Source organism: Astyanax mexicanus, chromosome 11, assembly GCF_023375975.1.
Source record: "Astyanax mexicanus isolate ESR-SI-001 chromosome 11, AstMex3_surface, whole genome shotgun sequence".
Taxonomy (NCBI): Eukaryota; Metazoa; Chordata; class Actinopteri; order Characiformes; family Acestrorhamphidae; genus Astyanax; species Astyanax mexicanus.
The window spans coordinates 22,495,822-22,567,910 of record NC_064418.1 but is presented as its reverse complement, the minus strand read 5'-3'; the positions used below and the strand labels follow the sequence as shown (position 1 = coordinate 22,567,910).

Genomic DNA, 72,089 nt, shown 5'->3' with positions numbered 1-72,089 from the left:
TTACTACGCACAGCGCTCACTACATCCCAGCACACAGTGTTTACTACGCACAGCGCTCACTACAGCCCAGCACACAGTGTTTACTACGCACAGCGCTCACTACAGCCCAGACCACAGCGCTCACTACAGCCCAGCTTATGGTGCTCACAACATTACTCATTACACACAATGCTCACTACAGCCCAGAACACAACACTCACTAAAGCCTGGCACAGGGTGCTTATTACACATGATGCTCACTACAGCCTGGCACAGGGTGCTTATTACACATGATGCTCACTAAAGCCTGGAACAGGGTACTTATTACACATGATGCTCACTACAGCCTTGCACAGGGTGCTTATTACACATGACGCTTATTACAGCCTGGAACACAGCGCTCACTACAGCCCAGCACACAGCGCCCACATAAAGCTGCATCGAAGTGAACACAACACCGCTCCCCCAAACCCATTACCCCAAACCACAACAAAACCATGTTCACACAGAACGAGCACAAGCTGGGTTATAGTGCTCTCAGACGATGTGCAATCTTCACAATGGGGGGGGGGTCGGGGTCATGTGAATACAACCACAGAGTACAAAAGAGTATAACAATATGCTCTAGTAGGCGGGCCTTAAAACAACTCTAAATGAACCACTGTCCACAAGCAGTCTAAACAAATCATTTAAAAATGATACTGTTTCAAGTATCTACCATCTACTCCACTTCTGCTCGACTGATACAAAAGATTTAAGATATGTGATTTCAGTAATTTAGGTCCTGACAACATAGTGGGAATTTAACCAGCACTTATTAACTCTTGCCTCTGATTTAGGGGTGAAACGATTACTAGTAAGTAATTCGATTTAAAAAAATGATCGAGTAATTTTCTGTTTATTTAATTAACAAAAGTCAGTGCGCAGTCCTTTAATGTGGCAACGCGCTTAGCGTTACATCACCCGCGCACAGGAAGAAGGAGAAGGCGGCGGAGGTTTTAAGCTTGGAAGAGGCAAGAAAAAGGGCAAACTTATAAGGAAAAAGGGCAATAATAATGGAGCATTTTAGGCTGGACAGCATGGCTCTTGCCTTCCCCAACAGCACGTCTTTAATACTTCACCGTCTCCGCCGAGGACAAGTTAGCGGTGGAGCCGAGAGAAGGTAAATATAACTTATAACAAATGAATGAGATTAACATTCATGTACCTTAAAAATGTGTGTGGAACAGAGACAGATACAGGCTTTAATACAGGCTTTATGTAAACAGTAAACACAGCACTGAGGAGTTAAGAATAAATACATGTTAAAGTTAGCTGATTTAAAGTTACTTTGGCTGCGTAATGTTTTCATCTACGAGTACATCTGGCCAAAGACAAAAACATATTTTCAGATACTGTGTTTGATGAAAAAGGGAAGTGTGTGTCTGATAAAATATCAATTTACTACTATCTTAGGATTCGTAAATGCACGGCCATGAACTTACTGTATTATATAATTTAGTCTTAGTTATGTCAAATTAATTAGACCTGAGTAGTGCAAAACATAAATAAACAAAAAAGGCAACATTTTTAATACTTCTGTTGTCAAAATTATTCCACAGGTCTTATCGATTTCGTAGAACATCCCCTATTTAAGAAGGAGAATACACTGGCTTGGTGGGCCAAACTGGGAACATTTCTGCTGTTAAGAAGCTAACATACACAACATAATGCAAATTTTATTGATAATGCCCTATCGTTTTGATACTTACAAGAAATCCTTGTTGAAAATAATTTAACTTAATTTATTAAAGTACTAATTATAAAATGTTTTATTCCTTTATCATTTTTTTTATTTGTGTTTGCAGTTTAGAAATATATGTTGTGAATTTAAAAATAGCACTTATCTAAAAAGGAAACCAAATGGTCATTTATTATTAAGTGAAATGTTTGTTTTCTCTTGCATATTTTTAATTATTTTTTAAGCAAACAAATATGTTTTATCCGATTACTCGATTAATCGAATCGATTTTTCAGTGGAGTACTCGATTACTAAAATAATCGATAGCTGCAGCCCTACTCTGATTTACTTCCATTAGTTTTTACCCATGCCAAATCCTAATGGCCCCTTTTTCCAACAGCCACGAGACAGTGAAAAATGACAGAACACGGTGTTTAAAAACTCCAGCAGTACTGCTGTATCTGATCCACTCATACCAGCACAATACACTCTAACATCTCATACACCACCACCAGCAGCAACGTGCCAGGATTACAACCTGATATTATATAACTATATAGAATTACAGGACTACTATATGATTAGTGGATACTAAATGTAGGTCATTATATTTTCCTAATCTATATGTATATATACACATATGTATAAAACAATCATATAATCACAGTGGCAGTGATAAGTGCACCTCTCAGAACCACTTAGTTCTTTTTAAACATTTTGTCTGTAATAACAGCAAATCAAAATCAAACGTTAATATTCTAATCCATATTAATGAACAACACCCAGTGCCTACTGTGCCATGCCTGACAGTATATCAAAGAAAAGCAAAATTCACAGAATTTGAGCTGCAGATTTAAAGCAAAGGCATAAAGCACTCAAACAATAACCACTCAAAAAATCAAGGCAAACAGAGGCAAACGAAAAATCTAAATAAAAAGCTTCCGGATAAACAGGGAGGCTCAGTGCTATTAACCAACTGCATGGGCTTAGTACTTGTTTAAAACCTATAAACCTATGTGCTTTGTAATCTTTCTTAAGCATTTTAACTATTTTCCAGGATGATCAATTTCACCCATTTCAAAAGTCAGATTAAAACATACATCATATGTCTATTAGTTAATCAGTTTAATGTGCAAAATTTGTTGAATGGCCACTAACAAAGTAGATAATTTATGAATGATCTGACTCTAATTTTACAGTGAATCTGGAGATGTGTTGATGATCCTCTGCAACTTTTGATTTGTTAGGCCTGTTTACCTTCAAGTCATTCATATCTCTGTCCTGCTGTTTTTAAGATGCCTTTCATTTTGAGCTTAAAAAGGTTTCAGTTTAGTATGATCATTCTCAGAACTTCATCTAAAAGTGTCACAACATGACAGAAGATTTACTGATTATTGGGTACAATCAAATAAAACAAATGTGATTGCAGGAACTCACTGGCCTTCTTTAGTAAACTTTATTATACAATGTCACTCACTAGCTACTTTGAGGTCCTCAGTTTAAAATTTTCTGTATTTCTGTGTAAATTTGACCTAAAATGTCTAAGATTTTCACATTGTGGATTAGTGGTGACAAAACAAGTCTCTAAAAAAATAAGCTTTGCCTACTCACAGTCGATTGTTTTCCCACTAACTGAAAACACCTGACTCAAACTCCACATTTCATCAACTAATCTTAAAGGTTCAAATAAATTTGCCACCACTTACCGATTTGTAACATTGCATCGTTTAATTAATAAATGAATTAGTGTAATATTTTTGTCTCATTTGTTTAATTATATCTACTTTTATCTAAGTGCATGAATCTGATAAAGTTTTAGATCCAATGTATGCAAAAATATAAAACATTCTGAAGGGTTCACAAACTTTAAAGCACTACTGTAGCTTGTAGGTTCACGGTTTAGGTGTAGAGTCAGACTGTAGTCAGACTACTGTTATGCATTTTTACCCCATTTATCATTGATATTAACTACAGGACGTGGTGACCACATATATATGAATATTGGACATCTCTCTCTCTCACTTTCTTACTTGCTCTCTCTCTCACACACACACACACACACACACAAATCTCCAGTCAAATAATAGAGTTATAAATGGCTTGATATTGAAATTGTCCGTTCCACCTTAAACTGTACAGCAGCAGCTCCAGAGAGGCGAACACACCACCAGAGGGAAACTGCTGATCAATTTAGGGTGGACCGGAAAATTCGTGTACTCAAACTCGAAAGGTAAAACATCCTAAACCCAATCAGTCAGACAAATAATCAATGAAAATAGTCTCACCAGCAGCTCACTAGAGTTCTCCCACTCACTGTCCCTCCACAGCGGTCCGCTAAACCTCCCGCCACACCGCTAACAAGCAAATACAATTACTAGTCCATAAACTCCCCGTCCATCCGAGGAGCGGCTGGTCTGGAGGAACACAGCCGCGCTACAGGCTCAGAGGAGCGGCTGGTCTGGAGGAACACAGGAGCAGCTGGGAGTTTGAGAAGTCCATGTTGTAACTTCCTCTCACAACAGGATCTGACCTGATCCAGCGTAAACCCGGTTGCGCAACTGAACCGAATCTGAGCGAGAGTCAGACGAACCCTTACTGATCCTGAGAACCAGAACTATACACAAGACATCAATCTACACCTCTAAACTTAGTTCAAATTATGTAATAAACACTTTTAAACACAAATAGACAAAAATTTCACAGACACAAGTATGAAAAAAATAAACTTGTTCCAGCCTCTTCTCCTGTAGCTCCAATCTGTTTCTACTATCTGTCACCTGGCAAAATTATACTGATGGATGCCATATGAACAGGACAATTTGAGATTTAACAATCAGAGTCTCCCCAGAGCAGAGCACACTCCAGATCGGAACACACTCAAGAAAACCATACTTTTTGTTTCACCCACCTTTTATTTATTTTATTATTATTATTATTATTATTATTATTATTATTATTTATTATTGTTTTTTTATACAAAAAACGTCATGCAGCCTATACAAGTAAGCAAGAACAACGTCCTGTCCGAGTGGGTTACGCTTTTGTTAAACAGTCTCTGTAGGGAGCTGGTTTTGTGTATGGACTGGCTGAGAGCTTTGGGGTCTGGTCGCTTTGTCCCAGGTCCGCAGGGTGCTGCACTCTGTGTTTGATCGCTGTGACCCCTTGGCCTTCTTCCGTTGTTAATGGCTTGGCAAAGCAATTTTTTCACACAGTGTGTCCCAATTCAAAGGACCTTCGAAAGATGTATAGGCTGCGATGGCTGTACTGAAATAGTCTACCCTACTGCATATTTCCTGTTTCCCGTTTGAGATTCTACCCGTCCCTACCGAAGTCATGTATATAAAGTACATGATACTAGATATATAAACTAAATACAGTCATATGAAAAAGTTTGGGCACCCCTATTAATCTTAATCATTTTTAGTTCTAAATATTTGGGTGTTATATCTAATGATATATCTAATAACTGATGGACACAGTAATATTTCAGGATTGAAATGAGGTTTATTGTACAAACAGAAAATGGGCAATATGCTTTAAACCAAAATTTGACCGGTGCAAAAGTATGGGCACCCTTATCATTTTATTGATTTGAATACTCCTAACTACTTTTTAGTGACTTACTGAAGAACAAAATTGTTTGGTAACCTCAGCTTTGAACTTCATAGCCAGGTGTATCCAATCATGAGAAAAGGTATTTAAGGTGGCCAGTTGCAAGTTGTTCTCCAATTTGAATCTCCACTGAAGAGTGGCATCATGGGCTCATCAAAACAACTCTTAAATTATCTTAAAAACAAAGACTGTTCAACCATTTTTGCAAGCACACCACAAACAGAATCGCCTGAGGTTTGCAAAAGCACAAAAGCATACCTCAGGCGACTCTGCATCACTCTTCCATACAGCTTCTCCTTGTGCAAAGTGCGCTGTATTGTTGAGCGATGCACAGTGACACCATCTGCAGCAAGATGATGCTGCAGCTCTTTGGAGGTGGTCTGTGGATTGTCCTTGACTGTTCTCACCATTCTTCTTCTCTGCCTTTCTGATATTTTTCTTGGCCTGCCACTTCTGGGCTTAACAAGAACTGTCCCTGTGCTCTTCCATTTCCTTACTATGTTCCTCACAGTGGAAACTGACAGGTTAAATCTCTGAGACAACTTTTTTGTATCCATCCCCTGAACAACTATGTTGAACAATCTTTGTTTTTAGATCATTTGCGAGTTGTTTTGATGAGCCCATGATGACACTCTTCAGAGGAGATTCAAATAGGAGAACAACTTGCAACTGGCCACCTTAAATACCTTTTCTCATGATTGGATACACCTGGCTATGAAGTTCAAAGCTCAATAAGGTTACCAAACCAATTTTGTGCTTCAGTAAGTCAGTAAAAATTAGTTAGGAGTATTCAAATCAATAAAATGATAAGGGTGCCCATACTTTTGCACCGGTCATTTTGGTTTAATGCATATTGCACATTTTCTGTTTGTACAATAAACTTCATTTAATTTCAAATATTACTGTGTCCATCAGTTATTAGATATATCAAACTGAAATGGCTGTTGCAAACAACCAAATTTTTTGAACTAAAAAAGATTAAGATTGATAGGGGTGCCCAAACCTTTTCATATGACTGTAATATAAGTGATATAGTATATAAATAATATATATAATAAGTATTTATATTTCTATAAACTACATATACTACATAATAATGCCGACTCCTCTGCTGACACCGCCCATTTATTTGCGGAAATAAGACGGCACGCACTGAATCTTGGGATACTGTAGGCTGTGAAGGATACACCCAGTGGATCCTTTATTTTCGAGGAAAAGAAGGCCGCATTCGAAGGAGTCTTTGAAATGGTACAGCCTAGTCGCACCGCAGTGATGTAATCGGTCTTTAAATTAGTTCTTCGAAGGATGCAATTGGGACTAGGGTGACCAGGGGCCTCATGTACTAAAACTTACGTGGACTTCCTACTAAAATGTTCTGTATGCTCAGACCTAAAAAATGCCATACGCACAAAAAAAAATCCAGATTTATCAAACCATGCATAGGCAGAATTCCAAGTACTTTCTCTTAGTACATTGCAATCAACTTGAAATCAAGCGCAAGTGCACGAAAACATCACACCTGCCATGTCTCCTCCCTCAATTACGCAGAGTATAATATTATAATAATAATAATTATTAATATTATATACGCGTAGCGTAATAACTAATAATTACCCATGTTTTAAATTGTATTATTCTAAGATGGATAATAAATGCTTTCACTTAAATGCTTTAAGTGAGTTGCTTACCAAGAAGCCACACGTTACACTTATCCTCTTATGCTCTTGGAAATCTTAAACGGTTTATAAGCCAGTCATCATCATGGGCCAAAAAAACATAATGGTCACGGAAATTGTGCTCTCAATGAATTTGGCCATTAGCAATATTTTCCAATAATGCCAATGTTGCCATGTCCAACAACTCCAGCTCAAACCTTTATGCATGTTTATATAATCTAGGCTAAGTGGAAACACGTTGAACGATTATTTCAGTAAGCCAATGAAATTGTCTGATTAATTAACTTTATTTTACCCAATAATACTTACTACAATGTGTGCATAAAGGATATCTTATTAGTTGCAATTTCAATGCATCGCCTCTACGTGTCGCCAAATGACAAAAACACAATACTTACGTGCAAAAAAAGGAGTACGCGGTCGCGTACTCCACCAATACAAACCAATGCAAATCAGGTTAGAACAGCACCGGCGTGCAGCACGAGATATGGAGGAAAGGGAGGTAAGCGCGACGCGCACAGCTATAAAGCGAAAATGCAGCTACAACAAAGACTTGGAAACTATCTACCCCTGGGTGAAACCAGTGCAAGGCGAGTCGGGTAAAATTTTGTGTGAAGTTTGCTTGAGTAATTTTTCCGTTTCGCACAGAGGTGAAAACGACGTGAAACGACACAGACAGTGCGAGACTCACAAAAAGCGTGTTGCTCAAAAGGAGGTTTCCCAGTCCATGCATACGTTCCTGCTAGGTGCCTTCTCTGGTGCTGAAAGTGCATTGTCTGTGTGGGCCCAGCCTGTCTGCAGTTGTTGGTGTGATAGAGAAAACTGAAAGACTTTTGACGGACAGAACTCCAAAAAATAAAAAATAAATCAGCCAGGTGTTCTCCTTGATGCTGAAAGAGCAGTGACTGTGTTACTATAATGGACAAAACTGAACAAAAAAGTCTTATTTAATATAACTTTTCCCTCCTGACCCATTTTAATTTGTATTTCTAATTTTATTTATTTTATACCCAGTGGTGCCTTTAGTTGGCATTGTCCAGTAAATGCAGATCATTTTCAAATGCATTTATTTTGCGTAGCCTATTTAAGTGATTCTCATTTGAGTGAGTTTTTCTTGTTCAGATAATCAGCCTCTTTAATACACGTAGCCTTATCCAGTACATATGTGGTTCAGTATATTATTCTACTAGAAAAAAGCACTTTAATGTGGTGTTTGGAGTTTTGTTGTTGCTCTGTGTTGTTAGAGAAAATGCAGGAAAGCCATACCCTTTTTAAAGCACATTAAAGAACTGTCTGTTCTGTTTAATTGTACACAGTCGGGTATTTTAACTTGAGAAGCACTGTGAAATAGTATGAAAGGTCCATGCTTACTATTTTTTCTTACGTGAGAGAAAGTTGCATTTAAATAAGTTGCATGTATATATACATATATATATATATATATATATATATATATATATATATACACACACACACACACACACACATACATACATACATACACATATTTTTATTTGCAGTCTGTTATTGGAGTCCTAATTGGGACACACTGACAGTCTGTTGCATCTGTGTCCACGCAGGTGACTTCTGACATTTCCATTTGGTGTTTGAAACATGTAGCTCTTATCCTCGCTGCACTTTTGCCGGGCAACTGCTGGGTGCCATGTCTTTCTTTCTTTGTTCCACACGGTCACATGCTGTCCAGGCTGGAGTGATGTTAATTTTCTGCGGCAGCTGCGGTAGCAGTGTTCCTTCATCACTGCGCTGTGAGTGTCTGTGTACCTGTTTATCTGGGTCTGCTCGGCTCGGCTGTAAGGTCTATGGGCTTACCAAACAGCTGTTCAGCAGGTGAAGGTAATTTTCAGTCAATAGGTGTCGCTCTTACGCTTTCCATACACTATACGACTTTGAAAAGGCTCTGAAAAGAATTTAAAGCTGTCCATACACTACACGACTGTGACCAGTCACAGACTTTTTACTCACAGACTAGTCACAGGCTAAGATTTAGGAAAGACTGGATCACTAACTGCCAGACTGCAACTACATTATTTCTGAGACTATTTCCCTTCATGCTTCTTGTGGAGTTTACATATTGCATAATAAGTTACAAATAATGTGTATATCAATACTGTGATTTATCAGAGACTCTCAACTTTTGTCCCTAGTATTGGTTTATTTTTCTGCCGTGTAGTTAGTACTTGATTTTTTTAATAGAATACATTTTGACATTTTGTATTCAACTGCCTATAAGCTTTATTACCCCATTTTTGCTACTACCATGTATAGCAAAGAATTAGTTTCACTGCTATACATTTGCCTTTGTTTTAGATAGAATTAATGCAATTATTCTTGCAAAATGTGTATTTATTAAACTCGTTTGTATTAAAAATAACACTGCACAATAAAACAAAATAACTTTTAATATAATGACTTTAATGTGCCACCTGTGTTTAAAATACTGTACATATTAAAGTAAGAACCGTATAAGGCATATTAACTGCAAAATGTGTTCTTTTTTAAAAAAAAGCGTTTCTACACAGTTACATGAATTATATTTTTGCCTCTTCCCATAGCGCTACTATTGGATGTTCACGTCAATGTTGTGTGAGCAGAGTCTCAAGACTTGAGATAATATTAAACACCGTTGAATTTATCGAAGCTCCAGGACATAAACCCAACTGACTAAAACTATCAGTCCTAACCACCTTATACTAAACGATCGAGATAACACGACCACAACTCAACTGCAGCTCAACTCTAGCCAGACTCTCGTAATTTTATCCCGAAATTTGTCTGCCACAGAGAAATCGATTGAATATCGTTAAGTGTATGGTCGGCATTAAATAGACTAAAGTCTGACCAACTCTCACATCTTAAGACAAGACACAGACTTAGGCTAAGATTTTGCTGAGTTTAAGGATCACTAACTGCAAGACTGCAACTAAATTCTTTCCCATCATGCTTCTGGTGGAGTTACATATACATATTACATATTAAGTTACAAATAATGTGTATATCAATACTTATCAGAGACTCACAACTTTTGGACCCATCATTTTTGCTACTACTTTGTATAGTAAAGAATTAGTTTCGCTGTGGTACATTTGCCTTTGTTTTAGAAATAAAATATTTTTGTCATGCGGCTTCCTGTAGCTCTTCTATTAGCTGTTGATACTGTTCGAGTCACTATTTGTGTGAGCAAAGTCTCAAGACTTATGATAATATTAAACAGGTAGGGTTGTCACGATACCAAACTTTTGACTTCGATACCGATACTAACTGTAGTATCACGATTCTCGATACTAAAACGATACTTGGAAGGAAAAAAAAAACAAAAAAAATATCTGAAACTAAAATGTTTATTTTTGACTGAACTGGATTGAACACTGAACAATCGGTGCAAACGTTTTTATTCTAAAATTAAACATTTGAACAAAAAACAAGTTTCGTTATTATAACCTTAACTATAACATAATTATCTAAACACTTCCTAAAAACTAAAACCAAAACCAGAGGTAATGGTAGCCTGACTATGTGAACCTGACGGGCGGGCAGAAGTTAAGTTCTGAATAAGGAAAATAAAGAGACAGAAGAACATTACAATGTTATGTTCATTTTAACACTCACTGCTCCGTTTTATTAATCAACCGTTTACCGTTTTTAATAAGCCCATGTTCAGTGTACAGACAGAGTGTATCTTGACTAACTCCACTAACCTGTCGACTTCTCAGCTCTTTGTAGAGATCAGGGTGCTTGTCTGCTAAATGCTTAGCCAGGTTGCTGGTGTTCCCTCCTCTGTAGAGGTTAGATCGGGCCCAAAAAATCCGACCCGACCCAGCCCGAGCCCGTGCACGTTCTGCCAGAGCCCGACCCAACCCAAACCATAAACTGGCTGTTTTCGGGCTGTTTGAATGAGCGAAATATGATCAGAATTATGTTAAATAATACTGTAACAAAGAAGCATAGAACTATTATTTAATTAAAATGATTTTTAAGAACAGCTAAACACAGTGCTGCAGGTCAAACGCGGAGGCGTTCACGTGCGAGGGAGAGAGACACAGAGAGAGAGAGAGACACAGAGAGAGACACAGCGAGAGTGAGAGAGAGAGATTTGCGTGTTCTGATGCTACTCACAGGTAAAGGTTCTCTTTGATCTCCTCGTGCTCATATTCTAGTCCCACACATAACTGCAGCTCCCTCAGTGTTTTCTGTCGTATTTTGCGGCTAGCGCGAGCGCTTACAACTAACACTGCGGACCGCGAGGTGCCGCCGTGCTTGTGCCGAATCCGCTGCTGAATCCGACTCCCGCTTCGCGGACAGAATCGGCACAACACCCCCCGCTGTACAACTGCGGGAGTGAAAACAATATATAAATAAAGTAGTTTAGTTTCACTTTCAGTTTTCGTTATTTTATTTAAAAATAAAAATATAAATAAAAAACAGACGCCTACATCTCAGATTGTTTTTCTGGAGCCCGAACCCGACCCGGCCCGAGGAATGTGGTGGGAAATCTCTGGGTAATCAAACTGGGTTTGTGGTGTTGGTCGGATTCCCTTCTTCATCAACGATGTAAGCAAAATTTGCCCACACTTCACTCCTCGCGCCTGTTTTGTCCACAAGTCGCGGACGAGAGACATCTGTTATTTTAGCCGTCGCCCTTCTATGGCAAGCCAACTAAGCCAAAACGTGTGGGAAAGAAACGCCTCCACGCGTAAAAATATGACGTGTCCACACGTTAAAAAATCACGTGTACAGGCGGTAAAACTGTTCGTGTATACACGTTTTGGCATCTAACATCCAATCGGTAAACGCGCCTATGCATACATTTGCATTGTAATAAGGCAGCCTGACAACACATGATGTCATGCAACGTATTCCTATTCATAAGACGCTTACGTGGGTTACAACGCAGTGTCTACGTACCGTGACATAGCCCCATACATACTCATACACACTCTGCACGCAAGGTCCACATAACTGAAACGTTGTAATCATGTGTCTATGATGTACCCCCTATTTCACATGATGTAACCCCCGCCATTTTATATCCATAGTGTTTACCCTGCCTTTAGGTCAGTGCAATCATGGCTCTGCAAAATTGTGTTTATATTGATTGTAGTTCATTTTTTTTTTTTTTTTTTAGACCTAACATTTTTAACAACAGCCTTGCTTTAGTGTTAATTGTGCCGCTATAATACGACTTGACTTAATATGACTTTCCCTGTGGGATCTGTCTTACACCTAGCAATAATAGTTATATTTCTTGTGTGTTAATGTAGGGAATGTTATGTTCCCTGAGTAGGGCACTGTGGCATTAAAAATACTTGTTTATCCACATTTTAATCTGTCCTAGCAGATATGAGGTGTTGTACAGGCATATTAAGACTGCTTCTACAGCTCAGTAAATGTTGCCATCTACAGGCTGCATATTGCAACTGCGGCTTTTTGAGATGGACAGTAAATCCCAAGACGTTAATTTTTTACGTCTGTACACGTAATATATCCACGTCTGTACAGGTGAAAAAAAGCACGTGATGTACAGACGGCATAAATTTACGCCGCCACACGTAAAAAGATTACGTCTGTACACGTAAAAAGATAACGTCTTTATCTGTCAACACGTGATTTTTTTACGTGTGGACACGTCATATTTTTACGCGTGGAGGCGTTTCTTTCCCACACGTTTTGGCTTAGTTGGCTTGCCATACTATGCATACATTTGCATTGTAATAAGGCAGCCTGACAACACATGATGTCATGCAACGTATTGTATTCCATATTCATAAGACGCTTACGTGGGTTACAACGCAGTGTCTACGTACCGTGACATAGCCCCATACATACTCATACACACTCTGCACGCAAGGTCCACATAACTGAAACGTTGTAATCATGTGTCTATGATGTACCCCCTATTTCACATGATGTAACCCCCGCCATTTTATATCCATAGTGTTTACCCTGCCTTTAGGTCAGTGCAATCATGGCTCTGCAAAATAGCTCTAAATAAATTACATTAAATTACAGTAAATTACATACGGGTTCCTCGCCATCCTCTGGGGCAACACGTGATTTTTTTACGTGTGGACACGTCATATTTTTACGCGTGGAGGCGTTTCTTTCCCACACGTTTTGGCTTAGTTGGCTTGCCATACCCTTCTACATTCGCTGCTGCTCTGCTGGCTTGCACGTGCGTGTGTCGCTCTCAACCGAGTCAAATGAATCGATTCACACGTGAATCGATTCATTTGTTCAGAATACTAAGTTTATCTGAATCCTGCCACACCGACTGCTGCGGTGTGAATCAGTTTTCTTATGAACTGAATCAAATTGCGCCTACTAATTTGACTCATTTGAAGCTAGTGACTGGGCTATATACAGTATCGAAAGCATCAAACGCTAAAGAACCGAATCGTTTGTGATGACGTAGTATCGAAAAAGAATCGAACCTTCGGTACACCGTGCAACTCTAAAACAAGGTTGATTGGATCAAAATTAAAATTGAAATGACGTGTCTGCAACTTGACTGAAGCTCGACTCTAGCAAGACTCTCATGATTTTATCCCAACTCTGGAACTTTGTCTGCGACTGTGAAATCTCTTGAATTTGTTAGGTGTAAAGTCGGCATTACTTGTAGCAAAGCTAAGTAAAGGTCACCTTTGTTTTGCTGTGTTTTCTTTACAATGGCTTTGATGTGTTTATTAAAAGACACGTCTTTTAATAAATCCGTTGCTTTTGGGATAGTGGGGTGAACTGGTGATGTTTCTAATATATCTTTTATCAGTCCTTTGTCCTGTATACTGTGGTCCATTGTCCGTCAGTTTTTCATCTGGTTGTCCAAATAAGGACATGTATCCCTGCATCTTTTGTGTGACTGCATGGCTGGATGCTAAATTGGGCATTTCATCGACAAATGTGTATTTTGAGTACCTGTCTACAGTCAACATGTAATGGCGGCCATTGACTTAAAAAAGGTCGAATGCTATTGACATGTGGCTTGAGAGGTTCTTTTGAGTTTGCATCTTGATGTTCAGCACACACACTGCATGACCTACAGATTCTTTCAATGTCGTTGTTCATTTTTATCCAATATACACTTTTCCTAGCCAGCCAGCGTGTTTTTTCTATACCTTGGTGGCCTATGTGTAGTGGTTTGAGAATGTCTTTTGTCATGGAGTCTGGGATGAGTACCTGTCTGCCCTTGAAGATGACTACTGACTGCGTAGCAAGTTTATCTCTGAAAGACCAGTATGGACGTAGATTATTGTGTAGGTTATTTATAGTTTCAGGCCATCCCTGATAAATGTGTTCTTTCAACTTATGGAGCTGGATCCTCACCTGTTTGGCTGCACAGTGCAGCTTGTTTTTCTGGTGAGAAGTTTATTATGGAGATGACGTGTCTCTCTGGCTCCTTCAATTCAATTCAATCTATGTGCTCATCCAACTCGATGTTGCTTTTGTTTTCAGGGTTTGGTAACCTGCTAAGGGTGTCTGCAAGGACCATTTCTTTTCCAGGTCTGTATTTGACATAGTTGTACCCTTGAGTCTTGATCAGCATATGCTGGAGACCAGTGCTATACCCAGGCCCTTCTGTGATTAATCCAGCTTGAGTGACATTGTAGTATTTCAGACATGCATCCTCAGTGATGGCTGATTTCAGATCATTAAAGCACTTCTCATGGTCTGCTTCCCATCCATAATGCATCATTGTTGAGCAGTCCTCTCAATGTGTGCACTTTCTCTGCAAATGTTGGTATGTACATTGCAAGATAAGTTAGCATTGCCTTTAATCTATGCAGTTCATCCTTGTTTTGGTGGGTTGGCTTTTTTCGAATATCTCAGAATATCACCCTGCGCTCCAAAATACCCCTTACCATCACTTCCTTACCACAGAAAAATAAACCTCACCCAGAGCCTTCAGCAATCAACTATAAAAATAAAATATACTTTAAAATATACACAGTAACTATAAATTATTATTAGTTATATTTATTTCTGTCAGTTATAAGGATTTATATTTATGTTTAGTAAACAGACTAAATAACTGAAACTTAATATAGCAGACGGGCATTCTGCTGTTTAAGAATTTCAACAGATGCTTACTCTCACTCAAATGCTGGAGTTTTTGAAATGGAAAATTAACTGAAATTCAAATCTGGAAAAATAAAACACATTGTCACCCTGGTCAATTAAATAAAACTGAAAAAAATTAAATACACATATAAAACTATGTAAGCATTCATGTCTTATCACCAGGGCAAATTTATTAAAATATTAAATATAGTAATTAATTCATTAAAATCTCCAGTGTTCTAAAATGTTGCAGGCACGCAAAGTGGATCTTGACGCAGCACGCGGCATTGCATGCAGAATAACATCTCTTTTCAAAAAAAAATGTTTTAATAAATAAGGCAGACAAGTATAGTAAAATTCTTGTTATTAAACTCACAAAAGCCAACAAATGTACTGATAATTAATCAAGAGAAATCAGGCAAAATGCGCTGCGCCTCTCTCTCTCTCAATTCAATTCAAAGTGCTTTATTGGCATGACAAATAGTTCTACGTTTGTGTTGCCAAAGCCTGAGTTACACAGTTTTAACAGTAAAGTAAAAGAGGAATAGTGAACTGATTTAGAGATTAACAATTACTAAAGTGTACAACAGAACAGAATCTACATTTTAAAACAATGCAAAAAAATATATAAAATAAAAATAAAATTATAATATAAAAAAACATAATATAATTAATAAGTGTAGGTATTAAGACAAATTAACCAAAATTGTTTGTGTTTGTGTATAGTGTGCGTGTGTGTAGTCTGTGTGTGTGCATGTGTATAGTGTGTGTTAATGTGATATTTAGTGTGATATGGTCACTCTTTGTCTCTCTCTCTGTGACAGGCTGTAATGTATTGAGCTGCAAGAGTGCAGCTCTCTCTCTCTGTTCTCTCCTAACAGATAGGGGAGTTTCTCTGGGTCAGTAAGGTGGGTAAACTGGGGGTGTTTATTGCTGAATTTTCTGTAGAATTCATGGCGAATGAATTTGGGGCATTGTGTCAGAAAGTGCAGCTCTGTCTCTGGTGTGTTTAGGTTGCACAGCTGGCGTGTTCTGTTTTCCGGAGGCACCCAGGATCTCTTGTGCCGGCCGGTCTGTATAGCCAGGCTGTGCTGGCTGAGTCTCTACCTGGTCAAGGTGGACCTCAGTTTCAGATCAGTCACTGTGCTCAGGTACTCCCCCACAGTGTACTGTCTCTTTAGGGCCAAATAGCACTGCATCTTACTCTGTGTTTTAGTTTGAGTTTTCCCAATAATGCAGGTATGCTTCTCTCAGATTAGCTGTAATTTGGTTGGTTCTGATCAGATTGGTTGTGTTTTTCTGGTCCTGAGCTTGCTGAGTGTTAGTGTGTGTTAGTCTGTGTGAATGTGTGTTAGTGAGTGTGTAGTTCAGGACCAGCTGAGTGAGGGGATTGGTGTCTTTGCTCAATTCTTGGTACTGCAGAGCTTTGTAATGATATGAGTGGGGGTCGCTGTGTTTCAGGTGTTTCCAGAATTTGATCGCCCGTTTCTGTATTTTTAGGAGGAGAGGATATTGGCCTAATTCTGCTCTGCATGCGTTGGTGGTGGTGTGTTGGTGCACCTTTAGAATGTTTTTTACAGAATTCTGCATGCAGAGTCTCAATTGGGTGTTTGTCCCATTTTTAAACTGTTGATTTGTAAGTGGACCCCACACTTCACTTCCATAAAGGGCGATGGGTTCAATTACAGATTCAAATATTTTAATCCATAGTCTGATTGGAATTTCTGCAAAGATTTGTCGTTTTATGGCGTAGAAAGCTCTGCGAGCTTTTTCTCTCAATTCACCCACTGCCTGATGAAAGTTCCCTGTAGAACTGATTTTAATAGCTATAATAAGAGGAGTGATTGATCACCTCTTTTCCTAACCTAAATGTGTGTTGTGATCCCTGAGATCTGGATCTTTTACTAAAAATCATTATGTTTATCTTTTTTAGGCCAGGGCCCAGGTCTGGCAGTAGTGCTTCAGCAGGTCCAGGTTCTGCTGTAGACCCTGCTCTGTGGGGGACAGCAGGACCAGGTCGTCTGCGTAGAGTACGAATTTGATCTCTGAGTCGTGCAGAGTGAGACCGGGAGCTGTAGATTGTTGTAGTATTTTTGCCAATTCATTATTATAAATATTAAACAGTGTTGGGCTTAAGCAGCAGCCCTGTCTCACATCCATGCTCCTGAGAGATGGAGTTTGTTTGTTTATTGCCAATTTTTATTCCGCACCTGTTTAATGTGTACATTGATTTAATCAGATCATATGTTTTACCCCCTACACCGCTCTCTGGAAGAGTGTATAATAATCCAGGATGCCAAATGAAATCAAAAGCCTTTTTGAAATCAATAAAACATGCAAAAATTTTGGTTTTATTTTGGACAACATATTTATCAGTTAGGGTGTGTAGGGTGTAAATATGATCGTTGGTGTGGTAATTTGGTAGGAATCCAATCTGACTTCTACTCAAGACATTGTGCTTCATAAGGAAGTTTAAAAGTCTAGAATTTAAGATGCTGCACATCAACTTCCCCAGATTACTGTTCACACAGATGCCTCGGTAATTATTGGGGTCAAATTTATCTCCGTTTTTAAAGATTGGTGTTATTAGTCCCTGGTTCCAGATTTCAGGGAAGTAACCTATACTCTGAACTAAATTGAACAGCTTTAGTATGGCCAATTGAAATTCTGAACTTGAAATTGATGCCTTGTTTGGTTTTAGTATGTTAATTTTAACTTGAAGCTCCTGCTCAGTAATTGAGAAGTCTAAGGGGTTTTGGTTTTCTTTAATAGCCAATTCTAGGTTTTCCAGCTTACTTCTTATTTCATTTTGTTCTGTGTTTGTGTCAATCTTTTTGAAAAGTGTTTGAAAATGATTTGTCCATATGTCTGCATTTTGTATTGCCAATTCTTCATACTCTTTCTTTTTCAGATTGTTTCAATTATTCCAAAATTGATTTTTTTTTATTTACTCCTCAATTTGTGTCAGTTGCTTGTATGTGTATTGGGCTTTTTTAGTTCTGAGTGTACGTTTATATTGCTTTAGTTTTTCACAGTAAAGAATGCGTATTTGTTCGTTATGTGGATCTCTGTATTTCTGATTGAAAAGTTTTCTGTTCAGTTCTGATAATTTGGCACTCTCTGTAAAACCATTTGTCCTCTTTTTTGAGTTTGGGTTTTGATCTGTTCTGGATTTTCAATTTGGCCTTTTCTGCAGTTTTGTCAAAAATCTGATTTATATGTTTTACTGCCAGATTGACTCCTTCTTTACTGTGAATATATGTGGTGTCCAGAAAGGTGTCTAGAGGTATTTGAATTTTTGGGTCTGTGATTGCTTTCTGGAACTCTTCTGTGCTGTTTTGGGCCCATCTGTATGGTCTCGGGATGTTGTACAGCTTACTGGGCTGAGTGTGTGCTGTGTTGTTATTCTCTGTCCTTTTAATGAACACAGTAATTTGGCTGTGATCAGAGAGAGGGGTTAGTGGTCTAACAGTAAATGCACTGAGAGAAAATGGATCTAAATCTGTTATTATCTGGATATAATCTACTGTACTATTCCCAAGAGGTGAGCAAAATGTGGGTCTTCCTAAAGAGTCCCCTCGTGTCCTACCATTGATGATGTACAGACTCAGACTCTGACAGAGCTGCAGGAGGTTCCTACCACTTTTGTTGACCACATGATCCTGGTTGTTTCTGTGGGTGTAAGGAATATTGTTATTAGTACATGAAGAATATATTTGTTGTCAATTGTATTTATAGAATCAGGTTGTGTTCCAGTTTTTGCATTTAGGTCTCCGCAGACGAGCACATTTCCCTGGGCCTGGAAATGGCTTACCTCTTGTTCTAGCTCTGGAAACATTTCTCCAGAGTAGTATGGAGATTCTGTTGGATGAATATATATGATACAGAGAAATATGTCTTTCTTACCTGACACCAATGTCTTTTTTATTTTAAACCAGATATAATATTTTCCAATTTTGACTGTATCTAAAAAGTTGTGTAGTATTTCTCTGTACCATATGATTATTCCCCCTGAGTCTCTGCCCTGACGCACTGAGTTCAGCTTTTGTGATGGTATTATAATTTCTCTGTACCCCTGGGGACAGTGAGCGGCCATATCAGTTCTACACCATGTCTCTTGTAATATGAGAATGTCAATGTCTTTGATCTTATTTTGAAAATCTTTGTTCAAACTTTTAATCCAAATAATGATGAATTTAAACCTTGGATGTTCCACATGCTGATTGAGATTGAAGTCATGTCTAAAGAGTGGTAAGTGTTTGTTTACAATGAGAAACATGAAAAACAAACAACAAGTAATATGTTTTTATGTATACAATGAACAGGTAAGTATTACTAGATGTAATAAGATCATTTATAATTTGTAAATATATAATACATGCCTTGCATTCACACACATATGAATTTTTGCATATTATGTGAGTTTTGTACAGATGTATTGCAGTAATGTTTTTATTTCACCCATCTGTGTGGAGCGCTGCGGAGTCTGAAGGACCTCTGCGTAGCTGCGCTGGGGGTGTGGGATGCTGTCCTGGCTGAGAGGGGCTGCTCGGGGTGTGGGTTCAGGGTGTTGCTGGTGTGGTTGGTGCTGAGCCAGGTCAGGTGGTAACATGTTGTAATCTGGTCTGGTTGGATGAGGTCGTAGTGCTGGTCTTGATGTCCTCAACCTTTGCAGATCCCCGGTTTTGTGGTGTGGGGGAAGTGTGTACATATAGCTGTGCCGGGCTGTGCTGCTTCTGTAAAGAACAGCAGGTTGGTGGTGGTGCTCCTGGCTTTAATTACACTGCAGTCTCTGAACAGGGTCTCAGGATTCTCCCTCTGATTTTTTCTGTTTGTACTGCTGTCTGCTGCTCTCAGACTGGACCTGTGCAGGGAACACAAAGGTCCGTGAGAGTGGAGCTGCTCCTGCTGCTGCTGCTGCCATTCTGATACACTGTAGTGTTTTTTTTTTTGCTTTCCCCTTTTTTCCCCCCTTTTTTCCTTTTTTAAAAAATGCCAGCAGCTCAGTTTAACCAATCAGAGGAGGCTCACAGTAACTGTTAGACTAGCAGAGTTAGCACAGTTAGCAAAATTAGCACAGTTAGCAGAGTTAGTGTTGTTTGTTTCTTCTTCTATGAGTTTATCAGTTACTGTACAGTACACAGCTCTAATCTCTGTTCTCTGTAAGCAGTGTTCTTACCCCTCTGTCTGTTAGTGTGCTGAGGGCTCTGTGTGCTGAGGGCTCTGTGTGTTAGCGCAGACTCTGCTCTTTCCGCTGATCCTGATCTCTCTCTCTCTCTCTCTCTCTCTCTCTCTGTTTCTTGCTCTTCTTTCTTCTCCTTTTATATATTTAATTTTATTTGTTGATACCTGTTCAGCTCTTTGTCTATTTGTCCTCCTTTTGTTTTGCTGTTCTTCCTGGTCTTGATTCTGTTGAATCTCCCTCTTGTGCTAATGGCTAACCGCTAACTGTGTGCTAGCTGCTCCCCTAGCTGCACTTCTTTTGCTGTTTTTCTTTGTTTATTACCTCATTTTATTATGATCAACTTTAATTCATATTAGCTGTTAGCAATCTGTCCAGATGTTGTCTGTTTTCTATATTTTATCTTGTTTTAAACAAAAAAAGGCTAGAAAATCTAAGAGCTCATGCTAAACATGCCTTCTCTCTCTCTCTCTCTCTCTCTGCTACAAACAATATAAACCTCAGTTCAGTTAAATAAAAATAAGTAAGGACCTGTAAGTTAATCAAATATTGTCAAATATAGGAAACTCCTGAAGACAGAGCTCTTCAAAAAGCACTTACTATACTAACACCTCGAACTAACTAACTACTTCTAACCTCATTTCCTTCTTCCCCTTCTTTACTCCCATTATTTCCCTTTGACCTCCTTTAGGCCCTATCTAAAGATGCTTTTACCTTTAACTTCTATTACTTTTGTACTTCACCATTTTAAGTGGCTTTGGACAAAAGCGTCTGCCAAATGTAATGTAATGTAGTGTAATGTGGTGCATTAGCAGTGATAAGTTAAATCAGACGTTCGTTCAGCTCCTCATCACTGAATTGGAATTTCAGTGCTAAAGTTCTTGCTCTGGTCACAAAATCATCTATGCTTTCATCCTGTTTCTGTCTGAGGTGCTTTAGGTAAAGTCTGTGTACTCTGAGGTACTTCCCAATCTGAGCGCAGCCTTTGATACAATAGATTATAATATCCTTTTAGAAAGATTAGAGAACATGTTGTAACGCTCCAGCCCGGATAGGGAGCTTTTGGGCGGGTGAAACACGAAGCACTCTGGATCAGATGAAAGACCCTGACTTACTCTGGCGGTACTCCACTCTTTATTAGTTCATACATGAACTAAGTAGACACCAAAAGCACTTATTAGGCGTTACTACAAAAATAAAATAAACAAAATAAAGGAGCTTAGGTCCAGTGGGTCTAGTGGTACAGCACAACAACTCTCTGCCTCTCACATTATTAGCGTAGCTACCCATGTGCCCGCGCGCCTGGCGCGAGGGTCTCTTAAAGGGACAGTGTACACTTAACTAAAATACTGGCCGTTACATATTTCCCCCGGCCCTTTTAAAGGCTGTCCCCAGCCGCAACAAAAGGAACATAACTGGTACAACCATAACATTACATAGCAATAGTACACAGAGACAATAAAATAAAATGCAATTACTTGGCATACATGACAGTACAGCATATAGCTGAATGAAACAAAAAACGCCCATTTAGTGCAAAATCACAATGAAAGAATACCTTTTTTTTTTTTTTTATATATAAGGTCCTAACAGCACCTAAACAAACCAACATCACTGCCCGTATGGAATAATACTTGGAAACAGAACTGAGTGTACCAATTGTACTAACTGTACTAACTACACCATGAGTACCTTATTCAAAGCCTAGCCTCTGTGTGTGATAGGGATTGGTCCACTTTCTCTGAGACCACCCTGAAGTGATTCTGGGTATACGTCTCTGTCTCAGTGAGTAGCGTGTGTCTGCATGTTCAAAGTTGTGATCAGTGTTAGTCAGAGAGAGGTCTTGGACACAGCTGCCATCATCAGAAGTACATTCCTGTGGGTCCAACTCAACCGACATGTCAAGTGGGTGACAGTCCATCTCAGTCAAGGAACTGCCTGTGGGATTGTCTGCTTCTCCATATTCCTCTCCAGCTCTTTGTGAATACTGACTGTTCTTGGATGGGATGCTTGATTCCCATGTGTGGAATGGCTGAATGTTGACAACATGAAAAACACCTGCGTCATCGCCAGTGTCTACGCTTGTCAGTCTGTAATTTACATCTGAAAGCTTTTGTGAGATACGGAATGGGCCAGTAAACACAGGGGCTAATTTAGCAGTAAAATTAGCAAGTGCATTAGATCTGGGGTGTGTCTTTACTTTTACTAGATCATCCACCTGATAGGACACATCACGACGCCTCTGGTCATAATAATGCTTTCGCCGCGCATGACTGGCTTCCAGAGCTGCCTGGGCATGGTCGTGCGCCTCTCTGATTGAGGCCCTTAAGTTCTCTGGGTATGGGATATCAGGCTCGTCTACCCCAACAGGTGAAGGTTGGGTGATTAGGTCCAGTGGGGTGTCAAGCTCACGACCGTACAACATCATTGATGGACTGTGCCCTGTGCTTTCATGGGGAGCTGTGCGTAGCGCGAAACAGATTTGAGGAATGTATCTGTCCCAAGATGTGTGCTTGTCACCGAATAGCAGTCTTTAGTGTCCGGTTGACACGCTCTGTGGCATTTGTTTGTGGGTGGTATGCTGTAGTCAGCCTGTGCTCGGTCCCTAGACTAGACACCACGTGTTCAAAGAAGTCGCTAATGAATGGAGATCCTCTGTCAGATATCAGGTAGGTCGGGGCGCCATGACGCGCAAACACCTCGCTCATGAACTTGTTGGCTGCCGTCCGAGCAGTGGCTTCCTTAACAGCTGACACTTCCACCCATTTAGAGAAATAATCAACGAAAACAAGAATGTATGCATTTCCGCAGGGAGTGCGGGGCAGCGGACCTACAAAGTCTACTCCTGTGTACTCCCATGGCTTACAGGGACGTATAGGAATCATAAAGCCAGCGGGTTTCCTCTGACTGGGTTTTGAGAGTTGACAGACCGTGCAAGAGGCGACGTATCTTTTGACATCCCCAGACATTTTGGGCCAGAAAAACCTAAGACGAAGCCGAGCCAAAGTCTTTGTAGCTCCTAAGTGTCCAGCTGTCTGGTGATCATGGTAGTACTTCAACAAAGCAGGTCTAAGTGACAAAGGAGCAAAGAACTTGAGCTGTTTCATTGGGTGCAGCACACATGAGGCTTTTGGGTCACTGTAGTAAAGCAGTCCATCCTGAATAGTGTACTTGTGTGTCTCATTCCTCTCACATTCATCACTGGTCCCATTCTGAAGGTCTCGCAGCAACTTGCCAGTTACAGGGTCGTCCAACTGCAGCTGTCGCAGGTGTTCCTTGTCAGTGGGCAAGACAGGTGGCAGGGCACGGAGATCCAGGCTGCCAATTATTGCAAAGTCGGGCAGTACATCCAGAATGGCACCCTCCCCGGGCTGCGGGTTACGAGACAGAGCATCAGGCACTTTGTTCTTGGCTCCGGGCTTGTGGACCACACTAAAGTCAAAGTCTTGAAGCCGCAATGACCACCTAGCGAGTCTTCCAGAAGGGTTGGGCCGAGACATCAGCCACCTTAGGCTGCTGTGGTCAGTAAAGATAGTCACATGAAGACCCTCCACATACGGCCTGAAGTATTCCAGAGCCCAAATGACAGCTAGACATTCTTTTTCAGGAGTGGAGTACGGTTTTTCCGCTTTATGGAGGGTACGGCTCGCATAGGCGACTGCCACATCACGGCCTTCGTCATCTTTCTGCATCAGAGCTGCACCGAGGCCTGCATCGGACGCATCAGTGTGGATAGAGAAAGGCCTGCCAAAGTCAGGGAACCTCAAGATGGGTGCTGAGGTCAGACAGCCTTTTAAAAAGACCATAGCAGATTCACATTTTTCGTCCCAGACAAATGTAGAATCATGTTTCGTGAGTGCGAATAAAGGCTCCGCATGACGGGCATAGTTTTGAATGAATCGTCGATAGTAACTTGTGAGCCCTAGAAACTGTCTGACCTGCTTCACTGTGCTTGGAGTTTTAAAGTTGGTCACAGCCTCCACTTTATCTAGGTCTGGCAGAATACCTGAAGGGGTGACCCGGTACCCAAGGAAGGTAAACTCCTTCAAGCAGAACTGGCATTTTTTCAGTTTCAGGGAGAGACCAGCGGAGTCAAGTCTCGAAAGGACTTCTCTTAAGTCAGCCAGATGTTGTTCGAATGTCGGCGAGGCTATGACTATGTCATCCAAGTAAACTGCACAACATTTATAAATGAGCCCGGACAGAACATTATTCATGAGCCTTTGAAACGTCGCAGGCGCGTTCGAAAGGCCAAACGGAAGAACCCGGAACTGGAATAGGCCACAATGAGAAATAAAAGCTGTTTTAGATCTTGACTGTTCTGCCACAGAAACTTGCCAGTAGCCACGAGCTAGGTCTAGTGTAGTGAGAAACTTGCCTCTTGCAAGGAAATCCAGAGATTCATCGACTCTAGGAAGAGGATATGAATCTTTGACTGTTAGCTGGTTCAGGCCACGGTAGTCCACACAAAATCTGGGCTCAGAGCCTGGACGATTTACTATAACTACAGGTGATGCCCAAGGGCCAGATGCTGGCTCAATGATCCCATCCTGTAACATTTTTTGGATTTGTTCCTCAATTACTTTCTTTTTAGCAGGAGAGGAACGATATGGGGGCAGATTGACTGGCTTTGCTTCCGCTGTGTCAATAGCATGCTCTGTAAGTGAGGTGTGGCCTAGATGTCCATCAAACAAATGCTTAAAGTCCTGCAAAAGACTCAGTAGCTGGACTTTATTCTCTGCATCCAAGCAAGCACTATCCACCTTGTCACTGAGCGTTAGCGGCAAAGCTTCAAGGCTCATCAAACTCTCCCCTTCAAAGTCACTCACTGTGTAATCATCAAGTTCAGTGTCATCAATTTCAGGAGGCCCCTCAGCAAAGACAACAGTTCGGGAAGGGACATGTATGCTAACTGAGGCTCGTAACATGAAATCCATCCCTAATATTAAGGGTGCGGAGAGGGTGGGCAGTATAACAAAACGGTGATAAAAACGCTTGCCCATAAAGCCTACTGTCAGCCACACAATGCCAACAGGACTACATGAAGCGCCATCTGCAAGTTGAATGGGTGGGGCTACCCAAGCCTGAGTCTTTTCTTTAGCTTGTTGTGCCAGGTCTGCTCTTACCGCTGAAAGTGAAGCGCCAGTGTCAAGTGTAGCATCTAGTGCTTGAGAATTTAGGTTGACTTTCACTCTAAAAGGTGTGTTCCAGAAAGCAGTAGAATGATTGTCTTCCACATGCCCAAGAACAGGAGGGTCATGTGTCAGATCAGCACTTAAGAGAGGCGAATTTACTCTCTGGAGGGAGGGTTGCCTCGGGGAAATGTCCTCCCTCCCCTGAAGTTTTCCGAACGTTTGCCAGCCTGTCTTCTTCCCTTCTCTTCAACACCATAATCAAGAAAGTGAGACTCGTCTTCCATTAGCTTTTGAGCATCACCTGTTGCTAAATCAGTGTCAGTGCGCTTTGATGTGCTTGGAACCGCCCTGCAATTTGGGCAGGTGCGGGATGTAAAACCAGGCAATGAGCAGTTAAAGCAGAACTTCTCACTCCCAGATTTACCTTTTTTCTGCTCAGAGGGCTGCTCTGGATAGCATGGGCCGAGCACAGAGTGTAGTTCATGGGCACGCATTAGAAGATCCACCACAGAAGAAATGGTTGTGCCGTACAGTGCAACTCTGTACTTTTCAAGAGCTCGTCTGCAAATGATTGTGATTTGTTCTCGCTCTGGTGGTGGGCACCTAAGCTTATTGAATTCACCGAGCATATGAGCTACAAAGGTTGGAAGAGGCTCATTGGGTGATTGAAAACGATCCAGTATACCCCGTAGAATGCGTTCTTGAATGTCGGCAGGAAGGAAAACTTTCTTGAATAAGTCACAGAACTGATCCCAGGACACTATGTGATTTTTCAGTACATTGAACCATTTTCTGGGTTCTTTAGCAAGAAATCTTGGGAGTTCAAGCAGTAGCTGATCATCACTCAGATCAAGAGATGTCTTGTATATACTTAACAACTGTAGCCATTCTTCAGGCTGAACATCACCTTCACCAGTAAATACAGGTGGTTCAAGTTTTGTTTGGTGAAGCACTGTTGTGAGGGCCTTGGCAGTGTGATTTAACTCCACTGAATACTGGGGAGAAAGGAAGCTTGAGTTATGGCGCAGCTTATCTTTGGGTGCCATTACTTGTTGTGGGGTAAGCCTGGCACAGTGTGGGGTGGAAGTGGCAACTGGAGGCTTGTAGGCTGGAGAAGTAGCATAAGGGACATCTACTGGGCTAACTGTCTGTTGCCAGTGACTGAAGAGAGTGTTTTGAATGTGCAGAGATTCCTCTAGACAGTCTTGTAACACAGAAATTTCAGCTTGCAACTGCTTTACTTGTGATTTAAGTTCTAACCTAGACTGCTTTGGTATCTTATGCTTATTTTCAGTATCAAAGTGCACAAACAAACCAGCTGAGCTACAATGGGGTTCTGTGTAAGTTGTCATTCTGTGTGAAAAATATGGATTCACAAATTAGCATTCAGTTCAGTAATGAAAATTACACACTTGTATATAAAAAAATGAATTATCATGTACTGTTACTAAAACAATGCTCAAAAAACAAATGGCAAAAATAACAGTTACTAAACCAGCAATGATATCAAGTTACTGTTATAAAAGTACTGTCTTATCAGAGCAATTGTGTGTAGTTCAAGTTCAATGTACCCCAACCTTCTGCACCAAGATGAGTGTTGCTGGCTGCTGCTCAGTTCACCTTACTGTCCTCTCTCTCGCTCTCTGTTTTGTGTGTGTGTGTGTTAAGAGTTCAGTCCACGAGCAGGGATGAAAACAGAACCGCGCTGCAAAAAGTTCATCAGACTCCCAACGCAAGGTCTCCTAGGCAACAGTACATGTGCGCGCACCCGCGCTGTAGAAAAGTTCACGAAACAGTTCAGTTGTGAGCGCGCCCGCGCTGCAGAAAAATTCACGAGATAGTTCAGTTGTGCGCGCGGCAGGGAAGCAGTCCGAAAGAGCACGGCGGTAAAAAAAATCCACAAAAAAAAAAAAAATGAGCTCGACTAACCGTCCAGTGGCTTCAGAGAACAGACACAGAGTGAAGGAGAGAAAAAAAAGGGGAAAGTCCCTCCGCCATTTCACTCTGCGCCGCGTGGAGTAAATACAGTTCAGCTCCTGCTCAGCGCGGCATGTAAGCTTGACTTTAGTTCCAAAAAGCAACACAAACAGTTCGTACTGACCAGCGAGACCCGGTTCACGGTGATAAAACAATGTTCGGGCGCCAGTTGTAACGCTCCAGCCCGGATAGGGAGCTTTTGGGCGGGTGAAACACGAAGCACTCTGGATCAGATGAAAGACCCTGACTCACTCTGGCGGTACTCCACTCTTTATTAGTTCATACATGAACTAAGTAGACACCAAAAGCACTTATTAGGCGTTACTACAAAAATAAAATAAACAAAATAAAGGAGCTTAGGTCCAGTGGGTCTAGTGGTACAGCACAACAACTCTCTGCCTCTCACATTATTAGCGTAGCTACCCATGTGCCCGCGCGCCTGGCGCGAGGGTCTCTTAAAGGGACAGTGTACACTTAACTAAAATACTGGCCGTTACAATGGTTGGTGTAAATGGAACTGCATTATCACGGTTCAAATCATATGTAACCGATTGCTATCAGTTTGTGAGGATACATTATATACCTTCCAGTTATACTAAGGTAAAATATGGAATTCCACAAGGCTCTATCTTAGGACCGTTACTATTTACTTTATATATGCTCCCACTGGGAAAAGTCATTAGAAAACATGACATTAATTTTCATTGTCGTGCTCACTGGGGATTCTGTGTTTTATGTTCAATGTTTTGTCTGGTTCTCTGTCCTGTGATCACATTTCAGTAAAGCTGCTTTGCAACAACATCAATTGTAAAAAGAGCTATACATGTAAATTTAACTTGATAAATTAAAAAAGTAAAATAAGTATGTGATCTTTAATAGGTATATTTGTAATTGGTGAAGAAACCCTTTTTGGTTAAGGCAATTATGGACAAAAAAATAAACTTAGAATTTTTTTTCCGATTATAATTCATTTTTCCCCCCTTACTAAAAATCTACAGTTCAAAACTAAGTTTACCTGTAAAAAAAATAAAATAAAATAGAATAATATATATATATATATATATATATATATATATATATATATATATATATATATATATATATATGTTAGGGCTGCACGATATATTATTATAAGCACAGTCATCGAGAGCATGGTCTCCATCCGCATGGTCAGATATTTTCATTTACAGCTGAATTCACACGTTTAATCCCAGAAAAACGCTCTTATTTACCTTTTAAAAGTCATTTAAATGCCTGATTAAAGGGCCGTTTACTGTTGTTTTGCTGTTTACTCGGGTTTTGAGTGCTCGGTGCTGACTTGACTCTTGATCGGTCTGTACGCGAGACAGCGTATTGCCGAAAAAAAAAAAAAAAAAAAAAAACATTTGCAATGTAAATATATATATATGGGTGGTTGACATCTTTGGCGGAAAAAATGTTACCAAAAAAAAAAAAAAACTTCTCTCAAAATGATGTCAATTATATTCTACCAACTTTCTACCATCTTTTCAAATCTATATATGGTCTTGTAGATTTTTTTCTTGAAATTTACATTTATTCACTAGTTTATGGTCTTAGTAACTAAAATTGTCATATGGTGTGACATAAATGTTATTGTGCATTAAATTAAAAATATATAATTTTATATAATGTGTTAATGTAATATGATAATGTAAGTCGATTTATCCTGATTATTTATCAATACTTTATAAAAGTATAGCATTGCTCACATGCAAATATGTTACCTTTTAGATTATTTTTCATTATCTACACACATAGGAAGACGTTTACCGTATTTTTCGGACTATAAGGCGCACCGTATTATAAGACGCACTATCAAAGAACGCCTATTTTCTGCTATTTTTCCATACATAGGGCGCATCGCATTATAAGGCGCGTTAAGTGACACTAGAAAGGGTGCCTATATCAAAGTGAACAGGGGTGGCGCCATGTTTCCCTTCCCCCACCGGGGGTGGTCGCTTGCCGGTGGAGCGTCTCAGTATACAAATCTAGCTATTTCAAAGTCAAACGAGTGCTGGATATTAATCTACACAGATTCCTCTCCTGAAAACTGTTTATTTGGGTGAGTAACGTGCTTCAGTTTATTTACAGTAAGCTTAGATTTCCAGATGTCCACTAACGAAAAAGTCATTTTATTTGGGTTTATTTTGTGTGAAATGTGTCACACCACATGACAGTGCAAATCACTAAATCTAAAGAAAATATAAAAAAAGCATATATTTCAATTCTGAAATTACAAAGTGATATATTGTAAAATCTTGTTTCGTTCTTGTGAACCCAATATCGTGTCTCATCTCACGAAATGTCTGTGGCCCCTTTTTTTGTATGGCTGAAACAATATACAGTTACACACACAAACTTACCAGGCGTTACTTTAATGTCCTCATTAGTCGGCTCAATCACAAATGCCTCTGAAACAAAACATGAAAATAAGTGTAAAATTCAGGCTAAACTGGGGTTTCACTTTTTTCTTCTACTGAGTCACAGTCCCAAAAATCAGGAAACATTTTTATTCAAGTTTTTCTTTGAGAAATAGGATTAAAGGCCGTTCACTCTGTTGTTACTCGAACCATATGCTGCTCCTCACCACTGATCATACACTCGATCGTCTCTGCAGCTTCACTGATGACCCCACCGAGGACAAAGGTCATCCTGCAGGTGTAGAGCCCAGCGTCTGTGTGCGACACGTCACGGATGAGCAGTATGAGTTTATTACCAATGAAAGCAAACTTAGGGCCTTCCTGCAGCAGCTCACAACCCTACAACAGAAAAAACACACACAGACCAGCTTACATTCAAACCTTAAACATCATCTGCCATTCCAGAGTCTGGATCTATTCATTTTACAGATGCCCCAAATATTATATGCAAAATTATTTGGCAGAAAAAAATAAAGGAAAAAACAAAAACAAGTAATTTCCACCAAACAATAATGTTTTTGATGATCAAAAATGTGGTTTTATATTGGCTTTTTCGCTTGAAATACATAGTACTTGTACAATGATGAAAGAAAGGTAAATGTATGTATTAGGTTTAAACTGTTCATTTCATCCTTAAACATTTTAATGTACGTTACCCTCAGATATTAAAAAAATGCTGGGCGGCAAGTGGTCCAGTGGTCTAAAGTGCTGCCACTATGAGCAGGAGTTCACAGGTTCGAACCCCTGCTGATGTAGCTTTGCCATCAAGCTGCCGGTGCTCAGAGGGAGCAAAATTGGCCCTGCTCCCTCTGGGTGGGTAGATGGCGCTCTCTCCCCACATCACTAAAGGGTGATGTCTGCAGCACAGGGGGTCTGTGAGCTGATGTACCGGAACTGAGTCGCTGCACTTTCCTCCGAGCGCGCTGACTGCTCAGCAATGTTGCATCAGCAGCAGCTCGAAAAGAAGCGGTGGCTGACTTCACATGTATCGGAGGAAGCATGTGTTAGTCTTCACCCTCCTGGTGTGTTGGGGCATCACTAGTGATAGGGGGAGTCCTAATGAGTGGGTTGGGCAATTGGCCGTGTAAATTATTAAAAAAGAAAAAAAAAAAATTGCATAAGATCAGAATTTCTAAATTTGGGCATAACAGTATGGCACCAACTACAATATGAATATACAACATTCTAGTGATAAAACAGTACAGAAAATTCACGGTTTGTTTCACGTCACGGTATAAACTCCACGGTTGGGTATGTTTTCGGTACAGTTGGTGGAAAAAAAAGAGGCAGGGCATTCTGTATTGCCTCACCTTTATTAAATTTATAATAACAATAATTCTCATTATTATCATGGTTTGTTCTTTGTGGTGGAATGTTCAACTTGGCTCGAGCACTTTTATTAAATGCTTGAAACCAGGGTTCTCTCCTCTATGAGAAAGAGAGAGTGAGCACAAGAGAGAGAGTGAGGGAGGGAGGGAGGGAGAGAGTGAGAGAAAGAAAGAGAGAGAACCGTGTGAGAGGGAGAGAGAGAGAAAGAGGGTGCACGCGTGCAAAAGAGGGTGCGTTAGAGAGAGAGAGAGAGAGAGAGAGAGAAGAGAGAGAGGGCGCATGAAAGAGAGAGAAAGAGAGAGAGTCTTCTATACGCTGTACCATGTATTCTGTGTGCAAACAGTCATCACCGTACCATGACGGTTCCTAAAGAATACACATACCATTAAACCCCTACAACATTCAGTGTTCATCTAAGAGAATCTAGATAAAAATAGTCTACTAAGAATTGAGAACATTGTGTTGAAAAGTAACTAAAACAGCTTTAGGTTCATTTTGACGCACTACTGACAGTAACGGTTAGAATGGCATACTGGGCCGGAATGCACAATGTAATTTTAGTGGTGCTGCACAAGACTTTTTAATCCAACTGAATACAACTGCATGACCCTGTAATATTCACAGCCTGCCTTTCACCTCCTGTTTCCCCTGTTACTTAAGTATATCATATAGGACCCTTAAAAATATCCTGTGTATTTGTATTTGTATTATTTTCTTTGTTTTTCATTGTAATTGTAAACAAACTCAGCGGGACTAAGAGGGAGAGTGGGACTGTCTGTGGGTGTGTGTTAGGGAGGAAGGAGCGAGAAAGTGAGGAGAGAAGTTGTGTTTAGACTCTCCGGAGCGCTTTTAGTTATTGTTTTATCCGCTCTATAGCAAAGTTTCAGTGCTATTGTACGATATAGTGCTCTAAACCGCAGCGTTTCAGTTCAGTTTGCTGTGGAGCCGCTGGAGAGGCAGTTCGGCCGGACTGTGGAGTAAAGGGGTCTTCGCTGCGGACTGTGAGCTGGTGTTGCTGAGTGTCCTCGCGTCTGTCTGCAGCGGCTCGGCCGGACCTCGTGTGTGAGTAGAACACGGACGGTGTTCTGAACTTTCCGTCGCTCCGGGACTGAGTCTTCGACCGCTGTGAGTGCTGGGGACTGCTGTGCTCCGACCGGGAGCACCGCGAACCGTGAGCCTGTTGCTATGGCTACCGAGGACGCCATCTCCGTGAGCTCTGTGTAAACTGTGAGTAACGAATCAACGGACTCGGTTGACTCATTCGATTCACTTTCGGTTTCGAGTGGAGTATTAAGTGCACCAACGTACTGGGCCCCAACAAAACAAAGCGCTTGAACTGTTTATTTGGTGTTTCACCTCTTATCAGTGGTGTGGTTATTAAGTTTGATAGTGTATTTCTCATTGTTTAATCTGAGGGTTTGATTTGTGTATTTTATTTTATTTTACTTTATTTATTACGTCGAATTTATGTTTATTACCCAGAGATAAATTTACGAGTACACAGACATTCAGAGAGCTAAATAAATAGCTCCACTTTTATTTCTACTAAGTCACGTGTGTTTGAATTTCTTTTAAGATATTGAAATGTTTATGATATGGAGGCACCATTTATTATTTGAGTGTTAGCTTATTCAGCTAAAGGTTTATTGTATTATTCTCAACCAATATTAATTTGAGGTGTAGGCCCCCCTAAATTTATATTGGGCGCCTTTAGGGAGGGGTTACATCAGAAAATACTACATACCACTAGAGGGAGATAGCGAGTCCTTAATGAGGGATGAACAGAGCTAAAGGGCTAAAAGCTCAAATTAAATAAGCAGAGTTTAAAAGCTTTACAACTGGAGCTTCAGATGCAGATAAATACTTTAATGTTTCTGAATTAACTACTAAGCTCAGCTTGTTAGTCAGCTAGTGATCCAGTTATTTAACAAGCTAAGGTTACTGATGAGCATCATGTCACACTGTTTTGGTAACTATCCAGTAAAGCTTCACATCAGTAACACACTATCTGTATGAAGCTGAGGTTCAGAGGATGGCTGAAAGTCTAAAATTGAAGTAAAATCACAGACTAATAATTGGACCTGTGTAATGTTCTATAAGAGAAAGTGGATATGCTATTGATTTTATAGGTTTTAGTTTTGTGGAAGCAGTATAGAATATTGTGTAAGTAAACCACTGCGTTTTTGTGTGTGCAGCAGAGTGTAGGGAGGAGGGGCTGCGTGTGTCTGTGTGTTTCTACGATGCACTGCCCACCCCCCCCTCTTCCCCCTTCTACTCTTATTTACTGAAATATAGTAGTTATAAATTATAGAAGCAGCTGTTATCAGGTTGTTATGCATTGTATTTACTGTGGGGATTGTGTTGGGGAAATGTTGGATGGTCACCGTTAGAGTGAACCACACTCCGTAGATAGGGCTGGCTCAGTTTAATGTTTGTGGGCAGTCGGGATCGATACCTCCATGTGCTTGTAAGCCCCATAAGTGAGAGTTCTGTTTTCCCAAATAAAGAGCTGTATTTCTGACACTCTGTCTTTTCACCATGGCTTCTTCACATTCTTCACAATATATACTACTGAAATCACACATTTTCTTTATCTATTTCTATTTTTTTTGTCAGGAATGTCAAATTTGTAATGACACCATCCTGCACCATCTGTAGTATTGTCACAATAACCATGTTAAAGCGCATTGCTAATTGTATATTTCCCTTTAGACTAATAATCAATCAAATTCCTTTCAGTAATGTGGTTAAGCGAGTAACAGTAAAAGTAAACTATCGTTTATATACTACAAAATAGAAAAGAAATGGCGTTGTTAAATAAAATGCTTTGTTGATCTAAATTCACTGGAGAAACGTATTTGTGCTGTGCCTATAGCAAAATCTATAATTAATGCTTTTTTGTGTTTTTAGAGTTTGTCATTTTCATTTTCTGTTGTTTCCAATGACTAAGATTTTGCATACGACAGCAACAATTAACAAAGCTGAACTCTTTTAAACATAAAAAGTAAAAACTACATATTGTGCAAGATACTTTACAAAATGTATAGAAATCCTATAATTAGCTTGGCTGAGCCCTAGGTCTTTACATACTCAGGCAACGATCCTGATCAAACATTTTTTTACTTTGCAAATTTGCAAACTCAGTTGCACCACAAGAACCCATTCATTTTGGATTCATTCAGGGCACCATCTGGCGGTCTGAAACCTGGAGGATGGTAAGAACAATAACAGTTTAACTTAATTACACTGAAATACCTCACAGGTTCTAGATATTAACTAGGAAAGTGTGAAATACAAACTCCAGTAACATGAGGATACACACCAATACAGTCTCCTTACACTGAAGAAAGCTGAGCTTATTTCTCTGGTTTTACTGAGTTTTTACCATGTACATCAACAAATAACCCTTTGTAGAATTCCCTGCTGTAGGTACCATCTACAACACTGTGAATAACAGAACTTGCTGCTTAATAAATGAGTAATGAATAATGAATAAATGGGTTTACTGAGTTCTTACCATGTAAAAAAATAGCAGCTGATAAGACTTGAAATGAAGACAGAATTTGCAACAATGGTAAAATAATTTATAACTTTTATCAGTTCACTCTTTTTACACACTCTTTGTACGACAATTACCTTAAGATTTATTACTCCAGTCAGAGACTGTAAAAAAGATGGACGCCGTGTCACCGTTCCCATTCATTCAATGAAAATGAAGCCAAAATATTCCGCCATGTTGGCGATCCTGAAACCCGAGTCTGCGCAGTAGAGACCAGAGGATAGAGAAAGACTGTTGAGAGACCGCCTACTCATTTAAATAACCCCGCCCCTGAGGGCTGCCTCGCGGTCACAGACTGCACAGCGGAGCTGATGGTGTGTTATTGGTCCCGCCCATAACCAGCCCTTTTACAATAACCACACCTTTTTGAATAGAGCTGAATAACATTTTTAAAAACGTACTCTGTGGGGATATAAAAGATAACAATATAAGCAGAGGTTACACTAGCTGCTTCATTTAAATAAAGGAGGTAGAATTACAGTATATGGGAAAAAAACATGATTGAAAGTTGTTCTGTTTTGCCATTGAAACCTATGGGGATGGGTGGGGTTATACAGCTTTCTGAAACCGAACAGCAGGGGGCGCCCGACCTGTGGTGGCTTCACTTTTGAGAGACGATGCTCTGTCCAGCTAAACACAGTCTATGACTCCACTTGTTATAAACCATGCAAACATGACTAAACTTTACAGGATATTCAGTCCAGACTACCAGTTCCACACACACACAACTAAACTTCACTTTAGAGTGGAGAAATGCTAAGCACACAGCAGCTTATAAGAACACGCAAACTCCTCTCTCCCCGAATCCCCTTCTGACACACACACTGATTGGTTAATAGCATGGCAATCATGCCTCACACTCATCCCATAGGTCGCTCTGTACAGGAAACAGATAAAAGGTGCAAAAACAGTACAAGATTCTGTGAAATTGATTTTTTTTTATTTATACGCTTTACATCATAGGTTGGCAATAGATGGCCCGTTTGAACGCTTCGACTCGGGTTCATTCCCCATGTGAGGAGCGTTGTGTTTATTTTTTTCTTTTCTTTCTTTCTTCTTCTCCTCTTTCTGCCTCTCCTGTCTTTCCCTGTGAGCCAGGGAGCGGTTTAGATAATAAATACTACAATCCCCAGAACTCTGCGAACTACAAACGCGGTGACGTCACCAAGCACATCTCAGTGCTGCGATACGTCACCTGAGTGGTAACTCTGTTCAGGTGTGCTCTCTGGTTTCTGATCTCTGCCTTGACTTTGTTTACATCTTTGCCTTTCCTCCTATGCGCTTGGTTGCCTGGTTTACGACCCCATCTTCTGATATGTTGTGTTATAGCCTCTGGTCCTGTTTATCTGTTTGTATATAGTGTAAATAAACTCCCTTTTGCACCATATCTGCGCTTGTCTTTGTCTTGCCTGGCCCTTCTGACAACTTCAGTATATTTAAAAAAGAAAAAAATTATAATATATATATATCTGTGGTGGATCCTGGTCTTTCAAGGAGGGGAAGCTCAATTTCGGCCTACATTTTAACATATGTAGTTTTATTTATACAAAAATTCTACTCTCCCTGAGATGTTTTTTTTTTTTTGTAAACAAAAGGTATTATTTTCAAGTTTTCACTACACAACAAAAAGGTACCCATTCTTTACATTGAAAAATTACATAAAAAACGCTAAGACATGAATAAACAAAAAAACATTACGCAAAATCTTTAAAGTTGGTAAAGGAAAAAATGCAGGTAAATTTAGTTCCTTTTTGGACAGTTTTAATTTCCTTGAATAATCCCTTTATTAATTTAAATTATTTAAATTATTTTTTAATGATAACACAATATTAGTCGTTTTTATCAAAGAAAATGCCGCTATAAGGATTAGGAAAGTCTCAGGTTCAACTCTCATCACAGATTTTTACACTAAAAGATCGTTGATTCGCTCATTTCGCTGTCAATCAAAAAGGGACCCCACCTCAGACAGATCATCCAATCATTGTGCAGAAGCTGAGCGTCCGGGCCGGCCGAGGCCAGCCCACTGCTCCATAGACCCCCAGAGACGCTGAGCGTCCGATGGGCGGGACGAAGCCCAGCATTTATCCAATGACTCGTCTCGTTTCGCCACGCGCTTTGCTCTGCTATTGAAGTCTGTGCACTGTTTAAAGCAGCGCTGTGAAGCTGCAGGAATAAGTGAGAGGAAAGCCGCGGCGTTACCAGTGAAAAGAAGCTGATTCTGAACTAAGTTCAGCGCGTTGGAGCGCATATTTAAATCAGTGACATGTACACACAACAGTATATATTTATTCACTTTTTTTTTTTTTACATTTTAGGGGAAGCTGAGCTTCCCTTGCAGTCTTAGAGCAATATGCTTTATATTTTTTTTCTTTTTTATGTTTGCAACACACACTTTTTCCTTTTGATTATAAAAAATTTGATTGCGGATTTTATTTTATTTATTTATTTTTTTTTTGCGTAAAACCTTTGGCATAAAAATTCACTCAATACACAGATTTTTTTTTTTTGCGGATATTTAAATGTAAAGTGCAGGACCCTTAAAAATGTTGTGTATATGTTTATCATTTTTTTTGTTTCCATGTAAAATGCAATAAAACTCAATTTCCCAGAATCATTTTCTGTTTTTGCACCATTTATCTGTAGTTTTTTGTTTAGTGCGACCAATGGGATGAGTGGCATGGATAATTGCCATTTTATTAGCCAATCAGTGTTGAGAAGTCAGCTGGGTCCTGCCTGTTTGTGTGTGTGTAAGAGACAGAAGGAAAGAGAGCGCGTGTGTTCTTACAAAGCTGTTTTTTCTTAGCATTTCTCCCCTCTAAAGCTAAGTATGGAGTCAGTGTACTTAAAATTGGCTCAAACGGCAGTATTCATCTCTATTTTTTAGAGACTGAACAGTTAACGTGTTATGTGTTTTAAGTTTAGTGTGTGTGTGTGTGTGTGTAGGGGACAGGTTGTCTGGACTGATTATATTGTACAGTTTGCATGGCTTAATAAATCTTAAGGGAATTGTCGGACGAGAACAGATGTCAGTGGCAATTAATCATTTCACCATTGTGAGAAATTGTGTTTTCTTTTCTAGTCTTTTCAGCTGCTATTTTTTTTACATGGTAATAACTCAGTAAACCCATTTATTCATTATTCATTACTCATTTATTAAGCAGCAAGTTCTGTTATTCACAGTGTTGTAGATGGTACCTACAGCAGGGAATTCTACAAAGGGTTATTTGTTGATGTACATGATAAGAACTCAGTAAAAACAGAGAAATAAGCTCAGCTTTCTTCAGTGTAAGGAGACTGTATTGGTATGTATCCTCATGTTACTGGAGTTTGTATTTCACACTTTCCTAGTTAATATCTAGAACCTGTGAGGTATTTCAGTGTAATTAAGTTAAACTGTTATTGTTCTTACTATCTTGTTACCCAAAATAATTACTTAGTATTTCGTTGTTTGTACCACTCAATTAGCTGGTTAATACCAAGAACTTAGGGGTCTGTAAAAGAAAGGGTTACCCATGCTTCTCTCGCTTCTAAAACCACTTCTGTATCTCTTATCAACAAATCCATGTGTGCACTTGTCCATTAGCTCATTCAATCATTAGGGCCTACGTAAAATGACGAGGCACGGACTGCGTCTCCACAGACAATGAGCTCCACATACAACTAACCTTGTACCACTGGATGGAGTAGCTGGTCACTCTGGCAGCGTAGTCATTTAAAGGGCAGGTCAGATTATCGTTCACTGATGATTTCAGTAACTGTGGTGCCATCTGCGGGCGGCCACACTCTCGGGGGTTGGGCTGGCTCACTTGCAGAACCACGGCCTGTTTGTAGCAGCTCTCAGGAGTTCTGTTCAAATTTATGAAAGGGCAAAACATCTGGTTCAGTGTTTTTTAAATATTGCAAAGATGTGTGTACTGCAAAATTGTGGGCCTGGAGGCAGGGGGCTGGAGGCAGGGAGGCTGGAGGCAGGGTTGGGGGCTGGAGGCAGGGTTGGGGGCTGGAGGCAGGGTTGGGGGCTGGAGGCAGGGTTGGGGGCTGGAGGCAGGGTTGGGGGCTGAAATGGAGGCAAGGCTGGGGGCGAGGCAAGAGGCAGGGGGCTGAAATGGAAGCAAAGCTGGAGGCAGAGTTGGGGGCTAGAGGAAGGGAGCTGGAGAAACATCAACTGCAACATCCCTGGTATGGTTTTAAATATGATACATTTCAGGTGAGCCCACTGATTGTATATTAGATAAATTTGATGACAACCCACCTGACAACACACAGGTACTTTCCCTGGTGTTCCACAGTGCTGTTCAGGAACCAGAGTGAAGCCCCCTTCACTACAGTATGATCTTCTTCACCAGTGATCTGAAGGCCAGTTCTCAGATCGTACCATGTGACATTATAGGTAGTGTTCACAACATCAAAGAGATGTTTATCCACCAAATGGCAGGTCAGCAGTGCTGCCTCTTGTGGAACTGTGAATACCCGCTCAAAAGCCACGCGGTGGTCCTCACAGAGATCTGTAAAATCCACACAAACACAGAGATCAGTACTCATAACGTGATGTTTCTAACTATCAGATAATCAGTAATTAGTAACCTTCCCAACTCTACAGCATGCAGTATGTAAATACTGTGATTACTTCTTAATCACAAATAATCATTTTTGTCTGTATTTTGTTTATTATTAGTTAACATCCAGGTAAATGTGATTTTACAACCTAAACATGTTACTCCACATTACAGTTCCTGTTGTGAAAAAAAAAATTATGCATGCAATGTCTGAAAAAAAAAAAATATATATATATATATATATATATATATATATATATATTTGATAAAAATGATCAGTTATCACCTAATATTTAAAAGAATATAACAGATTTAGTTATTATTATTATTATTATTATTATTAATATTATTATTATGATGTATTGGCATGTCAATTCTGTTGTATATTTACATTTTCTCCACTCTTTAAAAAAAACTTTGGGTACTGCGCTTTTTTTCCCTACTGAGAGCTCTACTTAAGATGGTGTCAATGTATGTAAAATAATGTAACTTTACGTTTCATATACATTTTTATAAACATCAGGACATGTGGTCTTACTGTGAATTACAAATGAACAGAAGTCAGGTTAGATCAGTGTTTCTCAACCCTGTTCCTGCATATTATACTGCATATTAACACTGTTCTGCATATTCTACAGCTTCCTCTGCTTTAAAGGCATTTAATAAAGTAAGTGGTGGTATGATGTGTTTAATACACTGCTTATATGTATGATTAATTTAGGCTCCATAAGGGGCTAAAGGATTTTAACAGGTAAACTCAGTAAAGGATTAGCTGATCAGCTGGATCAGGTGATCAGGGTTAAAAATAAACTGCTTTAAACTACAAACATAAAGTACTGTACTACATTCTGGCTATCTACTACATCCAGCTTCTAGATAACTAGTTAGCTAAATTAATTTTCTTTCATTATAGCTCACAGTAAGTCCTGTAATCCTAAATTAATAAACACAGTTTGAAAATGAATTGGTGATTAGCTGATCAGGTACAGGTCAAGTTGAAAATAACATATATAGTTTTTTTTTTTCTTTAACCTTGACTCCCCATCTAGCTAATTCCAAAGTTAAGCTAACTGACTAACACAGCTGCAGTTTATTAATCACAGTGGGTTTAATCTGTGTGCTGATTCAGAGACGTGTGTTTTTAACCAGCTATCAGAAACATATCATCACAGTTTACGTGGTTAGCCTACTGTTACCTTTCTTTTAGAAAAATCTCCGTATATCCAGATCTGTTTTAAAATCAGCTGAAGCTGCTGCGTGTCCCGAGCCCGCTGCTAAATCTCACAGCGAGGGGGCGTGGCTTCCCGCACCAGCACACTGCCTCAAACCAGCAAGCTGATTGGCTGTTTCTACTGAGAGGCGGGACTTAATACCTGAACCGGCTCCGTGATTGGTCCGGTCTGTCTCTAATAGTACTGCTGATCTGAGCGAACTGATATCATTGTTGGGGGGGACAAATCCACCTGCTTCTAATATTGGGTGGGACATGTCCCATCCACAGCACCCCCCCCCCCCCCCCCCCATACCACAATATGTTGAACAAATGTCAATATTGTCTATTTAGACAGTGAACTTGTAAAAACTGCACTGTTAAATGCAATGTGTCTGTAAATGTGGGTGCAACTTTTGTGCTGGGTCAGAGAATCTAACCTCTAAATCTCCAAAACTTCTGGACTGTCGCTTTTAAGAGTACGTATTTAACCAGACAGACACAACCACACAAACACTGAGACTTACCGAGTCCTGCAGCCTCACATGCCCACAGAGTCACACAGGCCAGCAGGCAGATGGACAGCCCAAACATTTCTGAGCAAAAAGAAAAAAAACACAAAAAGAGCTAGTTTACTAAAACCAGATATTTAGCAGATTATCAGTTTTGATCAAGTCCAATCATGTAGCTGCTGTTTATAATGCATGCAGCACTTTTTAATCTGCATTCACTGTGTACTGTAACTTCATAAACAGATTATTAAATAGATACTGGCTTTAATGCTGCATCACAGATGTTTGGAGTAGAAGGGTACATAGGAGGTGGCTAATGACTCACTTCCATTCAGCTCATTCCTTTTACCCTTTTCCAAAAAACAAAAACATTAACAGATCATGATTGCACTTCATGAATTTAAAACTTGCATGATGCACAAGCAGGATAGTACACTTCCATTCAATGCCACTTCCTCAACTGTATGATTATAACTAACAAATATTAAGCTACGAAAGCACCTTACTCGTTTGGTTGAAAGTGTAAAACTGAATAATTCATACTAAACAACGATTGAATTTGTAGTGCTTCCCCTAATGTTTTTTTTCCCCCCAGTATAGCCAGCTTTACTAGAATAACACTACTGAGGTAAATGTATGATTGGAATAGCACTATTGAGGAAGATAATTATAATAATAAGGATTAAAATAGCACTGTTAAGGTACATTTATGATCTGAATAGCACTATTGCTTTGTGGGAATGCTAAAACTTACTTCACACTTATGACACTCAAATATGTCACCAATATACTCAATAGTATCAATAGTGTCCTAAAACTTGAATAAGGATCCATCTTGGTTACAGCCAAATACTCTTTTCTGAAGATTTATGACCATTTACCAGAGTGGTATGTGAGGATAAGGTTAGAAATAAGGCAAATGACTCCCGAGACTAATCAAAATAAGTTAAAAAGCAATAATACAAAACTATTTAAAAAATAAAGATCATATCAGATTTTTATGAACAGGATAAAAGCTAAATTGTCAAATAATAATTATCCAATGTATTTTCTGCTACACTAACCCCACAGTGACCACTCACAGAGGAGGGGGAGAGGCGGAGTCTGGTGCTACAGACACACCCCCTCTCTATGCCACTCACACTACTTACTGCTTTAGGCCAGAGCACAAAGAGAAGGGGGATAGTGGGCAATGTGCTTAAGGCATAAAACAAAAACATGGCAGCAGGTTAGTGCTGGACGATATGGACAAAATTTATCTCAAAACTGCCGTTTAGCAAATATTTTAAAATCCAACAATTGAAATAATTTCTTTAGGAAAAGTTCAGTTTTATCTAAATATCAGTCTGGTTACAGAGAAGGACACAGCAAATAAATTCCACAATTCTGGTCAGAACAATATATTTCTTACATTGATCTGAAGAATATACAGTGAGGATAATAAGTATTTGAACACCCTGCAATGCTGCCCCTCAAAGAGCTGTTAGTCCACCTCTAAAGAGTCCACCTCCACTCCACTTATTATTCTTAATTAGAAGCACCTGTTTGAGGTCATTAGCTGCATAAAGACACCAGTCCTCCCCACACAATCAGTAAGACCCTAACCTCTAACATGGCTAAGACCAAAGATCTGTCCAAAGACAACAGAGATAAAATTGTAGACCTCCACAAGGCTGGAAAGGGCTACAGGGAAATTGCCAAGCAGCTTGGTAAAAAAAAATAACTGTTGGAGTAATTATAAAAAAAATAGAAGATGCTAAACATGACTGTCAATCACTGGGGCTTCATGCAAGATCTCACCTCGTGGCGAATCAATGATCCTAAGAAAGGTAAGGAATCAACCCAGACCTACATGGGAGGGGCTGGTCAATGACCTGAAGAGAGCTGGTAACACTTTTTTCCAGGTTACTGTGGGTAATACACTAAGACGTCATAGTTACGGTCATGCATGGCAAGGAAGGTTCCCCTGCTTAAATCAGCACACGTCCCAGCACATCTTAAGTTTGCCCATGACCATTTGGATGATCCAGAGGAGTCATGGGAGAAAATTCTGTGGTAAGAGGAGACCAAAATAGAACTTTCTCATCTTAATTCCACTCGCTGTGTTTGGAGGACGAAGAATGATGAGTACCATCCCAAAAACACCTCCCGTACTGTGAAGCAAGGGGGCGGAAGCATTACGCTTTGAAGGTGTTTTTCTGCACATGGGACAGGACGACTGCACTGTATTAAGTTAAGGATGACCGGGGCCATGTATTGCGAAATTTTGGGGAACAACCTCCTTCCCTCAGTTAGAGCATTGAGGATGGGTCATGGCTGGGGTCTTCCAACCTGACAATGACCCAAAGCACACAGCCAGGATAACCAATAAGTGGCTCTATAAGAAGCATATCAAGGTTCTGGAGTGGCCTAGCCCTATAGACCTAAACCCTATAGAAAACCTTAAGCAGAAGCTCAAACTCTGTGTTTCTCAGCAACAGCCCAGAAACCAGGCTGATCTGGAGAAGATATGTGTGAAGGAATGGGTCACAATCCCTGCTGCAGTGTGTGCAAACCTGGTTACCTTTGACCTCTGTAATTGCAAACAAAGGCTACTGTACCAAATATTAACACTTATTTATTTTCAGAGGTGTTCAAATACCTATTTGCAGCATTAACACAGAAATAAATAATAAAATCATACATTGTGATTTCTGGATTTTTTTTATATTATGTCTCTTACAGTGGACATGCACCAAAGATTAAAATTCAGACCCCTCCATGATTGGTGGGAGAAAAGTAGCAGGGTGTTCAAATATTTATTTTCCTCACTGCAGAAGCCACAAAAAATGCCCAAGAATGCCCACGAGAGACATCTGCACATACAAACCCCAGAAAAAATTATTTTCCAGTTTGTGTAATGCTTTCTGTAATAAATATTTACAAATCTCAGTTTACTTATGCACACCACACTCAAATTTTGGAAATGGGTTTAAATAATCATATCACCTTTTCTTTTTTTGCAATTATATAATTATATTGGATTATGGTGTTTATAAATAATCACTGATTGATTGATTGATGTTGATGAAAGAATGGGTCAGATCCAGCGGACTCTGAACCCTCACTGACGTAACATTTACCGCTCGGAGCGGCTGTTTACACTGCAAACTCAAAGGTCAGGATGTACCTGCAGCTTTCAAAAGCCAATCAGCGTCAGTAGCACCTTCCTACCGTAAAGCCCTTAACCCTTACAGCACCCTTAACCCTTACCTCAGTGAGAGCTTCCAAACTAGTTTCTAGAGATACTTCAATGGACACTAGATAAGATCATTCACCTGCATAAAGAAGGGGGAGATAAAAGAAAAAGATAAGAGAAAAAGAAATGCAAAAAACGTACTAAAAACAATTATAGTTAAATTGTAGGTAAAAATGATACATGACCAAAACCATTCGTGGGCTTAATTCTTAACAGATGAAGAGAAAGATCAAGACCTACTGTCACTTCCTGAAACTATCACTGAATACTGCTGTCCAATGAATTTGTCTGTTTTCTAGGAGTGTCCCGAAATAAGCCTCGAAGTCAAAAAGAGGATCGACGTTTCCTCCCTCTAAGCTACGCAAGCACACACGCTACGCAAATGGAGCAGCACGCCATTTGATATTGTCAAATAAGATATTGTAAATTTGGTGAATCAAACCAATGACTGACCATAGACTAATCTAAAACTTGCATAGGCCTCTCTGCTATAAAAAAAGAAAAAAGAAAATCGAGAATCGAATCGAATCATGACCCCAAAATCGGAAATAAAATCGAATCGAGGATTTAAAGAATCGTGACACCCCTAACTGTTTTCAGTTTTCTCCATTGTTTACACCCTGCAAAAGTACACCAATATAAATGTTCAAAGATCACTTGAATTAAACTCTAATTTGCACTGATTTCCATTCAAAATTTAGTCATCATTTTGTCATCAGAAAGAAAACACAGATACTTTATCTGTTTCAAAAACACAGTATTGATTTTAATTCATTTAGATGTAAAGATTGGTGACAGACAGTGATCCATTTAGTGCTGTTTAAATCCCACATACAAGATATAAGTATTGTCATTTGATCTCGTTGTTCTGATTAGACAAAGTAAAGTTTTCTTTTACTCAGATTTTATAAATATGTTTTTATACTGACAGTTATTTCTTCCAACTCATCATCACCACACCAGTAACCAACCCCAGTTTAGAAAAGCTGCGTGCAAAGAGAAAATTGTGTCCAGCACACAGCGGAACTAAATCTGCTCAATTCAGCAATATATGTGAGAAAAAACACCACTCAAAAACAGGACCTGAGAGTAGGAGAGATTTCCAATCTTTACATACCCGCTGAATCAGCCCCAGTCCCCCCACCAGTACCGGCCCCTAGTTTACTAACACACATGACATTTACCATAGGTCAGAGATAATGCAGTCTTCAACACTTTTGCTGATGCTTATTCTTAACCGTAGAAAAGTCTCACAATCTTACCAAAAATATTATCAGAACAATTAAAAAGGAATATCAGACTGAGAACTGCTCACAGCTCTGCTCTAATAATGATGATCACACTGTCCCTCTAAACTACATATAAGAATTAGTAGAGAAAATAGTAGTTGTAAAATAGTAGTTGTTTCTTTTAAAGAAAAGATGATGATACTTTTAAGAATACCAATTGTTCTTAGAAAGTATTGTAATCTTTCTTAGAGATCTTAATCTTAATTTAAAGATGAAGTGAATCTGATCTGTGAATCACCTTCACGTTTCACTGTGTTTTAGGAACGGAGAGTTCAGATTTCAGGAAGTTCTCCTTCCACATTCTCAAAACTCTGGCTCAGCAATACTTGTTGGGGCCTGTTTACAACATGTCCAACATGTACAACAATCAGGTTTAACCCGCTGTAATTTCAACATCAGGTCTGTTAGCCAACACTGCTGCTGAGCTTCCTTCCTTCCAAACTTCCTGTCCAATTACTAAACATCCAAACAGAACCTGCAGAATCTTCAGACAGACGTTAGTTTGCAGATGATTCAAAACATTCCTATTTTTTGCATCAAAGAAAAAACAAAACAAAACACTGTCTTTACCAATTATATTTAATTAAGATCTAAAAACAGAAATTGTAATTTAAAATCACTCCTACATTAAAGAAATATCAAAATAAAGATGATTTTATTTTTTTCCCAGCCCTAGTACACTATGTGAACTAAAATATGTTTTAGAACAAAAGCAGTAGTATGTAGTGCAAGATTTTAAAATCTGGAATGCTATTAGAAACTCCTGGATTTAGGCCCCACCCACACAAGTATAATTTTTTAAATATCAGTTCTTGCTCTGATCTCTGTTCTTCCTGTTTTTGCTGACTAAAAACAGACATGCTGCTGACTAAAGGAGGATTAACAGATTCGGTTCCTGGTGACAGAACGTGCCATGCCGCACTAATAAACAGTAGATTTCCTGACTTTTCTGTTTGGACAGCTCACAGAAAATCCTCCTGAGAGCCAGGAAAGAAGCTTTTAATATTTATTTTTAAATAAATACAGTATTGTAGAGAAAAATCATATTATTTAAGATGAACGAAACAAAAAGGCCTTTCTCTAGAGATTAGAGCGCCTCCTGCTGGTAAAATATGTCCATAGTTCTGCTCCACTATTCTGAATAAAATTCTTTGGGCCTGACTCAGCGCTCGGCTTCACTACAGAGCCAAGAGAACAAAACCTGTGGTTTAAAATGTACAGTTAAATTACTGTACATTACTGAAGTCTTACACATTAGAAATAAAACATCTGCAAAAATGTATTCCTTGTCCCCTTGTTGCAGTAAAATCTTAAATTTCTGTTGGTCGCTGAAAAAACGTCCCTGTGTCCAAGGACCACCAAACAAAGGCCTCATATGACAGGTCAGGATTGTATAAATGATGAGCGATGTATTAGGGGTGTAACAGTATGTGTCTTCTTTACGAGTCGTCACGTTACGGGGGTCACGGTACGGTTTGTGTAGACGCACGCAGAATACACGGTACACAGGCCTGCCTGAGCGCACATGCAGAGAGCGCTCGCAGAAACGCAGATGATTCTAACTGTCCACACACTGCCGCCGCGCTGCCCTAGGAGATAAATGATTACCTGTTGTTTTCCAGTGTGAACACAGGCACTCATACTGTATCTCTCTTTTTTCTTGTGCCTTCTGTCTGTCTCTCCCTTTCCCTCGCACCATCCGTCTGTCTGTCTCTCTCTCTTTTTCCCTCGCGCCATCCGTCTGTCTGTCTCTCTTTCTTTTACTCGTGCCATCCGTCTGTCTGTCTCTCCCTTTGCCTCGCACCATCCGTCTGTCTGTCTCTCTCTCTTTTACTCGTGCCATCTGTCTGTCTGTCTCTCTCAGGAATTATGAAGTAAAAATGATCTTGTCTGCCAGACCTGAACCACATTACACTATTATTACACTCCGCTCACAATAACACTGAGAAACATTCCAGCATTTAAAAAAAAACATGATTTTTATTCATTTTAAGTGATTGACACCACTAATATAATTTAATTTTAACAATATAATGCTTATATATTTTAAAAAGAACTCAAACACTGAAATGCATCCAGTAATATTCTTAGGAAAAATATTTGTAGTTTAAGCAGTTAAAGTAATGCTATTTTTGACAGTAGGAGAAAACTCTGCTTTCAAGCATTTAATAAAATTGCTCGAGTCCCGTTAAAACATTCCATCCCAAAAAACAAAACATTGTTATAATGAAGTTCCATTGTTTATATGAAGTTAATAAATATGAGGAAAACATACCAAACCGTGGGGTTTATACCGTTACACCCCTATGATGTATATTTCCCAGACATACATCCACTACAGTAAATGAGACGAAACAGAATCAACAGGAGAATAATGAGAACTACATGACTTTCCGTACAATAAAGGATGGAGCTTTGGGATGATTATGTTTGCTGAACTGCAGTCTGATAATAATAAAACAGGCCATTCATTTTCCCAGCCCAAGCTACACTCAGTTCCTCAGAAAAGCAAGCAATATCACAGGCTGGATCACAGTGTCCCTTTTACTCTTTCATAACACTTTCTTATCTGGTACAGCAAACATGTACACAGTTAAACGCACAGTGAACACGTCAAACAAAAGAGCTGGGGTTACAGTTTATCACCAATATTTACATAAAGCATAATTAGAAATGACACTGTAAGGGAAATGTGGTGAATAAACTGTGTGGGCGTCTCATAAGTTCATAAAAAAAGTCACCAAGTCAATATCATAATCTCTAATTTCTAAATAGAGAAAGCTATATTAATTATAGAGTTCTGAATGTTTTAATACATTTTATTTTTTTATTCAGATATTGGCAGCAACCAGTATTACACCAGAAAATAGATGTTTTTTGACAATGCAGCATAATCCGGTGTGGCTTATAATGCAAATAAATACAGTAATTAATTACAGTAATTTGGTAAAAATAATTGTAATCTAAACACGAATATTCCAAACAGCGATCAGTAAAAAACAACCCAAAACATAACTGCGCCGACCCAGTGGGCCCTAGTCGCTTAACTTGTGACTTTCAGTCCGTTCTGTCTGAGTCTTGCTCTCACCAGTAGCGTCTCTCTCATAGCGGCTGAGGCAAAGTCTTTATGCCGGTCTCAGCGGGCTGCTCAATCAGTCCTGATGCAGACCCGCTGGGACCGGCAGGGGGTGCGTGTCACGACATGGGCCGGACCCACGGCTCCCCTGCCTCCGCAAGTTACAATATGTAAAATCACAAATACTGAAGTCGTGCATCATTCTGTAGTGCTCGTACAGCTTCCGTGTCTAAGCGTTTTTTCCCTATGAGGAAAATGAATAGGGTTTTTAAAAACCCACCTCTATCACATTCTGTGGTAAATAAATCTGTTCAGACCTCTGTACGTTTTATTCTGTGTACATTTTACTCCTGAACATCACTGGATCCTCTGAATTATGAGATCATTTAAGAGTCGTAATGAGAAAAATGCTAACTTTAAGCTAATGCTACAGCGGAGTGAACTGAACTCCCGGCGCTGCTGCAGAGATTAGCAGGAGACTGTTTTCGGCGCAACACCAGAGAACTCCAGCCGTCAGTTAGGAGCATTTTACACACAGGTGAGCCTAATAATGAACTTACTGCCCTTACTGAGGAGAGCTGAGAGTGTCACAGCATAAAATCACTAAAACAGGTCAGTGATACTCCAGAACCAGCTGTATTAGAACCGTCTTTATTATGCAGTGAAATAAATGTGTGTTTCTGGTTGGTTGTCGCCTCAGTGAGGGCAGGTAGTTAGTTGTTAGTTGTTAGTTGATTATTTGGGTCAGGTGTTGTAATTAGTATAAACTAATGACTGTAATTAAATACTAAACCTGCAGGGAAGCGCTGCTGAACTGAGAGCCATTTTCTCTTATTATCTGCCCTTTAAAGCTCTAACACAGACTACACTGCTCAACATTACTGAAAGAGTTTTCACCTGTTTAAATGCTTTAATGATCCTTTGTGAAGAAGCATAATAATCAAATACGCGATCTGACCGGAGTTCGCTGTTGTTGGGCAGACTCCAGTCCAGGGTCATTTCCAGCCGCAGTGCTGTGACGTCAGTTAAGCATTAGCTTAAAGTTAGCATTTTTCTGATTACTCCCCTTAAACAATCTCGAAATTCAGAGGATCCAGTGATGTTCAGGAGTAAAATGTACATAGAATAAAATGTACAGGGTTCTAACCTTTTTATTTTTATATTTATACTTTTTATATTTATTTACCACAGAATGTGACAGAGGCAAGTTTTGGAAAATCCCATTCAAATCCTGTATTGACTTGAACTGTTTAGACACTGAACCCCAAAGCAACCCCAAATATGGGCATAAACAACATGGCGCTGACTACAAAATGAGACACGACTTCAGTGGTCTATAGTGAAAACCACTTTAAAACTGCAATTCTATTTAACTGAATTAATCATGAAAATCACCCAGCACTAATTAGAACATATCCATAGTTTGTCAACCTCTGGATCCACTGGAATTGAAGGGGATTTTCATCGTTCTTGTAGAAAGGTTCTTAACGACATTCAGGTTGCTCCTCTGAAAATGTGTGCGTCCTTTTGGCTTTTGGATCCAGAAAACGTTGCACACAGTCAATAAAAGGATCTGATAGCTTTTCTTGATGCAAGAATTAATTGCAAGCTTAACTTGAAGAAATAGCTGTGTGGAAACATTGATCAGATGTATGGCTAAAGTTCTAAGGTAAAAGGTAACTTGAGGTAGCCCTGGAGGTAGTTTCTTTAGTTTTCTTAGTAGAATAATGTAGAGGTCCTGGTGTATTTTGGTCTTGTTGTTTCTTGTCTCCCTGTTATACTCACCAGTGGTCTGTAAACTCTAGGTGACTAGATGAGTATTCCATGAAGCAGGTTACCTCTATAAAGTTAAACACGCTCTGCCAGGCTAGAGTTAAACCTGCTCTGTATCAGGCTAGAGTTAAACCTGCTCTGTACCAGGCAAGAGTTAAACCTGCTCTGTATCAGGCTAGAGTTAAACCTGCTCTGTATCAGGCTAGAGTTAAACCTGCTCTGTATCAGGCTAGAGTTAAACCTGCTCTGTATCAGGCTAGAGTTAAACCTGCTTTGTACCAGGATAGAGTTAAACCTTCTCTGTAACAGGGTAGAGTTAAACCTGCTCTGTACCAGGCAAGAGTTAAACCTGACCTGAACCAGGCAAGAGTTAAACCTGACCTTAACCAGGCAAGAGTTAAACCTGCTCTGTACCAGGCTAGAGTTAAACCTGCTTTGTACCAGGATAGAGTTAAACCTTCTCTGTAACAGGGTAGAGTTAAACCTGCTCTGTACCAGGCAAGAGTTAAACCTGACCTGAACCAGGCAAGAGTTAAACCTGACCTGAACCAGGCAAGAGTTAAACCTGCTCTGTACCAGGCAAGAGTTAAACCTACTCTGTACCAGGCCAGAGTTAAACCTGCTCTGTATCAGGCTAGAGTTAAACCTGCTCCGTATCAAGCTAGAGTTAAACTCGTGCTGTACCAAGCTAGAGTTAAAGCCGCTCTGTATCAGACGAGAGTTAAACTGGCTTTGTACCAAGCTAGAATTAAACTTGCTCCGTATCAAGCTAGAGTTAAACCCACTCTGTATCAGGCAAGAGTTAAACTCGCTCCATACCAAGCTAGAGTTAAACCCGCTCTGTAGGTTAGAGTTAAGCCCCTTATGTATTAGCTAGAGTTTAACCCGCTCCAAATCAAGCTAGAGTTAAACCCGCTCAGTATCAGGCAAGAGTTAAACTCGCTTCATACCAGGCTAGAGTTAAACCCGCTCTGTACCAGGTTAGAGTTAAGCCCCTTACGTATTAGCTAGAGTTTGACCCGCTCCAAATTAAGCTAGAGTTAAACCCGCTCAGTATCAGGCAATAGTTAAACCTGCTCCGTACCAAGCTAGAGTTTAACCCGCTCCAAATTAAGCTAGAGTTAAACCCGCTCAGTATCAGGCAATAGTTAAACCTGCTCTGTACCAAGCTAAAGTTGAACTCGCTCCGTACCAAGCTAGAGTTTAACCCGCTCTGTATTAATCTAGAGTTAAACTCGCTCTGTACCAGGTTAGAGTTAAAGCTGCTCTGTACCAAGCTGGAGTTAAAGCCCCTCTGTACCAGGTTAGAGTTAAACCGGCTCCGTACTAAGCAAGAGTTAAACTCGCTCTGTATCATGCAAGAGTTAAACCCTCTCCGTACCAAGCTAGAGTTAAACCCGCTCTGTACCAGGTTAGAAATAAACCTTCTCCGTACCAGGCTAAAGTTAAACCTGCTCCTTTTTAGGCTAGGGTTAAACCTGCTCTATACCAGGCTAGAGTTAAACCCACTTTGTACCAGGATGGAGTTAAACCTGCTCCGTATCAAGCTAGAGTTAAACCTGCACTAAATAAATGATTTATAAAATGTACGTAAAGTTTTGTAAGCTTTAAAAAAGCTTTTTTAAAGTAAATTTAATTTCAGATAAATTTAAGTAACTTCAACTCGGTTTCAAGACTTAAATGTTACATAGAGTAAATAAGTGAACTGAACTGTAGTCAATCCTCTCTTTTAGTAAACTAGTATACTAAAAAGAATGTATTACATGAAATCCATGTGTTGAGACAGTGAGGCCTGTTTACAAAAAAAAAACCTTTGAGATTATGTAAATATTTGAATGTGTGTTTTAACTAAAATTATAAATATAATAATATTGTATACATTAAGTAATTGCAATTAGGTAATATTGTATGCAGAAATGAAGTTAAGGTTACTAAAAAAAAGATTAATTCAGCAAAAATAAATGAAGTAAAGTTTACTTAAAGAAAGGATTGACTGAAGTTCAGTTCACTTATTTACTCTTTGTAACATTATAGTCTTGAAACCCAGTTGAAGTAACTTAAATTTACATGAAATTAAATTTACTTAAAAAAAGCAAATGAAGAAATCTGCAAAATATTTATTTACTTTTTTTGTGTGCTTTGTACCAGGCTAGAGTTAAACCTGCTGTTTTTCTATCAAATAAGTACATTTATTTTTCATTTGAAACTGACATATTTATCTATGTATTACCTAATAAAATTTTCAGTTATACTTACATTTATTGATGTAGACATATTTCAAAAAGTATATGCATGTCTAATACAGAAACTATAAGCCACAGATGTTGTTGCACTGTGTAATTGTAGACCCTGCATGTAAAGAGGTGAGGACCACTGAGGATACATTTTTAATAAAAAAAAAATCAGCAGTTTTAGATTTATTCAAACAAATTAATTTGCATTTTAATTTAATGTGGAAACTATTTTGTTGATTTTAAAATGTAAGTACTATAATCTTAAACATAATGATATAAATATTTATAGCATTAAGTGTTATTAGCTTGTATATAGTAAATAAAAGATATGTGATAAATATAAATAATTGTTGGGGTTGTTTTAAAGATTTTATAGCTGGCTTTTCACTTTATATGCATTTAATCTCTCTGTGTGAGAGACTGGATACCTAAAGGCAGGCTTAACCGATCAGGAGCTGATATCAGCTGTATCTCATTAGTCTAATTGTGGAATCATTTTTGGCTAAACTGGGCGAAGTTTACTTAAAAAAGCGATGCTTTGAGAAGCTTGCTTTGTGGAATATCCTCCTGGTCTTTATTGAATCAGTTGTTTTGTTACCTGTGATGCCACACCCGCATTTATTCTTCAGGTGGTGAGCTTGTACAGTGCTTTCATAGTGGTGTACCTACAGGCTGACTAGGGTACTTACAGCACTATTCAGCCTCACTGATCGCAGGTCCTTTCTACAGTTCAGCTAGACCACCGGTGTGCGATATGGAGACAAAATATATTGTATTATTTGTGATCCATTATCGACATGCAACACTGGACATGGATATTTTAATTGAAATATTACATTTTTAAGTTAAATATGTAATAAATTATATATAAATATATGTATATAAAAAAAATAATATTTTAATTGAAACATATTAAACTCTAAACTCCCTAAGAATTGCTTCCCAGTTAGATCTAGAGTCTCAAGTACTTGACGACTCATTATCAGACTGTATTCTCACAGGCTGCCACTAACTGCGTATGACCCAGAAGCCACCAAACTACATTAATCATCGAAACAGTAGATACATCTGACAAACTTTACAACAGAACTGATCAAACCAACTGCAATGTTATCAGGAGATTTAGTGTTTTTACTAATTGTTATTTTAATAAAGCTTTTACTTTAAATCAAGATGGTGAAATGTGCAGTGTTTTTATTCCAAAAATGTTAATTCTCATATCATTGACTTGTGTATACAACAATGATTAAATAAAATGATTATACATTACATCTTGCAGTTTTAGAGGTTTTTAAATAAAGTACAAAAATGTATTTACTTGACATATAAAAGCATGTATACAGCTCTGAAAAAAACACTTTTTTTGTTTTTATTAATTAAATTATGTGTTTCTTTGATTTTACCAAACATTAAAACCTCTAGAATACAATCACAATCACAAGCTATCAAACCAAGCTGAACTGCTTGAATTTTTGCACCAGGAGTGGCATAAAGATATCCAAAAACAGTGTGTAAAACTGCTGGAGGAGTGATTAAAAACCAGGGTTATTCCAACAAATATTGATTTCTGAACTCTTAAAACTTTATAGATATGAACTTGTTTTCTTTGCATTATTTGAGGTCTGAAAGCTCTGCATCTTTTTTTGTTATTACAACCTTTTTTCATTTTCTGCAAATAAATGCTCTAAATTACAATATTTTTATTTGAAATTTAGAAGAAATGTTGTCTGTAGTTGTCTTTAGTTTTGATATTATGATACAGTGATTCTGCGATACTCCATACATCATTGATTCTGTGCAGTTTAATACTGTAACTGTGAAAATACAATGCCACACAGTGTAACAGAGCTAACTTCACAAAACTGTAAACAGTAGATTTCAGAAGAAAAGTGGACTTCGCTGATGGCTGATACTGGGAAACTACAAACTGACCAATAATAAAATGCACCCTGGAGGGTCAAGAGCAGAGGCAAAAATAGCCTCCCACCACATAAACAGAATTCCGATCATTTTTCATATTTAAGTACTATTTAAAGGCCCATCACTGTTTTTATTTATAAATCATTGGATGTTCAGATCAGCAATTTCAGTTAAATATATCATAGAAGAACACAGTGATGTTTAAAAAATAAAATACAGATGACAGGATTTACAGAAAGAGAGTAATAATTCTTTTAACAAAATTAGGCAGATGCATACATTTGCGCACCCTTGTCATTTTATTGATTTGAATGCCTTTAGCACTAATTATTGGAACACAACATTTCTTTGGTAATCTTATCGACCCTTGACCTACATACACAGGAAAATCCAATTATGAGAAAGGGTTAAGTTTTTCTCCTCTTTGAATCTTTTCTGAAGAGTGGCAACATGGGAGCCTCAAAACACAACTCTCAAATGACCTGAAAACAAAGATTGTTCAACATCATGTTTTAAGGAAAGGATATAGAAATCTATCAGTTCAGCTGTCAGTTTACTTTAACAAGACAACCCTATCAAAAGCGCCGCGGCTCGATGAACAGCAGTGTTTAATCAGCAGCTTCCCGCGGTGCGAAGCGGTGTTCAGGCTGGTGTGGGTCCGGGAGGGACCTGAACAATATTAATCTGTGTTTGTCTGCTATATGATATATTTACCGTATTTTTTGCACTATAAGGCGCACCGTATTATAAGGTGCACTATCAATGAACGTTGTTTTTCTGGTCTATTTTCATACATAAGGTGCACTGGATTATAAGGCGCATTTTACGAGACACTATAAGGAACTTTTAATTCAGCAAGTCTTGCCACTAGGTGGTGGTGGGGCTACCTAACTAAGTAAAGTAAAACTAACTATTAAACTGTAATAAAAAGGATTCTTTTAAAGTCAAACGAGCGCTGGATGTTAATCTGCACAGATTTCTCTCCTGAAAACTGTTTATTTGGAGGAGTAAAGCACTACTGTGTATTTACAGTAAGCTTAGATTCCCGAATAGCAGCTAATGCCGCCCAACAGTGATTGTTCCGGTGAGCCAGGACGATATTAGCTAGCGATTTGTTTTAACCCAGTAAACACGCACATCCGATCTCCTCTGAGCGACAAAAGAGCTAGCATGGATAGCAAGTAATGCTAATGCTGCTCCTGCAGTGCTAGCCAGGGTTAGCAGTAGGCTACAGGCCGATCATACTCACCCCTGTCCGAGGAAATAGTGATTAGCTGCTAATGCTATTTGAGCCCCGGTGCTGGAGAACTAAACTGATACTCCTGTATAACACTGTACTTCAGCGGAGTGCCTTTACTCATTTACAACCTGACTGGTAAAATTTATACATAAGGCGCACTGGATTAAAATAGGCACGGTGATTTTTTGGAAAATAAAATGATTAAGTGCGTCTTACAGTGCGGAAAATAAGGTAACTAAAACTGCTGATCCGTACAACCCAAGAATATAATGGAAAATCATGAAAGATTTCAGGGGTGCCCAAACTGTCTTTTCACCATATGTTGCCGACATATCAATAAACGTCATTTCGTCATCAAGATGGCGCCGAGCATGGCTGGCGTGTTGCGAGCTCCCACTTACTTTTGCAGTTTTCCTTTGTTTTTGTGTTTGTCACTCTTTTTGCACCAAAAGTTACACTTCTGGGAATCAGATCGTCGATCACTCACCGCAAACCTGACTTTGAGTTCCACAAAGCTGATCGTTTGTTCGCCAACATCGGAGAAGCTACATTCATCTGGGTCGTCTGGCCACGCACACGACGGAGACGCCAGAAGAAGGCAAGCGAGCCGGTGTGCTCATCAGGCTCAGATGCCGCACTCACCTTCCGCCTCTTCCCACCTATTCCTGGCATGCAGTTCCTGGACAACAAGCTTTTTGAGCTCCACGCACGGATCACCTTCCAGCGGGACATACGGGACTGCAGCGTTATCTGCCTCACAGAGACCTGGTTATCCGCAGACATTTCCGATCACGCCATTGAACCAATGGGGTTCTCTCTGCACCGCGCCGACAGATCCAAAGAGCTCTCCAGGAAAAAGCAAGGGAGGTGGTGTACGTTTCCTGATCAACAATGCTTGGTGTGATCGGAGTTTATACATTTCAACGAGTCTTTTTGCTCTCCTGAGCTGGAATATCTGATCAGCTCCTGCCGGCTGGTGTGGTACTGTGTATAAGGGCAGTGTACATACATCTTCGGAATTCATGTTTTGTGATTCATCAAGCAGCATCCACAAGTACACCAACACAGTCACCGCCTTCATTCACAAGTGCATGGATGACGTAGTGCCCTCCAGTACAGTGCGCATCTTCCCCAATCAGAAGCCCTGGCTAAACCATGACGTCCGCTCCGCTCTCAGCGTACGCAGCGTTGCTTTTAGATCTGGGAATATGGAGGAGTACAAACGAGCCAGCTACACTCTCCGTAGGGCCAAACTTGGGCACAGAGAGAACGTGGAAGCACAGTTTAACACAGCCAACACCTGGAGCTTGTGGCAGGGTCTGAACATAATCACTGATTACAAGACAAGCTCTCACACTCTGACCAGCACCAGCGTTTTAAAGTTAACATACCATGAAATTATTGTTAATGGGTAAACCAATAATATTTAAGTCCATATTTAATATCCATATATTCACCTACTCACAAGTATTAGTTCCTGAAGTTTCTAAAAGCAGTTGAAAGAACCCTATTTTGCAATGACAACAACATCAAAGACTAATATTCATGACTAAAATATCATGCATCTCTCCTTTAAGAAAACAACCAAAGGAAGTGTGAGGAGCTGCAGACGGGTGCACTATACAGCACTGCACCCCTGCTCCCTCTGTGCCTTATACATCACAGTCTAGTGCACTCAATCAGTCTCTGCCTAGTGCTGTCTCTTTAACAGTAATTACCCACAGAGCGTGAGCATGCAAGCAGTGGCCTGGGAACGGTTTCTGTGGGCCTACTGATCCGTCGAAATGTCAGGAAATGTAACCCTGTCTTTGACTGAACTAAGACATAAAAGCTGTCCTAAATTACCACGTCTTTATTTTAAACCATGTGAAAATGTATCCAATGCCATTTAAACTGAGAGGGACTAACAGATAAATAAAACTAGGAAACAATGCAACACAAACTTAAAACAATGGTTATCAAATCAAACTACAAAAATACAATAATGATTAAATTACATTTGTATTATTTGAGGTTAAATAAAATTAGTGCAAAATATTGCAGCCCCATGGATCCAGTAACCAGGGGGAAATGAGACATCAGGTGAATCAGCGCGAGTTCAGGGCTTGTGCAACTCGACCAAACAAAAACATTAGGGTGCTGAACTGTGGTTCAGTGAAATGGAAAAAAAATCAGAGCTTACTTCATGGCTCACTACACCCCAGCACAGGGTGCTCACTACAGCCCAGAACACAAAGCGCAGTGCACACACTGCTCTCTACAGCCCAACATGTCACTCACTACACCCTGGCACAGGGTGCTCACTATACACAGCACTCACTACAGCCTAGTATACAGTGCTTACTACAGCCCAGAACACAACGCTCACTACATCCTGTCACACGGTGCTCACTACACACAGTGCTCACTACAGCCCAGAACACAATGCTCACTACATCCTGTCACACGGTGCTCACTACACACAGTGCTCACTACAGCCCAGAACACAGTGTTTACTACAGCTCCTTACACAGCGCTCACTACAGCCCAGAACACAATGCTCACTACAGATGATGCTCCCTACAGCCCAGAACACAGCACTCACTACATCCTGTCTCACTGTGCTCACTACACACAGTGCTCACTACAGCCCAGCACACAGTGTTTACTACACACAGTGCTCACTACAGCCCAGCACACAGTGTTTACTACACACAGTGCTCACTACAGCCCAGAACACAGTTTACAACGCACAGCGCTCACTACATCCCAGCACACTGTGTTTACTACGCACAGCGCTCACTACATCCCAGCACACTGTGTTTACTACGCACAGCGCTCACTACATCCCAGCACACTGTGTTTACTACACACAGCGCTCACTACATCCCAGCACACTGTGTTTAATACGCACAGAGCTCACAACACCACAGCACACTGTGTTTACTACGCACAGAGCTCACAACACCACAGCACACTGGGTTTACTATGCACAGCGCTCACTACATCCCAGCACACAGTGTTTACTACGCACAGCGCTCACTACAGCCCAGCACACAGTGTTTACTACGCACAGTGCTCACTACATCCCAGCACACAGTGTTTACTACGCACAGCGCTCACTACATCCCAGCACACAGTGTTTACTACGCACAGCGCTCACTACATCCCAGCACACTGTGTTTAATACGCACAGCGCTCACTACACCACAGCACACTGTGTTTACTACGCACAGCGCTCACTACATCCCAGCACACTGTGTTTAATACGCACAGAGCTCACAACACCACAGCACACTGTGTTTACTACGCACAGAGCTCACAACACCACAGCACACTGGGTTTACTATGCACAGCGCTCACTACATCCCAGCACACAGTGTTTACTACGCACAGCGCTCACTACAGCCCAGCACACAGTGTTTACTACGCACAGCGCTCACTACATCCCAGCACACTGTGTTTACTACGCACAGCGCTCACTACATCCCAGCACACTGTGTTTACTACGCACAGCGCTCACTACATCCCAGCACACTGTGTTTACTACGCACAGCGCTCACTACATCCCAGCACACTGTGTTTAATACGCACAGAGCTCACAACACCCCAGCACACTGTGTTTACTACGCACAGCGCTCACTACATCCCAGCACACTGTGTTTACTACGCACAGCGCTCACTACAGCCCAGCATATAGTGTTTACTACGCACAGCGCTCACTACATCCCAGCACACTGTGTTTACTACGCACAGCGCTCACTACATCCCAGCACACTGTGTTTACTACGCACAGCCCTCACTACATCCCAGCACACTGTGTTTACTACGCACAGCGCTCACTACACCACAGCACACTGTGTTTACTACGCACAGCGCTCACTACATCCCAGCACACTGTGTTTAATATGCACAGAGCTCACAACACCCCAGCACACTGTGTTTACTACGCACAGCGCTCACTACATCCCAGCACACTGTGTTTACTATGCACAGCGCTCACTACATCCCAGCACACTGTGTTTACTACGCACAGTGCTCACTACAGCCCAGCACACAGTGTTTACTACGCACAGCGCTCACTACATCCCAGCACACTGTGTTTAATACGCACAGAGCTCACAACACCACAGAACACTGTGTTTACTACGCACAGAGCTCACAACACCACAGCACACTGTGTTTGCTACGCACAGCGCTCACTACATCCCAGCACACAGTGTTTACTACGCAAAGATGCTCACAACAGCCCAGCACACTGTGTTTACTACGCACAGAGCTCACAACAGCCCAGCACACGGTGTTTACTAAGCACAGCGCTCACTACATCCCAGCACACAGTGTTTACTACGCACAGAGCTCACAACAGCCCAGCAAACGGTGTTTACTACGCACAGCGCTCACTACATCCCAGCACATGGTGTTTACTATGCACAGCACTCACTACATCCCAGCACATGGTGTTTACTACGCACAGCGCTCACTACAGCCCAGCACACAGTGTTTACTATGCACAGCACTCACTACAGCCCAGCACACTGTGTTTACTACGCACAGAGCTCACAACAACCCAGACCACAGCGCTCACTACAGCCCAGCTTATGGTGCTCACAACATTACTCATTACACACAATGCTCACTACAGCCCAGAACACAACACTCACTAAAGCCTGGCACAGGGTGCTTATTACAAATGATGCTCACTACAGCCTGGCACAGGGTGCTTATTACACAAGTCTAAACAAATCATTTAAAAATGATACTGTTTCAAGTATCTACCATCTACTCCACTTCTGCTCGACTGATTCAAAAGATTTAAGATATGTGATTTCAGTAATTTAGGTCCTGACAACATAGTGGGAATTTAACCAACACTTATTAACTCTTGCCTCTGATTTAGGGGTGAAACGATTCCTTAAGTAATTCGATTTAAAAACATGATCAAGTAATTTTCTGTTTATTTAATTAAAAAAAGTCAGTGCGCAGTCCTTTAATGTGACAACGCGCTTAGCGTTACATCACCCGCGCACAGGAAAAAGGAGAAGGCGGCGGAGGTTTTTAGCTTGGAAGAGGCAAGAAAAAGGGCAAACTTATAAGGAAAAAGGGCAATAATAATGGAGCATTTTAGGCTGGACAGCATGGCTCTTGCCTTCCCCAACAGCACATCTTTAATACTTCACCCTCTCCGCCGAGGACAAGTTAGCGGTGGAGCCGAGAGAAGGTAAATATAACTCATAACAAATGAATGAGATTAACATTCATGTACCTTAAAAATGTGTGTGGAACAGAGACACATACAGGCTTTAATACAGGCTTTATGTAAACAGTAAACACAGCACTGAGGAGTTAAGAATAAATACATGTTAAAGTTAGCTGATTTAAAGTTACTTTGGCTGCGTAATGTTTTCATCTACGAGTACATCTGGCCAAAGACAAAAACATATTTTCAGATACTGTGTTTGATGAAAAAGGGAAGTGTGTGTCTGATAAAATATCAATTTACTACTATCTTAGGATTCGTAAATGCACGGCCATGAACTTACAGTATTATATAATTTAGTCTTAGTTATGTCAAATTAATTAGACCTGAGAAGTGCAAAACATAAATAAACAAAAAAGGCAACATTTTTAATACTTCTGTTGTCAAAATTATTCCACAGGTCTTATCGATTTCGTAGAACATCCCCTATTTAAGAAGGAGAATACACTGGCTTGGTGGACCAAACTGGGAACATTTCTGCTGTTAAGAAGCTAACATACACAACATAATGCAAATTTTATTGATAATGCCCTATAGTTTTGATACTTTCAAGAAATCCTTGTTGAAAATAATTTAACTTAATTTATTAAAGTACTAATTATAAAATGTTTTATTCCTTTAGTATTTTTTTTTTATTTGTGTTTGCAGTTTAGAAATATATGTTGTGAATTTAAAAATAGCACTTATCTAAAAAGGAAACCAAATGGTAATTTATTATTAAGTGAAATGTTTGTTTTCTCTTGCATATTTTTAATTATTTTTTAAGCAAACAAATATGTTTTATCCGATTACTCGATTAATCGAATCGATTTTTCAGTAGAGTACTCGATTACTAAAATAATCGTTAGCTGCAGCCCTACTCTGATTTACTTCCATTAGTTTTTACCCATGCCAAATCCTAATGGCCCCTTTTTCCAACAGCCACCAGACAGTGAAAAATGATAGAACACGGTGTTTAAAAACTCCAGCAGTACTGCTGTATCTGATCCACTCATACCAGCACAATACACTCTAACATCTCATACACCACCACCAGCAGCAACGTGCCAGGATTACAACCTGATATTATATAACTATATAGAATTACAGGACTACTATATGATTAGTGGATACTAAATGTAGGTCATTATATTTTCCTAATCTATAAGTATATATACACATATGTATAAAACAATCATATAATCACAGTGGCAGTGATAAGTGCACCTCTCAGAACCACTTAGTTCTTTTTAAACATTTTGTCTGTAATAACAGCCAATCAAAATCAAACGTTAATATTCTAATCCATATTAATGAACAACACCCAGTGCCTACTGTGCCATGCCTGACAGTATATCAAAGAAAAGCAAAATTCACAGAATTTGAGCTGCAGATTTAAAGCAAAGGCATAAAGCACTCAAACAATAACCACTCAAAAAATCAAGGCAAACAAAAAATCTAAATAAAAAGCATAAGGATAAACAGGGAGGCTCAGTGCTATTTACCAACTGCATGGGCTTAGTACTTGTTTAAAACCTATAAACCTATGTGCTTTGTAATCTTTCTTAAGCATTTTAACTATTTTCCAGGATGATCAATTTCACCCATTTCAAAAGTCAGATTAAAACATACATCCTATGTCTATTAGTTGATCAGTTTAATGTGCAAAAGTTGTTGAATGGCCACTAACAAAGTAGATAATTTATGAATGATCTGACTAATTTTACAGTGAATCTGGAGATGTGTTGATGATCCTCTGCAACTTGTGATTTGTTAGGCCTGTTTACCTTCAAGTCATTCATATCTCTGTCCTGCTGTTTTTAAGATGCCTTTCATTTTGAGCTTAAAAAGGTTTCAGTTTAGTATGATCATTCTCAGAACTTCATCTAAAAGTGTCACAACATGACAGAAGATTTACTGATTATTGGGTACAATCAAATAAAACAAATGTGATTGCAGGAACTCACTGGCCTTCTTTAGTAAACTTTATTATACAATGTCACTCACTAGCTACTTTGAGGTCCTCAGTTTAAAATTTTCTGTATTTCTGTGTAAATTTGACCTAAAATGTCTAAGATTTTCACATTGTGGATTAGTGGTGACAAAACAAGTCTCTAAAAAAATAAGCTTTGCCTACTCACAGTCCATTGTTTTCCCACTAATTGAAAACACCTGACTCAAACTCCACATTTCATCAACTAATCTTAAAGGTTCAAATAAATTTGCCACCACTTACCGATTTGTAACATTGGATCGTTTAATTAATTTATAAATTAGTGTAATATTTTTGTCTCATTTGTTTAATTATATCTACTTTTATCTAAGTGCATGAATCTGATAAAGTTTTAGATCCAATGTATGCAAAAATATAAAACATTCTGAAGGGTTCACAAACTTTAAAGCACTACTGTAGCTTGTAGGTTCACGGTTTAGGTGTAGAGTCAGACTGTAGTCAGACTACTGTTATGCATTTTTACCCCATTTATCATTGATATTAACTACAGGACGTGGTGACCACATATATATGAATATTGGACATCTCTCTCTCACTTTCTTACTCTCTCTCACTCTCTTACTTGCTCACTCTCACACACACACACACACACACACACACACACAAATCTCCAGTCAAATAATAGAGTTATAAATGGCTTGATATTGAAATTGTCCGTTCCACCTTAAACTGTACAGCAGCAGCTCCAGAGAGGCGAACACACCACCAGAGGGAAACTGCTGCTCAATTTAGGGTGGACCGGAAAATTCGAGTACTCAAACTCAAAAGGTAAAACATCCTAAACCCAATCAGTCAGACAAATAATCAATGAAAATAGTCTCACCAGCAGCTCACTAGAGTTCTCCCACTCACCGTCCCTCCACAGCGGCCCGCTAAACCTCCCGCCACACCGCTAACAAGCAAATACAATTACAAGTCCATAAACTCCCCGTCCATCCGAGGAGCGGCTGGTCTGGAGGAACACAGCCGCGCTACAGGCTCAGAGGAGCGGCTGGTCTGGAGGAACACAGGAGCAACTGGGAGTTTGAGAAGTCCATGTTGTAACTTCCTCTCACAACAGGATCTGACCTGATCCAGCGTAAACCCGGTTGCGCAACTGAACCGAATCTGAGCGAGAGTCAGACGAACCCCTACTGATCCTGAGAACCAGAACTATACACAAGACATCAATCTACACCTCTAAACTTAGTTCAAATTATGTAATAAACAGCCTGGAGGCTTTTAAACACAAATAGACAAAAATTTCACAGACACAAGTATGAAAAAAATAAACTTGTTCCAGCCTCTTCTCCTGTAGCTCCAATCTGTTTCTACTATCTGTCACCTGGCAAAATTATACTGATGGATGCCATATGAACAGGACAATTTGAGATTTAACAATCAGAGTCTCCCCAGAGCAGAGCACACTCCAGATCGGAACACACTCAAGAAAACCATACTTTTTGTTTCACCCACCTTTTATTTATTGTTTTATTATTATTATTATTATTATTATTATTATTATTATTATTATTATTATTATTGTTTTTTTATACAAAAAACGTCATGCAGCCTATACAAGTAAGCAAGAACAACGTCCTGTCCGAGTGGGTTACGCTTTTGTTAAACAGTCTCTGTAGGGAGCTGGTTTTGTGTATGGACTGGCTGAGAGCTTTTTTCCAATTTGAATCTCCACTGAAGAGTGGCATCATGGGCTCATCAAAACAACTCTTAAATTATCTTAAAAACAAAGACTGTTCAACCATTTTTGCAAGCACACCACAAACAGAAACGCCTGAGGTTTGCAAAAGCACAAAAGCATACCTCAGGCGACTCGGCATCACTCTCCCATACAGCTTCTCCTTGTGCAAAGTGCGCTGTATTGTTGACCGATGCACAGTGACACCATCTGCAGCAAGATGATGCTGCAGCTCTTTGGAGGTGGTCTGTGGAGTGTCCTTGACTGTTCTCACCATTCTTCTTCTCTGCCTTTCTGATATTTTTCTTGGCCTGCCACTTCTGGGCTTAACAAGAACTGTCCCTGTGGTCTTCCATTTCCTTACTATGTTCTTCACAGTGGAAACTGACAGGTTAAATCTCTGAGACAACTTTTTTGTATCCATCCCCTGAACAACTATGTTGAACAATCTTTGTTTTTAGATCATTTGAGAGTTGTTTTGATGAGCCCATGATGACACTCTTCAGAGGAGATTCAAATAGGAGAACAACTTGCAACTGGCCACCTTAAATACCTTTTCTCATGATTGGATACACCTGGCTATGAAGTTCAAAGCTCAATAAGGTTACCAAACCAATTTTGTGCTTCAGTAAGTCAGTAAAAATTAGTTAGGAGTATTCAAATCAATAAAATGATAAGGGTGCCCATACTTTTGCACCGGTCATTTTGGTTTAATGCATATTGCACATTTTCTGTTTGTACAATAAACCTCATTTAATTTCAAATATTACTGTGTCCATCAGTTATTAGATATATCAAACTGAAATGGCTGTTGCAAACAACCAAATTTTTTGAACTAAAAATTATTGATAGGGGTGCCCAAACTTTTTCATATGACTGTAATATAAGTGATATAGTATATAAATAATATATATAAAATACGTATTTATATTTCTATAAACTACATATACTACATAATACTCTAAATAGTTTGTCCTTTTATTTGCGGAAATAAGACGGCACGCATTGAATCTTGGGATACTGTAGGCTGTGAAGGATACACCCAGTGGATCCTTTATTTTCGAGGAAAAGAAGGCCGCATTCGAAGGAGTCTTTGAAATGGTACAGCCTAGTCGCACCGCGGTGATGTAATCGGTCTTTAAATTAGTTCTTCGAAGGATGCAATTGGGACTAGGGTGACCGGGGGCCTCATGTACTAAGACTTCCTACTAAAATGTTCCGTATGCTCAGACCTAAAAAATGCCATACGCACAAAAAATCCGGATTTATCAAACCATGCATAGGCAGAATTCCAAGTACTTTCTCTTAGTGCATTGCAATCAACTTGAAATCAAGCGCAAGTGCACGAAAACATCACACCTGCCATGTCTCCTCCCTCAATTTCGCAGAGTATAATGTTATGATAATAATAATTATTAATATTATATACGCGTAGCGTAATAACTAATAATTATCCATGTTTTAAATTGTATTATTCTAAGATGGATAATAAATGCTTTCACTTAAATGCTTTAAGTGAGTTGCTTACCAAGAAGCCACACGTCACACTTATCCTCTTAAGCCAGTCATCATCATGGGCCAAAAAAACATAATGGTCACGGAAATTGTGCCCTCAATGAATTTGGCCATTAGCAATATTTTCCAATAATGCCAACCTTTATGCATGTTTATATAATCTAGGCTAAGTGGAAACACGTTGAACGATTGTTTCAGTAAGCAAATGAAATTGTCTGATTAATTAACTTTATTTTACCCAATAATACTTACTACAATGTGTGCATAAAGGATATCTTATTAGTTGTAATTTCAATGCATCGCCTCTACAAATGACAAAAACACAATACTTACGTATAAAAAAAAGGAGTACGCCTGGAACGAACGTGCCGTGGGGGAACGCACTTTCTCACGTTCAGGTCAAATTTAGTACATCTGACCGTGAGCGTGAAATATGGCGTACGCAATGTTTTTGTGCGTATGCACCTTGGGGCCCCAGATGTCCCGCTTTGTGAGGGACAGTCACGCAATTTCATTACTTTTCATGCGTCCCGCAAATTGAGACGCTGTCCCGCATTAGTGACAATCAGACTCCAGTTTTAAAATGCGTGTTTTGTAATCTGGCTTTTATTAAACGGCTGTGTGGGGAAAGCAGTGAAGGCTGTCAGGAGGGGGCGGGGCGGGCTGTTTCATCATGTCAATCAAACGGGAACGCGGTCGCGGCTTAAGGGCACGCCCACCAACACAAACCAATGCAAATCAGGTTAGAACAGCACCGGCGTGCAGCACGAGATATAAAGCGAAAATGCAGCTACAACAAAGACTGGGAAACTATCTACCCCTGGGTGAAACCAGTGCAAGGCGAGTCTGGTAAAATTTTGTGTGAAGTTTGCTTGAGTAATTTTTCCGTTTCGCACGGAGGTGAAAACGACGTGAAACGACACAGACAGTGCGAGACTCACAAAAAGCGTGTTGCTCAAAAGGAGGTTTCCCAGTCCATGCATACGTTCCTGCTAGGTGCCTTCTCTGGTGCTGAAAGTGCATTGTCTGTGTGGGCCCAGCCTATCTGCAGTTGTTGGTGGGATAGAGAAAACTGAAAGACTTTTGATGGACAGAACTCCAAAAAAAAAAAAAAAAAATCAGCCAGGCGTTCTCCTTGATGCTGAAAGAGCAGTGACTGTGTTACTATAATGGACAAAACTGAACAAAAAAGTCTTATTTAATATACCTTTTTTCCCTCCTGACCCATTTTAATTTGTATTTCTAATTTCATTTATTTTATACCCAGTGGTGCCTTTAGTTGGCATTGTCCAGTAAATGCAGATCATTTTCAAATGCATTTATTTTGCGTAGCCTATTTAAGTGATTCTCATTTGAGTGAGTTTTTCTTGTTCAGATAATCAGCCTCTTTAATACACGTAGCCTTATCCAGTACATATGTGGTTCAGTATATTATTCTACTAGAAAAAAGCACTTTAATGTGGTGTTTGGAGTTGTGCAGGAGTTTTGTTGTTGCTTTGTGTTGTTAGAGAAAATGCAGGAAAGCCATACCCTTTTTAAAGCACATTAAAGAACTGTCTGTTCTGTTTAATTGTACACAGTCGGGTGTTTTGAGAAGCACTGTGAAATAGTATGAAAGGTGAGAGAAAGTTGCATTTAAATAAGTTATTATATGTAATATATATATATATGTATATATATATATATATATATATATATATATATATATATATATATATATATATATACATATATATATATATATACATATGTATATATATATATATACATATATATATATATATATATATACGTATATATATATATATATATACGTATATATATATATATATATATATATATATATATATATATATATATATATATACGTATATATATATATATATATATATATATATATATATATATAAATACACACACACACACACACATACATACATACACACATATTTTTATTTGCAGTCTGTTATTGCAGTCCTAATTGGGACACACTGACAGTCTGTTGCATCTGTGTCCACGCAGATGACTTCTGACATTTCCATTTGGTGTTTGAAACATGTAGCTCTTATCCTCGCTGCACTTTTGCCGGGCAACTGCTGGGTGCCATGTCTTTCTTTCTTTATTCCACACGGTCACATGCTGTCCAGGCTGGAGTGATGTTAATTTTCTGCGGCAGCTGCGGTAGCAGTGTTCCTTCATCACTGCGCTGTGAGTGTCTGTGTGTACCTGTTTATCTGGGTCTGCTCGGCTCGGCTGTAAGGTCTATGGGCTTACCAAAGAGCTGTTCAGTAGGTGAAGGTCATTTTCAGTCAATAGGTGTCGCTCTTACGCTTTCCATACACTATACGACTTTGAAAAGGCTCTGAAAAGAATTTAAAGCTGTCCATACCATAGACTGTATATAAAGATGGACGCCGTGTCGCCGTTCCCATTCATTCAATGAAAATGAAGCCAAAATCTTCCGCCATTTTGGCGATTCAGAGACCAGAGTCTGCGCAGTAGAGACCAGAGGAGGGAGAAAGGCTGTGGAGAGACCGCCTACTCATTTAAATAACCCCGCCCCTGAGGGCTGCCTCGCGGTCACAGACTGCAGAGCGGGGCGGAGCGGAGCTGACGGTCTGTTATTGGTCTCGCCCATAAGCAGCCCTTTTACCATAACCACACCTTTTTTGAATAGAGCCGAATAAAGTTTTAAAAACCGAATTCTGTGGGGATATAAAAATTTGACAATATAAGCAGAGGTTACACTAGCTGTTGCATTTAAATAATGGAGGTAGAATTACAGTATATTAGAAAAAAACGTGATTGAAAGTTGTCTGTTTTGCCATTGAAACCTATGGGGATGGGTGGGGTTACACAGCTTTCTGCAGCCGAACAGCAGGGGGCGCCCGACCTGTGGTGGCTTCACTTTTAAGAAACGATGCTCTGTCCAGCTATATACAGTCTATGGTCCATACACTACACGACTGTGACCAGTCACAGACTTTTTACTCACAGACTAGTCACAGGCTAAGATTCAGGAAAGACTGGATCACTAACTGCCAGACTGCAACTACATTATTTCTGAGACTATTTCCCTTCATGCTTCTGGTGGAGTTTACATATTGCATAATAAGTTACAAATAATGTGTATATCAATACTGTGATTTATCAGACTCTCAACTTTTGTCCCTAGTATTGGTTTATTTTTCTGCCGTGTAGTTAGTACTTGATTTTTTTAATAGAAAACATTTTGACATTTTGTATTCAACTGCCTATAAGCTTTATTACCCCATTTTTGCTACTACCATGTATAGCAAATTATTAGTTTCACTGCTATACATTTGCCTTTGTTTTAGATAGAATTAATGCAATTATTCTTGCAAAATGTGTATTTATTAAATTTGTTTGTATTAAAAATAACACTGCACAATAAAACAAAATACCTTTTAATATAATGACTTTAATGTGTCACCTGTGTTTAAAATACTGTACATATTAAAGTAAGAACCGTATAAGGCATATTAACTGCAAAATGTGTTCTTTTTTTAAAAAAAGCGTTTCTACACAGTTACATGAACTATATTTTTGCCTCTTCCCGTAGCGCTACTATTGGATGTTCACGTCAATGTTGCGTGAGCAGAGTCTCAAGACTTGAGATAATTTTAAACACGGTTGAATTTATCGAAGCTCCAGGACATAAACCCAACTGACTAAAACTATCAGTCCTAACCACCTTATACTAAACGACCGAGATAACACGACCACAACTCAACTGCAGCTCAACTCTAGCCAGACTCTCGTAATTTTATCCCAAAATTTGTCTGCCACAGAGAAATCGATTGAATATCGTTAAGTGTATGGTCGGCATTAAATAGACTAAAGTCTGACCAACTCTCACATCTTAAGACAAGACACAGACTTTTTAGGCTAAGATTTTGCTGAGTTTAAGGATCACTAACTGCAAGACTGCAACTAAATTCTTTCCCATCATGCTTCTGGTGGAGTTACATACAATACATATTACATATTAAGTTACAAATAATGTGTATATCAATACTTATCAGAGACTCACAACTTTTGGACCCATCATTTTTGCTACTACTTTGTATAGCAAAGAATTAGTTTCGCTGCGGTACATTTGCCTTTGTTTTGGAAATAAAATATTTTTGTCATGCGGCTTCCTGTAGCTCTTCTATTAGCTGTTGATACTGTTCGAGTCACTATTTGTGTGAGCAAAGTCTCAAGACTTACGATAATATTAAACACGGTTGATTGGATCAAAATTAAAATTGAAATGACGTGTCTGCAACTTGACTGAAGCTCGACTCTAGCAAGACTCTCATGATTTTATCCCGACTCTGGAACTTTGTCTGCGACTGTGAAATCTCTTGAATTTGTTAGGTGTAAAGTCGGCATTACTTGTAGCAAAGCTAAGTAAAGGTCACCTATGTTTTGCAGTGTTTTCTTTACAATGGCTTTGATGTGTTTATTAAAAGACACGTTGCTTTTGGGATAGTGGGGTGAACTGGTGATGTGTCTAATATATCTTTTATCAGTCCTTTGTCCTGTATACTGTGGTCCATTTTCCGTCAGTTTTTCATCTGGTTGTCCAAATAAGGACATGTATACCTGCATCTTTTGTGTGACTGCATGGCTCGATGCTAAATTGGGCATTTCATCGACAAATGTGTATTTTGAGTACCTGTCTACAGTCAACATGTAATGGCGGCCATTGACTTCAAAAAGGTCGAATGCTATTGACATGTGGCTTGAGAGGTTCTTTTGAGTTTGCATCTTGATGTTCAGCACACACACTGCATGACCTACAGATTCTTTCAATGTCATTGTTCATTTTTATCCAATATACACTTTTCCTAGCCAGCCAGCGTGTTTTTTCTATACCTTGGTGGCCTATGTGTAGTGGTTTGAGAATGTCTTTTGTCATGGAGTCTGGGATGAGTACCTGTCTGCCCTTGAAGATGACTACTGACTCCATAGCAAGTTCATCTCTGAAAGACCAGTATGGACATAGATTCTTGTGTAGGTTATTTATAGTTTCAGGCCATCCCTGATAAATGTGTTCTTTCAACTTATGGAGCTGGATCCTCACCTGTTTGGCTGCACAGTGCAGCTTGTTTTTCTGGTGAGAAGTTTATTATGGAGATGACGTGTCTCTCTGGCTCCTCAAACTCTGTTTCGATTCAATCTATGTGCTCATCCAACTCGATGTTGCTTTTGTTTTCAGGGTTTGGTAACCTGCTAAGGGTGTCTGCAAGGACCATTTCTTTTCCAGGTCTGTATTTGACATAGTTGTACCCTTGAGTCTTGATCAGCATATGCTGGAGACCAGTGCTATACCCAGGCCCTTCTGTGATTAATCCAGCTTGAGTGACGTTGTAGTATTTCAGACATGCATCCTCAGTGATGGCTGATTTCAGATCATTAAAGCACTTCTCATGGTCTGCTTCCCATCCATAATGCATCATTGTTGAGCAGTCCTCTCAATGTGTGCACTTTCTCTGCAAATGTTGGTATGTACATTGCAAGATAAGTTAGCATTGCCTTTTATCTATGCAGTTCATCCTTGTTTTGGTGGGTTGGCATTTTCTGAATATCTCAGAATATCACCCTGCGCTCCAAAATACCCCTTACCATCACTTCCTTACCACAGAAAAATAAACCTCACCCAGAGCCTTCAGCAATCAACTATAAAAATAAAATATACTTTAAAATATACACAGTAACTATAAATTATTATTAGTTATATTTATTTCTGTCAGTTATAAGGATTTATATTTATGTTTAGTAAACAGACTAAATAACTGAAACTTAATATAGCAGACGGGCATTCTGCTGTTTAAGAATTTCAACAGATGCTTACTCTCACTCAAATGCTGGAGTTTTTGAAATGGAAAATTAACTGAAATTCAAATCTGAAAAAATAAAACATTGTC

General features: G+C 39.5%; 1 protein-coding gene across 1 annotated transcript; it reads right to left on the bottom strand.

The window, feature by feature from the left end:
• Nucleotides 1–15,449: 15,449 nt before the first annotated feature.
• On the bottom strand, nt 15,450–64,001 carry zmp:0000000936 (interleukin-1 receptor type 2). Its single transcript, XM_049485396.1, has 7 exons — nt 63,784–64,001; nt 40,974–41,042; nt 38,933–39,185; nt 38,349–38,529; nt 29,963–30,134; nt 29,739–29,786; nt 15,450–19,924 (listed from the first exon to the last, which is right to left on the bottom strand). The coding sequence occupies exons 2-7, from the start codon at nt 41,038–41,040 to the stop codon at nt 19,914–19,916; spliced, it is 732 nt and encodes a 243-aa protein (XP_049341353.1). The 5' UTR covers nt 41,041–41,042; nt 63,784–64,001; the 3' UTR covers nt 15,450–19,913.
• Between the last annotated feature and the right edge of the window lie 8,088 nt (nt 64,002–72,089).

What these genes read in the sequence shown, in the direction of transcription:
- zmp:0000000936 (XM_049485396.1), bottom strand. Translation starts at nt 41,040, where the DNA reads ATGTTTGGGCTGTCCATCTGCCTGCTGGCCTGTGTGACTCTGTGGGCA. An exon ending in ATGTGAGGCTGCAGGACTCG is followed by an intron (nt 39,186 to 40,973) that starts GTAAGTCTCAGT and finishes TGGATTTTACAG; the next exon opens with ATCTCTGTGAGGACCACCGC. An exon ending in ACTCCATCCAGTGGTACAAG is followed by an intron (nt 30,135 to 38,348) that starts GTTAGTTGTATG and finishes TTTCTGTTGTAG; the next exon opens with GGTTGTGAGCTGCTGCAGGA.